Source organism: Lucilia cuprina, chromosome 2 (genome assembly GCF_022045245.1).
Source record: "Lucilia cuprina isolate Lc7/37 chromosome 2, ASM2204524v1, whole genome shotgun sequence".
Lineage (NCBI taxonomy): Eukaryota > Metazoa > Arthropoda > Insecta > Diptera > Calliphoridae > Lucilia > Lucilia cuprina.
The window spans coordinates 5,672,053-5,744,141 of record NC_060950.1 but is presented as its reverse complement, the minus strand read 5'-3'; the positions used below and the strand labels follow the sequence as shown (position 1 = coordinate 5,744,141).

The window sequence follows — 72,089 nt, the reverse complement described above, 5'->3', positions numbered from 1 at the left end:
GGTTTTCACGCAAATCCTTTAGGGATGACATGTCTGATGAAAAGGAGATTATAATTGACTTTAAACCATATGTTAAATCTGATTTTCATATTAAACCCTTTCGCCAAAAATCCACAAAGAAAATTGAAAAGCCAGAACAAAAGGAGGACTATTATGAACCTAGAGAACCTTTAGATTCAGTATCGGCGGAAAGTGATCATAGTGAAGATCAACATAGAGATCCGGTTTATGAAAATATACAAACTTGCATGTGCAATATACCAGATGTTCAAGAAGCCGAATGCAGCGAACAAGAGGAAAAGGATGGCAGAGGATCTGGTATTTCAGCACCACCAAGTCCCTTAAGAGAAGAGCCTATAGGTCATGCTTCTACCTATCCGTCATCGGATTCATTGGCCAATGATGTAACTAGAGATCATTCAGATGGTCATTGGAATGAATCTGAGGTGACCGTGTTAACGGCAGAGCAACGATCGGAGGCTTCGTATAATTCAAATCTTCTATTAACGCCTTCAACTAAACGCAAACATCTACTGTTGCAACATCAACAGAGAAGTTCGGTTGATACTGACGCTTTAGATTTAGAAGAACAATTTACCGATCAGAGTCCCACTTTTAGTCAGGCCTCAATGAGCTTAAAGTCTCGTTCACCGGTAACACCACAAAGCGAAAAAGAACCTAAACTTTATGCGGCACCACAAATGAAAATGTTATCACCCTCTATAGAAATAACACCCTCTTTTGTAAAGAGCTCTACTTTAACTAGACCAGGTGCTAAAACTTTGATAGCTTCACCTAGAAAGAGCATTATCACAACGCCACAAAAAGAACAGAGAAGGTAAGAAATAGTTAAGTACTTAATAAGAAAACAATAATTAACTTGCTTCTTTTAGGTTATCCGAAATCTCTTTAGGCTTGTCCTCCATGACAGATATACCAAAAAGTTTTACCGGCAATGCCGATAACTCTGAATGCAGCACAAATACCAATACTGAGGAATATGCCACTTGTACCGATACTTCTAGGCGTACGCCAGGTATGAGGACAACCTTAACCACAACCACTACCACTACAAGCTCATCATCAACTACTCAAGTACCAGGTTTGAATACAAGACAATCATTATTAAACCCTTTTAAACGTACATGTCAAATTCAAACTTCAAACTAGAGCACGATTATTAAATACGCTCGCAAATAATAAGTCTAGTAGTTATAACCAATTTAGTTAAATGTTGTTTGTGTTGATATACTAAATAAGTTGTCCAAAAAGCAAGTTGGAACCACTTTTGATTTGTTTGAAATCAAACCTTTTGATAAAAACTAAATGTCTGATATAAAACTGTTAATTTTTTGTTATTGTGATTGATTTTAATTTTTTTAAAAACTTGTGACGTCTTTTCGTTTTATTTAAAAACTAGGATGCATCGTGAATGTTTTTTTTTTTTTTTTTGGTTTTAGATTTTTTTTGTTAATTTTCTTTTGACCATTATAGATGGTAATTGATGTTGTTGCTTGATGTAAGATGATGCTTTGAGTGTGCTGGCAAGCAGCTTAGCTTGGAATGTCTCTATGTTTATAGATATTAGATAAAAGTTTTGTTAAATATACATTAATCATTACTAAACGTTTTTTTTAATATTTTATTTGAAATTAGTTTCCACTCAAAGCTCCCAAATGGATAAGAGTCATGGTGAATCTTCTTTTGAAAGCGCCTCATCTTTATATTCTTCCAAAGCTGAAATTTTAACCGAAGATATGCTGCAAACTGAGGACTCTCGCCGAGAATCGAAATCCAGATTGGAATTGAGTCTTAATTTACCTTTTACACCAATCGATGTTCCTAAAAAATCACCCACCCATTCGGTAAGCAGTACTTCATCGGGCAGCTATAATGTGGGAGGTGAGGGAAAAACCCCAGAGTCAGAAACAAAGTCTCCCTCCACCATGAAAACATCATCCTCTCCTTTGGCTCAAAGAACAGAACAAGTGCGCATTAAAATGGAATCTGTGTCCGATGATGAGCGCAGTGAAGTGCGTTATTCCTCCTCGGGCTACTATGAGAGTCCCCATGATGATGAATATCAAAAAATCAAATCACGACGTCACCGCCAAGAAGAAGAGCGCAAAAGAAGAAAAACTTCCATGAAAATCGATATAGAAAAAGAAAATATGCGTGCTTTAACGAGTCCCATTAAAAGGGAACAATTGAAGAAATCGCCAGAAAGACAAAAAGTCTCCAGTGCTTTGGCCGAATCGACTAGCCCCATTAAACTTAAACGTTTCCGTCCTAAAATACGTCGTCAACTAAGACGTTCTTCACGTGATGAAAGTATACCCAAACAACGTAAACCGAATGCCGTTAGTCTATCGCCTCAAGGCAATATGGAGAAACTATTAGATGCTAGCATGTCAGCGGTTATATCACCTAAAACACCAACTCCTTTACACAAACAGGAGGTAGAACTAGTAACTGCCAGCAAAACTAAAGAAGTAGCTTTACCAGCAACCATGAAAATCGCCACTACTTTGGCACCCACATATGTGAAATCAGCATCGGAAACTTGTCAATTAAAAGCCAAATCCATAGAGTCTCTCAATCGTTCCGTTTCGCCTGGTTCCGATTCGGTTTTTTACAGCGAAGCTGATGGCAATAATGCTGATCCTCACAGTGGTCACTGTTCACACTGTGGTAAGGAGGTAGAGGATCCAAGTGTAGTTTGTGGCGATTCGGTAGAATCATTACCTTATATAGACAACGAACCGGATATTGTTAAGCCACCGTCCGATTTTGCCGATTCGCCTGTAACTAGTAAGACACCGCAGAGGCTGTATAAGAAAATGGATAAACGTTTTAGATCCGAGGAACGTTATCATACTGAACGAGGGCGTCACTATAAGAGTCGGAAGGAGAATATAAGAGCTAAGGTGAGTGTTAGGATTTAATATATAAATATAAAAGCATTCTTGACTCTATAAGAATTTGTAGCTTTCTGGAAATATTTGTAGAGAGTTTAGGGTATTTTTAACAAAATTCCTTTTAATTTGCAGAGCGAGGAACGTAATCAAGAGTGTAATAAGAAAACCACACCCAACTTGCGTCCTGCTGGATCAAGTCCCTGCATACTGCCAGAAATAACGAATGAAACTAAACAACAAACCATTTATATAGGACACTATGAAAGTGCACGTTATACCCGATTAACTGATTCCGATATATGGGCTCAACTCGATCATCAATCATTAGGTAAAACTTCAAAAAATCAAAAAATTTTGCAATTACTTATAATATTTATTTTTCTACTTCTAACAGAAAGAAACCGCGGCCGACGTTCCTCCACAGATTCGGAAAAAAGTTTTTACTCTAAATATCAAGTTATTCTACATCGTTTGGTGCAGAGACGTTGTACTTTGGAAATGTATCATCGACAGAAAAACGATACTTTCGGTAAGTTTTTTTAAAAAGAGATCATTTGATTTTTTTTTGTCATTTTTATATAGTTATACATACAGGCGCTGATCTGGGGAGGGGAAGGGGGTAAGGGAAATTTTCCCCACAAAATCGAAAAATTTTCATACAAAATATAAAATTGAGGAAAAAAGAAAAAAAAAAAATATTAGTACAAAAAACAAAATTTCCCCCCCAAAAGTTCGAGCTGGATCCGCGACTGTATACACATGTAGTTGTTGTTGTGATAAATAGCCAAATAAGCAACGAGAGAAATAGTTTAGTTACCCAGTATTTTAGCGCGTGTTTCTAATTTTGGAACATTATGTTAATGAAACACTGAGCGTGAGTAAATAAAATTGTTGTGTGTGATCATCGTCAACCAGCGATAGCAAGAGATTCGAACCGATTCGATAGTACAACGTACTAAATAGTAAAGTTTATAAACTTTTCGAAAAAAAAAACAAATAATTGTTGTTGTACGAGTACAAAATTTAATTTCTTCGATTGAGCATTAAATTCAAATCGAGAGGTCTTTTGAACAATTTTAGTTCATGCAAAATGTAGTCATAGCCATTCTTACGCATGGGACACAGACGGCAGACACATTGAAACAGTTTTAAAAATATACACGCAAAAAACATTAAAATTTATTTAGATTAAAAAAACCCAAATAAATAAAAACAAAACGCGTGTGAAAGACTTCAGATAAACTAAATAGAAATTTACATGATTACCGCACTATTACAACAACCTCAGCCATTGAAGTAACTAGAACAAACGAGCAAATTGTAAAGAAATCAACAAAATGTTGGGTGCGTAATTGCAAAGAATTTAAAATTTCGTTATTGGAATGCAATATATCGAACAATCGAACTTCAAATGAAAATCTTGACCTACGTTTAAATTTATTTATTCTAGAATTGATCACCTCAAATTCGGCACAAAATTCGCTGAGGCGTAGACTAGAGGAAATTTTAAAGTTAATGTTATTGGTATGGGCCCGAGAAGGCCATGTACTATCGAAATTAACACAGGGAGAATATGGTATAGAAACGATAAAAAAACTTTTTAAGAAATATAAATAACATAATCATTTTATCATTGGTAGATATTATTTGTAATTGATTTCATTTCCATTTTATAGGTGTGGACAAAACCGTTGTGGTTAAAAGTGATTCTGGGGAGTTTGGTTTTCGCATACATGGCTCTAAGCCGGTAGTAGTAGCTGCCATAGAACCTGATACTCCAGCCGAAAGTAGTGGTCTAGAGGTGGGTGATATTATAATATCGGTAAATGGTGTTAAAGTTTTGGATAAACATCATACCGAAGTGGTGAAAATAGCCCATGATGGTTGTGAAAAACTCGAATTGGAAGTGGCCCGTACATTGGGTGTACTAATGAATGAACAACAAGAACCACCGATACAAGTCATTTACAGCGGCTATTTATGGCGACAAAGTGGTCAGGCCAAGGGTTCGCCTAATACTAAGAAATGGGTACAAAGATGGTTTGTTTTGCGATCAGACAATTGTCTATATTACTACAAGACTGAAGAGGTAAGCACCCTTTCTTAACCTATTATAATTTTAACTTCAAGTTTCTTTAAAAATTTCTCTAGGATACTCAACCTGTGGGTGCTATGATTATGGCTAAGCATATAGTTGAATCATGTCCGCCTAAGATTGGTAAACCCTATGCATTTAAAGTTGATTCAGGTGAAGGTATACCCATGTATGTGGCAGCCGATAATGAGGAAATGGCTAATCGTTGGATAAATATCTTAAAAAAGGCCGCCAATCAAGATAATGCCTGGCTGGATAAAAGGTAAGTTTAGCTATTGCTTTTCTCTTAAAGAATAATTGTTATTTTATCCCTCATACATTCTCAGCGCCCGCAATCTTTATAAACAACCCAGCAGCATTACACGTCCCGATTGTTTTGGCTTTCTTATGAAATTGGGCTCGAAATGGTGTGGCTGGTCGAAACGTTATTGTGTTTTAAAAGATGCCTGTCTATATTTCTTTCAAGATGCCAATTCAAAATCAGCCTTGGGTAAGTTTTTGTGTAATTAATATATTGTTAAAATGTGGTAAAATATATTATTTAAATTTTAGGCATGGTGTGTTTACATGGCTATAAAGTGTCCTCTATGTCCGCGGCTGCTTCGGGTAAAAAGAACTCTTTCGAAATTGTACCACCTGAACCCAAATTAAGACATTATTATTTCTATACCGAATCCGAAATGGAAAAGAAAAGGTAAGTTTTTTTCGTTAAAAGTTAAGTTAAACATAACAATTTAACAACTATTTTAGATTTCAAAAATTTAAAAAAATTAAATTGATTTAAATAAGTTAGAATTCGCAAGGGGTGAAGTGAATCTTTCACAGACAATTTTTTGTAAATTTAGGTCTACAATAAATGCGATTTGACATTTATGATGACAGCAGTACTATGCTCGAAATTTGAAAATTATGTTTTCAAAAATTCCCTAGATTATGAGAGGTTTAACAAAATTTCGAAAAGTTATAATTAAATTATTCAAAATATATCATTAAATAGTATTTCATAAATTTTAAATATATTTCAAAAGGTGGAACTAGATGTGGACTCAGATCTTTATAAACAATTTATTTTGCTATTGTTTGCAATCCTTTACACATCTATTTAATGTACTAATATGAATATTAAGACGATTTCCGGAATAGGATCTCAAAAGAATTGTGTTTTTATTATGGACCATAATAATAAACAATTGGAACCATAATAAACCATAATAAACATTTATAAACAAAATATATTTGTGTGGGTCAATTATAAACCAGTCAAATTTTCTGAAGTAAAATTTTTATGGGAGATAAGATGAATTTTGGACCAAAAAACAAAGAATTTGGTATAGATATTCATGTTTTTTATAGAACTTGTTTATGTCGACTTTGATCGCTGTACAGTTAAAAATTTTTAGGAGCATTCTAAAAGACAGCTTATATGGGGTGTAGGGTTTATTATGGACCGACCATTATAAACTTTAACAAAATGATTTTAATTACTATAAAACTTGCTTATGTTAAATTGAATCATCATATAGTTATTTTTAAGTCAATAATTAATGTTAAAGTAGTTTTCTGTAGGGACCTTATATGGTGGTTAGGATGACAGCAATAACTCCCCTTCCATATTTATGGGTGGTGTTAATATTAAGGAATTGGAAATACTTGATGTTCCAGGCAGTGCGATGTTCAATAGACTGAATACATTTTCCAAGTGTCGAGAAAAACATTCAAGTGTCTCGGTTTTGACATACTTCACTCCATCTGATCTTCTTACCATTTACACCACTTATGTATATCCGATCGAAAATGGAATACAACTATCATGCATGGGCCGCAGCTTCGAAGTCTATTTTGATGCTACTCGACCGCATACAAGAAAGGGCGAAAGTACTTATCGGTGACAGTAGTGTATTAAACTCTATAGATTCACTGAAGCACCTTCTCAAAGTGGAATATATTTCACTGTTCTATCGACACTATAATAGAATGTGTTCCTCTGAAATTAGGGAACTAGTTGCCGTATATTTTTACGCTGCATACTCTCATTACTCTCATCAAGAACACACCCATTTTTGGTCGATTGGCCAGTAGATCGCACAGCATGTTACAGGGAAAATTCATTCTTCAGACGCACTTTTCTTATGTGGAACAAACTTCCTTCCCTGTCACTTTCGATTTGAAACGATTCAATCTAATGTCCACAAAAACTACACCCTCTATCCTCACTCCCGCAACCGATTTACTTAGTTCCAGCACAACTACTCCTTCAAGAAAATAAACTTTGGCAGATATATTGTGGTTCCCATTAAAGTTTTTTATTTTAAATTTCATCGCAATACAGTTTTTTTAAGCTAATAATGAGCGTTAAAGTAATTTTCTGCTGGAGACTTTATATGGGGGTTAGAATCAATTATGGAGCAATCATTTTAAAAATTTGAATTTTCACAAAAAATTTTAATTTTTTACAAAATATTTGAATTGTCATTAAAAATTTGAATTTTGACTAAAAATTTTGAATTTTCACTAATAATTGAATTTTCACTAAAAATGTTCAATTTTCACTAAAAATGTTCAATTTTTACTAAAAATTTTCAATTTTTACTAAAAATTTTCAATTTTTACTAAAAATTTGAATTTTCACTAAAAATTTGAATTTTCACTAAAAATTTTTAATTTTCACTAAAAATTTTGAATTTTCACAAAAATTTTTTAATTTTCACTAAAAACTTTATTTTTTACAAAAAAATTTTGAATTTTCACTAAAAATTTTGAATTTTCACTAAAAGTTTGAATTTTTACTAAAAATTTAAATTTTTATTAAAAATTTGTATTTTTACTAAAATTTTGTTTTTTAAATTTTCCATTAAAAATCTTAACTTTTTATTAAAAATTCAAGTTTTCATACATAAAAAGATATTTCATTATAACTACGCAAAAATATTGCAAACTTTTTACTAAAACCATTACTTTGCCAAATTTTCTTTACAGATGGATTTCCGCCCTTGAATACTCGATAGATCGTTGGATTAAATCCGGGTAACTAAGGTTAAAAACTCTGCCCAAATCCATTCACAGCACTAAAAGGAAGCGTCGTAGTTTTAGTTATTTTATGGAATAGTTTAATTTAATACTCACACACTCTTACACACACACACACAGACAACAAGGTATTGTTGATGTTAGAGAACCTACTACTCCACAAAGGGCAAAGCATAAACCTAAAGCACCCACTGGCACCCACGGAATCAGAACTTGACAGATGTTAATGATTTTATTCGCCACATTTTCACTCAACAACAAGTAGAAGAGAATCGATACAATAATACAAAAAATAAAAAATGCCAAATATTTTCAAAACCAAAAATGGAACCAGTATGTCTAATAAAACAAACAAACAACAAAAACCAAAAAAAAATAAATAATAATAATAATTATTAAGATTTATAGAAAACAAATATTTTGAAGTTCAAAACCTAAAATAAAACCAAACAAGTTCTACATTTAGCACCAAAAAAAAGTAAAAACAAAAACACAAAATAAATCTTCTAAAAAAACAACAACAAAATTAAAAGAAAAATAATGCAAATACAACAACATTTGGTATAAACTAAAAAAAAATCATAAATCATTTTGGAAATCCAGCAACAACAAAACTAGAGAAACAAAACAATATTTAGAGAATATTCAAGTAAACTATGAAAAATTTAGATAAAAATTAACAAACAACAACAAAAAGATTATGAAACTATTATTAAATTATAAAAAAATGTATATGTGTATTTAATATTAAAAAAATATATATACAAACACATACACACACACTTAAGGGTGTGTATATGTATTTAAAAAAAATTATTAATTATTAATTTTTTATTTATAACAAAAAAAAAACAAACTAATTTTTGCAACAAATGTTTTTTTTTACATTAATTTAAAACAAAAATTTATTTGTTAAAAATACAATTAAAAAAACATTTACTTTTTTTGATACAAAATATTTGAAATATTTTCTTAGTTATTGCATTAATTTTTTATACAAATTAAATAAACATAATTATTTATATACAAACATATTTACACTTACTTAGTTAGAAAATACATATATTTGAATCAATACATTAATTATTATTAATTATCACTATTTATATTGTTGCTTAAAAATGTTTCAATTTATTAAGTTTCTATTATTGTTTTTCTTTTATTTCTATTTGTTAATGTTTTTCATAATTATTGACTTATTTTATTTATTTATTTTTTTATTATATACAAATTTTATTAGAAACTGAACAAAGTAAAGGAAAAAAAAAGAATAAATAAAATAATTTATTTTTGTTTATAATAAACAGAAGTTATAAACAAACTATAAATGTTATTAGAGGGTTTTTTTATCTTAAACTTTAAACAAATAGTTTTGTGTTAATTAGCGGAAAAATAGGTATGTTGTTACTTGGCAGTTGGTAACAAATATTCAAACTGGTAAGTATTTAATGGACATGTTAACTTGTGAATTTTGCAGCTATAAAATTGTTCAAAATGGATTGTTCAGATGGTTGACTGTAGAGTTGGAGCTGTTAAAGAAAATAGCACACAATAGATCCAGTGGTCAAGGTATTTATTGTCAGATGAGTTATACTTGACATCAGGGCAGATTTGGATTTACTATAAAATCATACGACCTGTATAACATAATTGACCAATTCACAATCGGTGTTGTATGATTGTATTGTAGTATGTTGTACTATTATTAATTTGTGTTTGTTTAAAAAAATTTTATTTGATAAAATTTTACGATATACAATGCTATAACGATACGACAACGATTGTGAATTGGACAAATGTTTGGAAGTAAACTTAACGTACATTTTGAAGAAATACCGCTGTCTCCACATACGAGACATTATAAACGCATGTTATTTGTTGAAATATTGATTGTTGAAGTCTAATTAGTTAGGTATTTAGTTAGTTAGTAAGTTTGTTAGTTAATTAGTTAGTTCAATATAAAAAGTCAATAATACAAGTTAAAGTAAAAGGAATACACCTAGACCGCTATCGGGCCTGTTGTGCGCTCCTTACCAAGTGTCGAACCAATCACCTACTGTCTACCAGACTACAACACTAACCTACCGGAGGCTGGGAAGATTAAGAAATCGGAAACTCTTGATGTTCTGAGCCTGAAAATATTGTGTCTTGAAACGCTGTAAAATATACTTCACTCCATTTGATCTTCTCACTAATGACACCACTTATATCTGAACGAAAATGAAGTACAACTTTCATGTTAGGGCAGGAACTTCGAAGTCTATTTCAAAGCTACCGCGTATAAAAGAGGCAGAAGGTATTTATCGGTGACAGCAGGGTTAGACAGCCAGAAGTCAATTAGGGCGATATCCAATTATAATGTTAAACCTAAGACCGTATTGTAAGAAAGCTTTAACAAAATACTCTTCTACTCAGCAGTGTTCGTATATAAAGAGCTGATGTATTAGGTTTAAGCGGAAGGGAGCTTGAAATAGTTAACCTGACGAAAGCAACACCATTGAACCCACCAAAATCAATTTAAAAAATATAAGTGAAAGAATCACTTAAAGATTCTATGGGGTGATCCTGAATAAAACAAAGTATAAGGTTAGTATGATGGTCACATTGATTGGATAATTCTTAGGAACTACGTTTAGGACACAGAGTTTTTTAACATCCGTAAAGAATTTTTCACCAACAAAAATTTTTGAAAAGGAGCCCACAACAGGCCCGATAGTGGCCTATTTTTTCAGATTTAAAAATAAAAAATCATAAGATGATCGATTTGGCTTGAAGCTTGACTTTTTAAGATGTTTCTAAACCATTATTAAAATAATCGCAGAAAACTTAAAGATTTTGTAATCCTTTATTTCAGACATATTTTTTGGATTTAATTAATGGAAATTAATACGGATACAATTATAAATTCTGGAGATTTTTAATTTATTTACGATTTTAACGAACTAACTTCCATTCAAGAGAAAATTCCCAAATGTCATTTATTAATAAAAAAAAAAAATATATGTCTATTTTTGCAAATTTTATTAAAATTCCAGTTTTGAATACCCTGGTTTATTTTACTATAAATAGCTTTAATTAACAAACATACATAATTTTTGCTACTATTTTTAATAAAAAATAATAATAAAACCACTTTTTTATTATTATTATTATTATTATTTAATCCAACAAACGCCAAAAACCACAAAAATATTGTCTTGCGACCGTTATTAAGAGCTTAAGTTGAAATGAAAAGAAAACAAAATCAATTTAATTTCTTTTCTCAAACACCTTATAAGTATATACACATACATACATACATACATATGTATGTATGTTTTTTTATTGATCTCATTAATTAAATCTAAATACAGGTAGTTTTATGGCAAAATACAAAAGCAGCACAAATGTTTTTTTTTTTAAACAGTAGTAATTAAAACGTTTGTAAAATTTAAATGTTGGCAAATCTGAGATAAAACTGAACAAATAAAATACAACAATGACAGACGACAAATCGCAGAAAAAAACAGACACACACAGACCAGATTTTCTTTTCTTTTAGATTGTTTTATTAAATGACATTTTTTTTAAAATAAAACAAAGTTTCGCACACAACTAAAACATAAAAGAAACAAAAGTTTTAAGACGAAATAATATGCAAAAACTTCGGTATAACAAATTAATGGGTAATAGTTGTTTGGCTGATGCGTAGGTAACTGAAATTTTAAAGACGTTTGAGTACTAATACATTTCCTTTGCAAAGATCTTGAGTTAATTTACATCCAATTTTTTGAAATTATCATCGATCATTTGATCATTATTGTAATTTAATACATAGTTCGACAACAAGATCATAATAATTAAATTAAAAGATTGAGCAGCGCTGAAACTGAAATCCGACCTTAGAATTTTGTCATTACATCATGTATTCTTAAGATATCGATAAGAAATTTTGTTATCGAAATTAAACTAAAATGTAATACTTGTTTAAAATCGAAAGCAATCATCTCTAAAACAAAATAATTAAGAACAAATTTAAGTACTTAAACACGACTGCTATAAGTAAACGATAAAGTTAAAATGGAACGATTTTTTATTCACTTCAGAAATGTGTTTTGAACGATTTAAATCATAAATATCTCAGTAATGTTAAGACCTTTGATCTGATTGTATATGCAGCGTTAAAACTGATCTTATTCGAGCAAATCTATCAGAGATTTCACAAGGTGAACTTCCTCTTTTAAATTTATATGTTGTTAGAAGATCTAAGGAAGAAAGCAACATTGCCCAGAATGAATCTTGGACTATGGAAGATATATTTTCACTAAATTTAAGCAATAATATGAGTAGTTCAAAATCCATCACATTTAAATTGAAACCCAAGTTCTTTTTATTCTGTGATCAACCATATTTCCCTGAAAATCAATCACACCTTTTTAAGCCGGTGGAAATTTATTTACATGGTCCTACCGCTCCATGTATAAGCAGATCACTCAAGTACTCGGGCTATATATTCTCTGACCATTGATGCTCCGTTGTATAACTTCGAAGATGTAAAAACGTCATAACCGTTTACAACCTCGCAGATGGGATGACTTCAGTTTAGTTGGCAACATCATCTAAGACGTAATCGGTAGACCGAAAAACTAATGCTGCAAATAAGCGAAAAAAGACCTGAAGAAGTAATGATTTTAACACAAGCTTGTCATAGGAGGGATGTTCTCTTTTTGATTAAAAATTCCCTACATCTGAAGTCATTCTTAGGAAGTAATTTTGATGTAATTTTTTTTTTGAAGTTATTAGGAAGTGAAATTGTTGCATTATAGAATACAACTAATTTGACTTAAATAATATTAACATAAATAAATTACGGTGCTACCGGTTTCCGTGTTACTAGAATATGTGGTCCTTTAGCTCGATCCCCTGTCAAACGATTCCAAGGAAAGTCCGATGATCATCAACAGTATATAGTGCCGACAGATTAGATTAGAAGTTCAAGCAGCATTTCATTTCCTCCGCACTTTAGAAAACGTAAATGGAAGATCTCGATCCGAAGGTTAACTATTAGGTCAGAAGGGCAGCCATCCAATCAATCTGAGCGGCTCACATAGATCCACCTTGTGATTTCCCGTTGTTTTACCCTAGTGATCGTAGAAGTACATTCGTTTATTACTCTCTGGTGCCAGATTTAAACCAGCAGGTTTGATATGAAATGTTTAGGATATTCTTTAGGCATATCTCAGATAGCTCATCCAAACAAGGTAAAGCCTCAAGCCCTAAGCATTTTACTTTGCTTTCATTGAATGATGGGCAATAGCAGAGAAGGTAAGGTGGTATGGAATTTTCCTCCTTATTATTACAAATTCCACAGTAGTCGTTATATTTCAGACCCATTCTTCTGACGTGATTTTCCCGTTATGACTTATATGTTCCCTGCGAAAGCTTAATAATAAGCTTGACTTGGGAGCACTTTATAGAGGCTAAATTGACCTCGAATTGAGACAGATGTTTTCACTGAACCATCTGATTTTAGCCATTATATATAGTTCAGTCTGAACCAGTAGCTTACAGTTAATAAGAAAGATACCAATAAATGAGTCGATCATTCAGTTATCGAATGGATAAAAAGCTGACAAAATCTGTATACGTTAGAAGCTTTAGGATTTAGATTTAGGAGTTATATGTGAACAAAATTCTATGTAATCAAAATTTCGGTTAAAATGAAAGATTTTATGAAACATTTCCAAAAAATTATAACAAATGATAAAAAGAATTCCAGATAAGACCACCTTTTATAACAACGATCTGTTTTACAAAAGATCTTTTATCGATTGTAGGAAAAAACAGCTTTTTCGAAAAAAAAATCTGGTTGCACAAAACAAAATCATCAAAGAAATACGACTGTCACTAACAATCTGTTTTCTACATTAATGAACCAGTTTCAGACATTTGAAATGAAACGAAGAATAAAAAACCTGAAAAAAGTCTTAATCTCATGTTTAAATTTTAAATGCATTTATAATAAATTCAACTGGTGATGATCATTTAAGACCGTTATAGAAAGAGGTGTATTATAAGCGATACAATTTCATTTCATATTATTTATTTTAATTTTTTGCCACCGAATAAAAAAGACATTCATTTATTTAGATGGATCATTAGCGACCAAATAATATCTTTTTTTGTATAACAACAGCAACAGCAGCAGCATCAGATACAACAACAGCAGCAACAATAAAGCATGCGATACAACAACAAAAAACAGAAATATACAACGAAACATTAATAATTCAGTTAAAACAATAAAACAACAACAAATGTATAAGAGAATCAAGTCAGTTGAACGATTTGCATTTGATGGCTGGTTGAGTTGAGTTGAGCTAAAGCGAGTTGTGTTGGTTGTTGGTAGGTAGGTAGGTAGATTGCTTACTTGAATGGTTGACTGGTTGTTGTATTCAAGTTGTGCATACGATTAAATAAAACAACAGCAACAACAACAGAAATTTTATATTAAAAAGTAGTAGCCGTATGTAGTAAGTAGTTAGTTAGTTGTTTGGTAGTTGGAAGTTAAAAAAAAAATTGGTAGTTAGTAAGTTGCATGACGAGTAGCAAAAAAAGCATCATCAAAAGCCATAATAAATGTAGTGTGTGAATGTACAATAATCCCCACACATAAAAATACAACTACAACTATTATTGCTGCTGCTGCAGTTAAGACTATAACTATTCATATGTTGACTTGCAACAACAACAACAATATTTAACTATTCATATGCACGTGTATCATGTAAAAGTGTGTGTAAATATTATGCAGAGAGTCAGTCAGTTAGTCAGTCATTCAGTCATGCATATGAACAAACCTCTCCACAACATAGAATATTTCATTACTTCTGTATTTCTTTTTTGTATTTTGTCTTCATCTTTATTCATTTTACTGTCCATAATATATTAAAAAAAAACACACGGAGATATACTACACATTATAATAAAGATACGTTTTCAACAGTTGCAGTAAAATGGTAGCAAGATTACAGTTTGATGTGCCTACTGACTGTTAAATCATACAATACGCCAAGCAACAACAACAAAACCAAGCCAACTTAAGAAAAAAGCTGCTACAACATTAAAAAAAAAACTGCAAAAAAAATGTTTCAGAAAAAACGAGCGAAAGATGATTTTCAACCTGGAATGAAGCAAAAATATCTACGAAAAAAAGTTAAAAGCCTTTTTTTAAAACAAAACGTAGCAACAGTATGATCAAAAAATTGCTAGTGTTTCTGTCAAAAGATAATTACAACGGAGATGGTTAACTTTTTTCATATAACCCTACCATTGGTATAACACGACTTGTTTTGTTGTTTGTTTGCTTTCTGACTGGAAAATCGAGAGAAATGGGTTAGGTTGATAGGAAAATGTATTTGAAAGTAATTCCTAGGAGTGTGTTCCGAAATAATTTTACTCCCTAAATATTTGGATCTAATATCAGCGAAAGCCTGACAAAGAAAGTTCTTTAAAGATTCACTGTCCTCTTTACATGCTTTACATTCGTCTGAATCCAATTTTGTATAGCTTTACCCGTAATCCTGTGTGTCCATCAAATTACGCACCATCATACTTGACCTCAGTTTGAGAAGACTTTTCGTCCTGCTTTTGTTGAGTTAAATGGTTTCACGTTTGCCAGGTTAATTACCTCGAGCTCCCTCACATTTAGAGTTATTACATTCTCTTTTTTGTTTGCCGACGACTCGCGAGTATCCTAGTATCCATATGATGCAAATCATACATCTGGGAGAGTATTCGGGTAGATCTTTTTTGTAGACTAAGATTTCACTTTATAATAATGATATCGCCTTAACTGCCTTCTGGGTATCGAGTGATATATGTATGTAAGTAGCAGAAATATCGATAACCAACAAATTTGGGGATCTTGTAAAAATCTTTACGAAATCGGTTCAATATTCCTTTGTTTTTCTATATAATAGTTCTATATAGATAAAATATTTTGTGTAAGTGCTGCGTTACCCAAATCAGTTTTTAATAAACAATAGCGAGAGCTCTCATAAGACAACTCTAATGTCCCCAACCTATAACTTGTCTGTTAAAGCCGAAAGTATACAACTACTGAAAACATAACTTCAATTAGCAACACTGGGTAAAAATTTTCGACTTTTATGGACTCCAAAACGGATAATCTGATCCGAGTATTCCAAAGGGAATTCATGATTAAGTTTTGAAAATATACCATACAATTGCTCCGGATGCAGTGTTAAATGACGAATAGCATCGACATGTAAATTTTATATACCCAAATCAAAAATACATAATCTCTGGCGGTCTTTTCTGTTTTTAGCATCCTTTACTATAATGCTGTGGGGGCATAATGCAAATTTTATTGAAAAGAAAACGGATGGTCTGATCCGAGTATTTCAAGGAGTATTCAAGTTTAAGTTTTGAAAATATACCAATATTAAGAACTGTTTAACCTGCGTTAAATTTTTGATATACGAAAGTTATAACATATGTTAAATGAGAACTGAATGACAAATGAGACAATGTATATGTTCTATATATGTTGAGTTCAGTGGTTTTGTCAAAGCAGAGTCCCTTGTAATTAGAAGTAGTCGAGAAGAAAATCGTGAGCAAAAATTATGTTTTTCATGTTTATATCGGAACGTCTCGTGTTCTGCTTGTTTCAATGTAAAGCGTTAGTAAGCGAAGTACTTCCAGAAGAATAACATTTACCACTTCAAAAGAAGCACTAAAGAATTTCGAATAAGGACATACAAATTACTTCCTGAGAATGACATAAGATATAGTGGATTTGTATTCAAATAAAAAAAAAATATCAAGCTGTGTTAAAATCATCACTCCTTCAGGTCTTTTTCAGTACTTCCATGTAGTAAATTCTACTTCTTTTTTGTTTCTTTGGAAGTTCTTTATTTGCTTGGGAGAGTTTGATAACTGGTCCAACATTAAAACATAAAGCTGTTTAAATCATAACTATCGGAACTGCATATTCAGATCACCATTATTTCTTGTTTAAATCATAGTAATAAGGGGATATTGGAAATTTTCAATATCGAGATCCTCAGATGACCAGAAATCGACTCCCATTTCGAAATCTAACAAATCAGACCCCTATCTAGGACGAAACCCATGATATCACTAAAGTCTAATTAGTATTAGGTAAATATTTATGTTTTTTTTTAACTTTTATAAAAATTTGAATTATCTGCCAAATTTTATGCCCTAAAAATGGAAAGTATATCTTAATTTCTACAAACAAATAAAATATTCCAATGCCAGACAAAAAATAATAATAATAAAATGAAGTAGTGTTATCAAGCAATCGTTTATGGCCTACTGATTTTTTACTCTTTTTTTCAAGATATTTTGTTTATTTGTATTTTTCCATATTTTTATAAACATTCAAAAGCGCACAGATATCTAAACACATTCATATACTTATATGTTTGTAGTTATACACTCCAGCACCAGGCGAACAAATACACAAACAAATAAAAACCATAGAGTAGGAACCAAAAAAGAAAAATAAGTAAATAAATAAAAACATCTAGTCGAACAGTTAGTAGTCATAGTAGTAGTTAAAATACAAGGCAATCATCATCATCAGCAGCTCAGAGAAATCCAATAGAATAGTAGTCGGATCTAAGTTGCTCAGTTATTTAGAAGGGTGTTGAGGGGTTTTTTTTAGAAATGGGAGAAAAAGTGTACTGTTTGCCCCTTGTCAGTTGTTAGTTTTATATATTTATTACACGATTACATCTGTGACAGCTGTTTTCTCTAGGGAATGAACTTCTAACGAGGTTCCTTTAATATTTTGACCTAAGTTCTATTTCAAAATGTACATTTTTTAAGTTCTTTAAATCTCTAGTTATTGCACAACAAATTAACTTTTTTAGAAACTAGTCCTTAGACTAATCTAGGGCTAGACTATGGAATATTCTGGGTACTAGTCTATAGACTAGCCTATGGACTAGTCTGTAAACTATACTATGGACAAATGAATGGACTATTATTTGGACTAGATTAAGGTCTATCGTAGGCTTAGGATTTAGTCTATAGGCTAATCTGTTAACTTGTATGTGGACTAATCTGTTAAGTAGTATGTGGACTAGTTTTTAGACAACTCAATGGACTTGTGTGTTGATAAGTTTAGGGACTAGTCTGTGTTTTTTAGTGGACTTGTATATTGATTAGTCTGTGGACTAGTCTATGAACTATTCTGTGGACTAGTGTATGGATCTTTTGGTTGTGTTTTCTGTGAACTAGTTTATGGAATGTCTATGCAGTAGTTTAGGGATTAGTTTCTGAACAAGGTTATAACATTTCTTTTATATAGTTTCGGAACTAAATTCTGAACAAATCAATGGAATAGTCCATGGACTATATTATACACTCTTCTATGAACTAGGTCATGGACTCGTCCGTAAGCTAGTCTATGAACGAATCTATGGACTAGTATGTGGACCAGTCAATGAAATAACCTATGGACAAGACTATATACTTTAGTCTTTAAACCAGTTATGGACTAGTCAAGAATAAGACTCACTAAAATTTCGATGAAGTACCAGTCTGTATACAATTCTAGGACTAGCCTATAGACTTACCTGTGGACTGTTCTAGGTACTAGTTTTGGACTTGTCTACAAACTATTCTAGGGGCTAGCTTAAAGACTAGCCTATTGACTATTATAGGCACTTTTCTATGAACTAGTCTGTGGACTTTCCAGTGAACTAGATTATAGACTCGTTTATAAACTAGATTATGGCCTCTGTGACTCTTTTCTAAAATTTTCGAACTAAACTTTGATCAAATCTATGAACTAGTCTATGATCAAATCTATGGAATTGTCTACTATCTATGGACTAGTCAGAGATAATACCTATGAGAAGATCGAAAAAGTACCTTTTCATACATTAAAACAAAAATGTATCAAAAAACTGAAACGTACTTAAATCCCTAATCAATCCTCTCTATTACTCACAACGTTTTACTCTTTAGAGAAGATAAAAAAACGAAAGACGGACAGACAGACAGAAATACACGCACACTCTTGAAATAAACCAGTTCATAGCAAGTAAAATACCTTACGGCCAACAAAACAGGTATAATTATGAACAAAAATACAGATGAAAAAAACAACGTCAGAAAACTTATTGGAGATACAAAACCAAAAGAAAAAAGATCATTAGTATTGAGTAGAGAAGAGAGTAACAAGAGAACGTAGTTATTGTGATAAGAGCGTACAAATGAGAATAAGAATTTATCTAGATAAATGAAGGTTTCATTGTACAACAATGAGGCTCATTGCCCCCCCAAACACAGATACTCTCGGATTAGTCTTAAAGAGTTGATCGTAGGTAACGCACCTGTAAATTTAAAAAGACGGAATAACGACGGATAAAAATATTTATGAATTTTTTTTACATATAAAACATACACCACTACAGGGAAATATGGTGGTGTATCTGTGTGTATGAGTGATAGTGATGTTTGATAAAATATAATGATAAAAAAATGATTTTAAAAAATAAAATCAATAAATAGAATTAATAAAACAAAATTTGTTAAAAAAAATTATTAACAAAAATTTACAATAAATAAATAAAAAATTAAACAAGAAAATTTATAAAAATTTTAAAATAAATTAAAATATAAAAAAATCTTATATGATCTCGGAAAATTTTAATAGAAGTAAAAGAAAAATTATAAAAAACAACAACAAGTAAGTTAGTGTTAGAAAATGTATCTGTGTAAGACAGATTGTATATACATACATATGTAACTAAATAAGTGTGAGTTTATGTGAGCGAGTTTTAGAGTGTTTATGTGTTTTTGTGTGAGTATGTGTTGTGTCTCTAGTAAACGTTAAAAATATAACGTAGACTACAATTTTTATACTGTGGCGTGTGGGAAGACATTGGGACTACTTGAGGAGCGTTTTGGTAGCTGCACTGGCTTCAGCTCCTATTTCAAAACAAAATGTAGAAAAACACATTTTAACTGCCGTGTGTACAGCGAACAGAAATTACAACAGAAAAAAAAAATTATGAAAAAAAAACAAAATAAAGTAAAGTAAAAACAGAACATAAAATTAATGTTGGTTAGATGGATGGCAGCCTGGTCGTTTGGTAGGTTGGTTGGTTGGCTGGTTGTTTGTTTGGTTGAATGGATGGTTTGTTGGTTGGTTGTGTGCCATACAAAGGTTCGTTGTTCTCTCTAGGCCTGGCTGGCATGAACCAAAGTTAATAACACGTTTGTATGAACTGACAGACAATTGATCAGTTGTTCTGCCTTGCTGTTTGTCTGTCTGTCCGTCCATCCATCTATCCGTCCGTCCGTACGTTCGCTTGTGTGTCGTTCGTTTTGTCTGTCTGTCTATCGTTATGACGTTTATTTAGTCATTTGCTTTTGTCTGCCCGTTTGCCTGGCTGAAAGCATTAATGTTGTTCAAACATTTATCTGTTGTCTTTTCTAGAGTTTGTCGCTGTCGTTGGTTTTATGCTCAAGAAGATCGTTAAGATCTTTTTTCTTTTATTTTCTCTGTTTAGAGTAGTGATATGATTTGTTTTCTTCTTCCATGTTTTTTTTTTTGTTCCAGCCTCAAAACCTTAACGAAGAATAAAAGAGAAAGAAAACGATGCATCTTTTTAAAAAATTCCAAACGTGTAAATAAATGAACAGGTTTTTTTCGTTCTTGAATATATTTCTATTTTTTGTATAAATTAAAAAAATACCTACAATGAAAAGAAACTGTTAAGAAACAAAATGAATTTTTAATTAATAAATTTAAGAAAAAACAAAAAAAAATTTAAACTGCGAAATTTGTGTTAAAAATTATTATAAAATAAATAGGAAAAAATCATTGAAATTTGTGTTAAAACAAATAAAAACAACATTGAAAAAAGTTATTAAAATTTTATATATTAATAAAAACTAATTCAAATCAATAAAAACTCTATTAAAAATAATAAAAATCAACAAAATAATCATTAATAAATCATGGATTACTTATTGAAACATGTATGTATGAATGTCTGTTAATATATTTCAAAATGGTACTTTTTGAAATCGAAATTGGTACAAATTTAGTACTAAAAAGTGACTTTTTCAAAAATTTTATTAAAATTTCGTTATAAAATGCTGAATTTTGAAAAATTCAATTTTTTAATAAATAATCAAAATTTTAATGAAAGAAAAGTGTTTTGTATTCGAAAAGATCGGATTTTCAACGAATATTATCCAATATTTGCAGAAAAAATTTATATTAAACAATGGAAATTTTTCGCCTCAAATTTGTTTTCGAAACTGGAATTTATGTTGATTTGTATTAGTGTTGTTGATTATTACTGCAGTTTAGTTTACCACTAGCCACATAACTAGTTACCAAGCTAAAACTAGGTAATGACATTCAATTTTAAGTACATATGTTATGCTACGTATATACGGTTGTCAGATCTTACAACATTGGCAGCAAAATGTTTAGAAAATGTCTTAAAATCGTGCGAACTTAAAATTTTAGTTTTAAAACGTTATCAGAAAGAGCATTTTACAAGACAAGAATTGCAAGTTGATACGGTCGTTAGACATTTTCAGAACATTTTTCTGACAACACTGTAAGATCTAATAACATTTTATACGATCTAATAACATACTTTTCAGTGACTACTACATATCGCCTGGATTACATAGAAGTACACTAATAAGTTCTTAATAATAATGTGTTGTATAAATACTTTCTAATTCAATAGTTCTCTTGTCTATCCCGCTATTGAAGCTGTATAAGTTTTTATGTCCGATTTTCAATGAATACTTTTACAAATTACTTGTAACCATTTGTGGTTAGTACTTGACTCCAATAACAACATTTTTTAAAAATAATAACTTAACATTTTTAGATTTTTAACACCTTACATGATAACGAATGTTTTTGCTAAGTATTTAAACATGGCTTTTTTCTAGGAGCAAGTTCATTAACACTTTAAAAAGTAATGAGTTAAAAAGCTAATAAAACCTCTTTATACTACTTCTTCATTAGCATTTTAAATCATCATTTTAACACGGTAATGTCTTTGGAGGTAAGTACTTCCATGCTCGCTTACAAATAGGAAGTTCAGGAAGTACTTGCGATTTCTTTAAAAAGAAGTTGTTTAGTAAGTTGTTTTCTTTTTTGTAAAACACAATGCATTAACATGCAATTAAATAAAATATGCAAACAACATGACAAAGCCAAAAATAAAGTAGTTCGTTATCAGATTAAAAGAAACGCATTACGACAGTACTTCCAAGTAATACAGACGATAAGTAGTAGTCATTGAAAAATCAAAATTAGTATTCATACACATATAGGAAGTGCAATGGTCACTATTGTTTGTAAATCTTAATTCAGGCGCTGATCCACGGGGAAGAAAAAAGGAAAATTTCACACTCGCCACCATCCAAACACTCGAGCTGGACCCGCGACTGTCTTAATTACAATATGTTTATATGCATTTTTATGCAACTGGTGAAAAATCTAAGGATTATTGCTCGAGCGGTTTCCCAGATTTAGGAATTTTTATATTTATTTCATTTGGGAGTAAACACGCCACTTATTAGTTACTGGGCAATGCTCATAGGGGTTTTAAGGTTGTTAATAGTTTTGCAGATTTCATGAACCGTTTTGTAGTCCTATGTAGTGAAGGTATGGATCATGTTTATTTTAGCAAGGTAGTAGATTTGGGATTACTCTGATGTAATGCATAAGGTTGTGTTAAACGGAGTATGTTTTTTCAACATATTTGGATTAGTTTTAATGTAGCAGTCTAAATTTTTGCAGGATGATACTAAATTTAATTATATTTGAAATTACCGCTTAATTTTAGCCAGTCCTTCCATTTCGCCCCCAAATGTTGACATGGATGTCAATATTGTCCATATAATGTTTGACTAGCTGTTGAAGTTTCTGAAATTATCGTAACCAGATGCTACGCTCACATGCAAAATAATTATTATGTAAGAAGTAGTATACTATTCAATTATTCGCTGTGTATTACAAGAGGACGCTGAAGTCACTACTACTGCTCTAAGTGTTAATTCGCTACGAATGAAATTAAAGATCAAAGTCAACGACCGGTAGGCAATTTTGTGACTTAGAAGAAAAAAAAAGTACACAATTTAGAATTTGTTATTCTAAAAGTACCAAAAATTCAAGAATATCTGCTACCCATCACTGATAATATTGAAAAACAATTTTCTGAAATCTCTCTGAATCAATGTTTTGTATCTGTGTTTTTCTGATAATACAATTATATGTATGTGTTAAGCTGTTGTTAAAGTGTGCGTGTTTGACAGACTGAATTGTTTGTATTTGTTGTTGTTTTTGTTAATTTTAAATGAACTATTCTCTACGTTGGCGGCTTATAGAGCAACCGCACACACGTTTACCATACAACTGTAGCTGCCACTGTCATTGCCACCGAACACAGTGTGGTGCCGTAACCAGTAAGCAAAAAAACAACAACAACATTAAACGGAAAAAAATCTATGGCTAAAACCAAAAACTCAGCCTCAATGAAAGACCAACAATAAAAACCTAAAAATCAAGAAGAAAAACATTAACAAACAGCAAGAAAAAAAACCTGACAAACCTCTAAACGAGTACAATGTGGATAAACTCACTCTACTCGTAATACCAACAACAGCACCACCACCATCACCACCTAGCACTTTACTTAACCAAAAACAACAACAACAATAAGAAAACAAAAACCTTTCAAAAGACCAGCTCTTGAATTCTCTTTAGCATCATCTCCCATTTTGTTTTTAACTCTTTCTTTCCTTTTAGTTTCTTTTTTTTTAAGTTTTGAACATTTTTTTTTTTAGTTTTTGGTATTTCTTCTCAACTTTGTGTAACAAATTTATATACAACAATTTTATCTTTGAGTCTGTGTCCAAGACTAATTAAGTAAATTTTTTGTTATTGTTGTTGTTGTGGTCTTAAATAAACATACACCGACTTTACGTCAGAATTTAAGCTTTACTCTCTTAGCTAAACAGCTTTTGGAAACCCTACAACTGTCGTCTCACCCCCCCTCCATTAGCCACCAACAACCACCTTTACTTGATTAAATTCCCTAAGGCTTTATTTTGTTTTTGTTTTTAAAATGTTTATCTTTTGTCCAGTTTTGTGCCTTATTTTTTTGTTTGGATCTTGATCTCATATTTAATGTTGATTCTGTTGCTGCCTCATGTTGCAAGTCATGCATGCAAGTTTGTTGCTTTAGTTAGTTGCTTAAATGCTTATATGTAAGGAAAAACTTTTACATATTGAGGTTTTTCTGGAGTCCCCCTTAAGGTGGATTTTTTTTCCTCTAGTGGTTACCAGTTTAGTTTCAGAGTTTCTGGATTGTTTTAGTAGTTGGATGGATTGGTGACTGAATGTTTTGAGGTTGTTTAGTAATTTTTATAATTATTCTCGATTTAGTAGTAGTCGTCGTAACTCTTGACGACTTTCGGTTTGGGTTCATTTTTATATAGTACATACATACATATAAATGTATGTATGTATGTATGTTTATACATATGCCTGTGTGTTTTTTTACTTTATGACCAGTAATTATCTTTTAAAAGAAACAAGAAAAACAAAACACGAGACAAAATTATAATTAGTGAAATTTATATAGTTTTACAGTGGCATCATAAGAAGAGATATATATACATACATATTTCTAGATACCAATACACCTTTAGTTTATATAGTTATGTATGTATTTTATTTAATTTGTATTCATAAATATTCATAAATATTATTTTTTTTTAAATAGTAGCAATATGAGCGAGCACATTTATGAATAAAACAACATTAATGGGTTTTTTTCTTAAGGGTTGAAAACTCTGATAATTTGTTTAAATATTTTATAATTTACAAGTCAAATAACTCTTCTAGAACGACATAGGCGCCATTTGGATTCATATGAAATAGCAAAAATGTCTATATATAATTCGCAAACTAAACTATATATATGGCATATATGTATCTAAAATTAACCTGTCCAATAGCAAGAATATAAAACCTGCTATTTTCAGTTAAACTATAGAGACTTATGGCTTCAAAATATGGCGGCAAATTAACAACAACCTAATATGCTTTAGCTCACATGTTCACAGCTTGTAACTAATACATTTTTGCGACTTTTATAGCCAAATGATATTTATTTTTAAAACATCATCACCTTCTCTGCATGTGATGTTTAATGACTTCCGAAGAAGTAATTTTTTTATTCTTACGCTTTTATAAGTTAAAAAATTTGGGCTTTTAGTTAAATTATATAAAACTACAATTTCACTTTCTAATAACTTCAAATAAAAGAACATAAAAATAACATCTTGAGAATGACTTAAGAAGTAGTTAAGTAGTGGAATGAACTAAAAAGGACAACCATCATATGACAAACCTGTATTAAAATCATCACTTCTTCAGGTTTTTTTTCAGCACTGCCATGGAGTAAATTCTACTTTTTGTTCGCTTTTCTAGAAGTTCTTTAATTGCTGGGTATAGGTCGTTTAGTTAGTTATTTAAGAAGTTATAGCGGGAAGTTTTCAATTTATAAAATTATCAGCTATGATCATAATAAGTACAAGTTTAAATTACAAATACATAGATAACTATTATTAGTCGAATGATTAAGAAATTAACTTTCAAAGTCTCATAAAAATTTGGAGTTTATTTCGTGCGTGCAAGATCGAGATTAGTTCCTTTGATATAAATAGTTTTTATCGTTGGTATTCGAATTACTCCCGGGTTTAAAACCTCCAATATCCATAACATCAAAGTTACAAGCAATTTGATACGAAATATTACTACGTCTTTCTGAAATCCTAATCAAATTTTACAATACATTATCCAGAGTGCATTAACATTGAAACAGTTATATCTACTGGTTCGACTTTTTAATTGTACATTTGTAAATCAATTGATACTGTCACCAAAGAGTCAATTAATTTCCTCCTGAGACTTTACCTTACTTTAAAAACACTAGTCAGCTAGCTGTTCGAATGGCTAATGGTGACCCTGTAATCTCGTATGTTATAGAGTATCATTAATAAGATTTTCCTCAGAAGAGCTTTTATGATCTGTAGTCTACAAAACTTGACATAGTTGAACATAGAAACATAAAATTTAGCATATAGAGCGCGGAGTAAATGAATATCTATAAAACAGTACTTTTTCGTTCTTCATAAGGTATTTTTTAAAGTTTTTAATAATATTAAACTTTAAAACTAAAGTTAAGCTTTCAACTTTAAAATTCGATGGATATCTGTAGAATATCCTATTTAAGTGGTACCTCTTGAGGTTTTTGTAATACTGGATAATGAACCGTTTTCGACTGGTTTTATTTGAATTTTTTAATATTAAACAAAAAGTTGAAGATTTTTGTTCCTCTTCTTTCGGCAAATAGTACTTTTTGAGGTTTGTATTATATTAAACCTAGGAACTTAGTTCGTCATGGTTACCACAACTGTACTATGTTCACTGTAACAATATATTATTATCAAAAACATATTTTTGTTACTTTAATTACATTTAAATAATATTTTAGTTACTCTAAACATTTTCATGTTCATATAAATTTGAGTATGATTCAATGAAACATAATTATTTTTTCAACATTTTTCATTTTCCCTTGATCATTTAATAACATTAGAGGTTAATTTGTAAAAATTATTAAAACTAGATCGGGGCATAGTTTTTTCTCTCTAAAAAGTACTTTTTTATTAATGTACCATTAAATTTACACACTGTTATCAGTTAGCTGCTGACAAGATTCTAACTGCGTAACTTTTCCTTTTCGGTAGTCAACAACCAACGAGAAAATCTATTTGAATCTCATTTAAGTTTAACACAGCAGCATTTTCTCTATTAACCATAACAAATTCTTAACATACAGATTATTTTAGGAGTGCGTAACGAATCAGCCTTTTAAATATCATGCTGTTTTTAAGAATTTTAATTAAAATCTTATATTAATAATTATGTAAGAAATTTCTAAGAAAAACTTATGACAATACATATTTTAAGAAATTTAAAAATGAAAATTTATTATTTACTTGTTAGCACCCCAACAAAAGCACTTCAAAAGTAGCAATTAGTGAATTTTGTTTACCTTCTGTGAATGTTGTTTTTAATGACTTCCGAAGAAACCAAAATAATTCTATATTTTCTATTCTGAATTATTAATTAATTAAAAATTAATTGTATTCTATAATAATACAATTTCACTTCCGAATAACTTCCAAAAAAATACAGCTAAAGAATTACTTCTTGAGAATGACTTCAGAAGTAGTGAATTTGGAATTAAATAAAAATGACATCCCTCCTATGTTAAGATTGTGTTAAAATCATCACTTCTTTATATCTTTTTCAGTACTTCCATGAAGTAAATTCTACTTCTTTTTTGCTTTTTTGGAAGTTCTTTTTTTGCTAGAACTAATTATAATATAAGTAAGCACTTACGGAAGTAGTTATAACAAAAAGTCGTATTTTGATGGTGCAATTATAGAAAGATTTACACCAATTTTAATTTATCCTACATCTTTGCATAAGGAAAGACATCCTTAAAACAAGTAAGATATTATAGTCGGGCGAGGCCGACTCTATACTTGTTGCAAATACAAAATGGGATTTAGTTTTCATAATAAAGTATTTAAGTTGAATTGTATCTTGCTTCAAATATACTTACGTAATTTATTGTTGAATAAAATTGTGGACATTTTAATCAAATTTTGAGGGGGCTTTTTATTGAGGCTTGGGTCTAATGAGGTCCAATAATTATAAAATTAATGATGGTCATCAAGGCTGGTTTTACTGCTTTTTGTCGAAATACGAGTATATTAAAGAATTATATTATGAACTTAAAAGCCCTATTTGGCGGGTTCAGTTGTATGTGGGCTAGGTGAAATAATGAACCGATCTTAACCATTTCCAATAGGAATAGTATCAAATTTCATTGAATTATATATAGTTTAATTACAAGGTTTACATGGACGGACAGAAAGACGGATAGATAGACGACAGTCTGACGTATAGAGGGACAGACGGATGGAAAGACGAACACAACTAAATCGAATCAGATAATGATTCTAGGTGCTTATAGGACCAATATTTTACCTTAAAACAATATATCCTCCCTACTGGTGTAGGGTATAACAAAATAGAAAGTGATTCTTATTGGTAAACGTTAATGTTAACATAAACTACTTCCAAGTAATGCTGATAGTATATAGTAGTCATTACAAAGTATTAGTAGATTAATCAAATATAAAACAAGTAGTTTCTAGGAATATGTGAAATTTAAAACAATGTATAAAGTAGATTCCTAGATGACTGGCTCATCTTCCTTTCTATCGATTACAAAACAAAAAGATTTAAGATTTTATCATCACCTACAAATAGTATTTAATTGTATATTATTTCTTTCACCCTAAAGTAGTTTAAAATACACACTATCTACATACATATATATGGGGCACACACACACATACACAACAATATACAAATAATCAACATCTAAATCGAGACTATAAAATATTTTGTATAAAAGTATTTTCCATTTTCTTATTTGTTAACATGTTACTGGGGCTCTTAATGACTGGTTGATGATCGTAAAAATATCTATACAACCTGCATTAGTTTTTGTTACTCTACCCAACAACTTCTTATTGACTAAAAAAATATATATAAAACATAGAAATGCTTAGTTAAACCTGCTAGCTAGTAAGGCAATAAGTACAAGGGATAAACTATTCGGACCACTGTATGTATGTTTTTAGAAGTTTGGTCAAAATACTAGTGTCTATATTGGCTAGATAAGAGTAACAACGCTAATGGTAAAAAATTAAAATAAAAAAACACAACAACAACAAAACAAGTATTAAATGATTCTAGATTTTTGTGCAGGTAACATAATGTTGTAATATTACAACATTTATCCCAACAAAAAAAAAATAAAAAAAACTTTTATCCTCATATGTCCATTGATGGAACATGAAAGAAAAGGGTTTTTCTTTAAGTTTTCTATATATTTTTCTTGCTGTTCGTTGTGGCCGTTGTTGTGATATTGTCTTGTAATTATCAAGTAATTAAGGAAATCTAATTATAGAGTTAAAATCTTTTTTCGGTTTTAAAGGCATAAAAGTGAAACTAATGTTGTTTATTGCGGTTTTTGGTGTCTTTTCTTATTTTTTATAGTTTCAATTTTAAAATTGTTTTTTATGGTAAAATCAATCCAGTACAGCAGTTTGTTTGTAATAACAATATTTTACTATAAGTTTTGGAAATTTAAAACCTTTATGGAAATTTATTTATTTCAAATTAACAATTTATATGTAAAATCTTTATCGAAATTAAAAAAATGATATTTGATAAAATTTTTAAATATGTTTAGATTTTCTTTATAGAAATCATTAAAATCAAATATTTAAAAGGGTTATTTTTTCATTGATAGTCCAAGAAAATTTAAAAGATATATTTACAACTTTAGGATTAATACTTTTAGACCTTCTTTAGCAAAACCCAGAATTAATATTAAAACTGTGTTTCAATTAACAAAATTAGATGTAGAATAAAATCTTGTGCTATAATTTTTGTTAAAAATTTGAAAAAAAAATATAAAAAAAATTTTTGATTTATTTTTTTGTTAAAGATTTACCCTTGTATTAATATAAGCTTAATTAAGTTATTGATGGTTTATTGTTAAAATTTGGATAGAAAATATGTGTAATAAATCTAAAATAAGTGATTTATATCTTTATGAATACGGGAGTTAATCTTTACAATATCCCCCAAAAAACACGATAATGATTTGTACTTACTCTACATCGTATTTTTCAATAACTACTACATAAATGACGAAAAATAATGCATTATGTAACTTCTTTCTTTTAGCATATCGTTTTCGAACTTTGTTGTTAACACAAAAGAGGACAAATTATATATTTTGTAAATATTTATAATAGACTAAGTGGACGTATTCTCGTGATCATTTTTTTTTCTCAGAAGCTAATTATCTATTTGTTGACGATCGTAGTAAGTACCTACCGAACTCCTTATTTGTAAGCGAGTGTGGGAAGTACATGTCAGCAATGTCATTGCAGTGTTAATAAATGTGTTAGTTAATCAGTCAGTCAGTTAGTTAGTAAGTTAGTAAGTAAGTTAGTAAGTTAGTAAGTTAGTAAGTTAGTAAGTTAGTAAGTTAGTAAGTTAGTTAGTTAGTTAGTTAGTTAGTTAGTTAGTTAGTTAGTTAGTCAGTTAGTTAGTTAGTTAGTTAGTTAGTTAGTTAGTTAGTTAGTCAGTTAGTAAGTTAGTTAGTTACTTACTTACTTACTTACTTAGTTAGTTAGTGAGTGAGTTAGTGAGTTAGTTAATTCCGGAAACTTTACACCCTAGAAGGACGTATAATCTACTGGTCTAGTATCACTATTTCGGGAGATAAAAGGTTCTCAGTTGCGATCAGTAATTTATTTCACCTTGAGTGTAATTAATTGGAATGATTGAACTTAATTTTAATGTTTCTGTTAAACGGCAGAATGTTTAGCTTTTAAGACAGAACTATTTGATCATAAAGTTTAAGGATCATATTCTATACCATATTTAAAGTTTCAAAAACTTGCTTTAATACTTCTAAAATAGTATTTAACTTTTCATTGCTAAATTTCACAAATTTAGACCAAGTTTAAATCTGTAAGTATTATTGAATGATCACTGTCTCAAACATCATTTTCCAATGCACTTGCTCAAAATTTTTTTTCGCACAATACTACGACCAAAGAAAATTGTTCATCATGATCATCAGTCAGCCAATAATTTCTTATTCATATTTCTCTGTTTTGTTTTCTTTATCGAAATTCCTTTTTGTGTTTATTTAAAATCTCAATGTTAATACAAAAATTTCCAATACTTGGCTAGATTTTGTTGATAAATTTACAATAACTCAGTTAAGTCTCTCTACCTCTTTCTGAAGACACTAACTTATACTCTCTCTAAAGAAGAGTTTTTAGCTGCTGCTAAATTTATCTTGATGAGAGTATTGGAGTATTTGTTAAAGTATTTGTATTTTCTTAACTACCATTTGTGCTGCTCACTGTAAGCCCAGATTAATGCAAAGAAAAAAAAAACAACAACAATACCAGAGTCTCAAATAGTTAAACAAAAACCCATTACTATGGTCGTAAAGAAAACAAACAAAAAATAAATTTTAAAATCTTCTTAGATGAATTTACGTACGTACGTTTGCACAAGTATCTTTAGGTTTAAAATCTACTTATTTGTTGTTTTTGTTGATCAACATTGGTTGAATGTTTGTTGCTTTTGTTTTCAGATTGTTTTCTTTTTTTTTTCTTCCTCTGCTTGGGCTCACTTAAGTTGTGTGCGTGTTGGTGTGTATTTAAGCCGATTGAAAGGCTTAAAACATATCAGTGTTGTTTACGAAAAGGTACTAAATTTGTATGGAATTGTGCCTTTTTTACACTAAAAGTACTTAAAAGGGGGAAATTTTCTTATTTTAGAATGTCAAACATAAATAAGAAAAGAATTGTTGCATCAGCAGCTATTGCACACAGCAAAATATAAATATGTAAAAGTGTTAGTATATTTGTGTGTCAGTCTGCCATTATGTTCGTCAGTCAGTTGCTACACAAACGTCATACGATCAACTAACCAAACAACGACCATCATTATCTATCCCATAATGATTGAACATTATTTATTTAAGGCTGGCTCACTGCCTGCCTGTTTGGCTGACTGACTGGCTCACTGCTGCCGATGGATGCTGATGATGATGCTGTTTGCTGCTGTTGGTTTTTCTTTATTATTATTATTGTTAAACGTCATCGTTGTTGTTTTTTCTTAATATTATTGTTTGTTTTTTTTTTTTCTTTTGTATTTTATAAAAAGTGCCGATTCCACACTTTTTTCCAGAGTTTTTTTTTCTGTTTTTTGAATAATGAGCACACATTTCTTTAACATTGACTTTGGTTTTCTTTAACTTCAACTTCAATTTAAGTTCGCTTATCATCATCAGCGACAACAGCAGCAACCGTGGTTACAAAAAAGTGGAAACAAATTTAAGGCCTGAGAAAGAAACCCTTTACTTTTTTCTGTAGTTTTTTTTATAAATTTTTATCTAATGATGTAAAACGCTTCGAAAAAATTAAAACGAACGAAATGTAAAATGTGTGTAGACCACAATTGTTTTACCCAAGGGGGTATATGTTATTTCTGTTGGAATATCAGGTTTTCTTTAATTATACATTTTGAAACATTTACTCGAAATTGAAAAAAACCTCTGAAATTTGAGTTTGTGACAAGAGGATTTAAAAAAAAAATTAAATTTTATTTATAAATAAAATCTAATTAGGTTGGTATGGGTAACATTTGAAACAAGGGAAAAAAGTTTTAGGGATTTATTAGTGATCACATTAGTGATCACACATTTTAATATAGAAATGTTAAATATCCATCTATCTAATAATTACGATTAATTTTAATTACATATTTTTTTTAACGAAGATTTTGTAATCTTACTTTAATTTTGCTTAAATTTGTATTGACTCTCTCAATTTAACTTCAATCAACTTGTTTCTGAAGCAGATCTTCAGTTTAAACAATGATCGTGTTGTGTTCTAAACTTTTGTTTAAACGAAGAGTGTTTTAAACTCCCAAAATATAGTGCAATATGCAATCCTAGTTTTAGCTTAAACAATATAAACTACTTAATCGGTTCACCCGATCAATCGTCGATCGTTTCCATTCAAAACTCATTTTGATTGCAAACTTTTAACTTTAATGCAATCCATCCGTCCATCTGTCTAGGTCCTAGACTCTTGGACTTAAGCTCTAGGTATTCAGTTTTGAACGAAGATATAATCATAAAGCATTGTATATTACTAAGTTTAAGTTTAAACAATGATCATTTGTTTTCTAAATATAAGCTAATGTAGGGTTCTACTTAAAACGTAAATCGGTTTAACTTGTAAATTTGTATTCAATAGCAGAACTTAATTGGGGATATTTTTCTAATTAGTCGGTTTTATCGTTTTATATTTAGACAAGTAGGAAAGTATAGTCGGGCATGGCCGACCATATGATACCCTACACCATGAGTATATTTTTACAATTTTTACTTTTATAAAATTTTTATATTTTGTAAAGAAACTGTTGAATATTACCATAATTCCAAAATATTTAAGCCATTTATTGATAAAAAACTAAAATTTCTAAATGAGGCTTTATATAGGTCAAATATGGGCCGATCCTCGGTAAATTTGGGAAAAGGATATATTTCTAAATAACAGTTAGTTTTGTTGAGTTTCATTGCGATACAAATGGTTACTAGTCAATTTTAGACGTTTAAGTCATTTTTTGAAGGGGGGTTTGTATGGGGGCTAGGGTCAAATATAGGCCGATCCTTACGAAAATCTGCAGTATCATTTATACTTATATAAAACTTATTTGTGCCAATTTTTAGGGAGATAGCAGAATATTTGACGTAACTATAACATAAAAAGTTCAAATCGGGAGGTACGGTTGTATGGGGGCTAGGTAAAATAATGGACCGATTTCAACCAGTTTCAATGGTCCAAATTTCATCAAATTATCTTGAAAATTGCGGCCTGTACCTTGCGCACAAGGTTTACATGGACAGCCAGCCAGCCAGCCGGACAGACGGACGGACGGACGGACGGACATGTCTTAATCGACTCAAAAAATGATTCTGAATCGATCGGTATACTTTAAGGTGGGTGTTGGACCATTATTTTTGTATGTTACAAACATCAGCACAAACGTATAATACCCTCCCCACTATAGTGGTGTAGGGTATAAATATAAGCTAAATTAGAGATCTACATTAATTGGGAAGATTTTTCTACTAAGTCGGTTCACCCGATCAGTCATTGATCAATTCCATTTGAAACTCGTTTTGATTGCAGATTGTTTGACACTCTAAACTTTAATTTAATCAAAATGTCTAGGTCCTAGACTCTAGGACGTAGACTCTAGGTATTAGTTAGTTAGTTAGTTTAAAAGGAGGATGTACATATATGCACCAAATCTGAAGAAATACACCTAGGGGTCTATTGGGCCTGTTGTGCGCTCCTTAACCAGTGCCTCAGGTGGGAATCGAACCCACCACTTCCGGTCTACCAGACTAGAACACTAACTACTACTACAATGATCGTTTTGTATTCTAAATATAAGCCTATGTAGGGTTCTTCTTAAGACGTAAATCGGTTTAACTTGAAAATTTGTATTTAATCGCAGATCGAGAAGTTTAGTATAAAAACGGATTCGGATATAATGGTGTGTTATTAAAAATGTATTTAAAAGGTAGTTTTTAAAGTCAGTTGCCAAAAAATAGTTTTTAGACAGTTTTCTTAGAAAATATTCTTCTTTTCTCATTTTTAAAGACTTTTACGACAGTTTTTGCAGAAACGTGTAACAGTTTTCTATAAAAATGTGTTTTACTTAAGTTTCATATGTTAGAGGTTCTCCTAAGTCACTTTTTTAAAGACATTTTCTTAGAACAGTTTATTACGGCACTTCTCGTGTTAATCATGGTAGGTAGGAGGTTTTGTAAGTAGAAATTTGTCCTATAAAGTTGGTCAGTTTTTTTAAAAGTCAGTTAAGGAAAAGTATCTTTGGAGCCAATCTTCTTAGGAAAATGTGTTCAAGGACAGTTTTCTGAGAAATGTTGGAAGTTCTTTAAAGAAACATGTTTTCTTAAGGCATTTTTAAGAACAGTTTATTACTGCACTTGTATATAACATATGCAACAGATTATTAAAACAGTTTTTTTAGAAAAAAATCTTCTCGAACAATCATGGTGGAAGGGAATTTTATTAAAGTAGAAATTTGTCCAGTAAGTAAGTTTATCAGTTTTTTTTTTATAAAGTCATTTAAGGAATAGTATCATTTGAGTCAGTTTTCTGAGGTAATTATCTTTAAAGACAGTTTTCTGTAAAAACATCTGATCTTAAGGAAGTTCTATATAGAAATATGTTTTTCTTTAAAAGAATCTTAAGAGTTCTTTCAATTCCCAAACGATATCGTTGTATGTCATATAAATTATTCAAATAAAATTTTTTAAAGAAAAACAAATCAATAGTAAAAAAATACGACATACTACGATACAACTGTACAACACCGATTGTGATTTGGACAAATGTCTTTAAGGTTTCTTAAGGCAGTATCTTTGTACAAAAAGTTTGTTATAACAGTATTTTTTAATATCATCTTAAGGAGGATGTGTGCAGAACTTGGTATAATTTAGGCTGTTTCTTATAGAACCATATATTTTCGAGGCAATTTTCTACAGACAGTTTTCTATAAAATGGTTTTTCTCTCAAAACAGAAAAGTTTCTTCTCAAGGCAGTTTTTATAAAAATTTTTACTTCCGCATCAGTTTGTAATATCAATTTTCAAGACTGTGTGTAGAAAATTGTCTTCCGAAAGTGTAGTGATTTCTTAAATGAGAATAATTAAGCGATATATCCTCCTAAGGCGAGTTCTATACAAAATCTTAAGAACTTGATTATGAATAAGTCATGTGGGGTTGGGAATTGTTATCTTTACTGAACTCAATCCACTAAAGAAATTTGAACTCTTCAACGGGAAATTAAATCGACATAAAACCACATAAAACTCATAAAAGTAGATGCCTAACTAGGTAATATTTATAATTTGTTTTTTTTCAATATCGAACTCATAGATAAAGAAAACTTAGTTTTTTCCAACATGTTGCTAATATTTACTAATGTTCTGATAAACGAAAATAACTACTCGTAGCAATATTTCATGCCAGGCTGTCTGTCCGTGTGCTAGTATGTCTTTTAATGTTCGAGGTGGTCTGGGTGCTGTTGCTGCTGCTGCTGCTGTTAGAGCTGCCAGTTGACTTTAACTACTGTTTACCGTTCCATTACCGCCGAGGTAACGTAGAATATACAATGTATGAACAAACTAACCTGCCATTAGATACACACATATGTACTAAAAAAAAACAGATATTTAAAAGAATGCAAACATTAACTAAAATATAGAATTTTATAAATATTTCTTTAGTTTTTGTTAAACACTCTTTTAAAGTGCTGTTTAGCGTTCGTGTTATCAGACATTGAGTCTCTATGCCATATAACAAAAACAACAATAACAGCAATAACTAACTAAAAAAGCAACATCTACAACAAACAAGAAACCTAAAAGAACCTTATCTTGTGCACTGTTTGTATTGTTGATTTTTATTTTTTTCGAACAAAAAATACAATTCTGGAATTTATATTTTTAACAGTATATTTTTATGACATAAAAATAGCTAAAAACACATACATACACATTAAAATTAAAAAAAAAAATACAGAACTTTAAGATAAAAAATATTATTATTAAATTCATACTCACTATGTGTGGGGAGGTTTAAATGAAAACTGTTAAAGAAAATCATAAATAATTTTTAATGCAAATGTCAGCAAATATTTAAAACAACTTAACAAAAACTAAAGTAATTATTTATTTAAATTTTTATTTTAACTTTCATTACAGATACCCAACCTATCCACTATGTGAATTATAATATAAAAAAAGAAAAAAATATATAGCATGCCCACTGAGAACAACTTATTAACCCAACTACAACAGCAACAATATTTAAACAGCTTAACTCTGAATCTCACTTGGATGTTCTGAAACCAACTTGCTTGCATATACAACAACATCCAAGCTTTATAATTTTAATATAATTGTTAAAAACAAGAAATCAATATCTGAAAAATAATGTCCAATAATAATCCCTCCAACTCGGCCTTTGTGCCGGTATTGCCCTCACATCGTAATGCTTTAAGGGGGCCTGGCTCTCTGTATGCGGGCATGATGGAAGCCGAGGCTGCTAAGGATCCCAGCAAAAGAGGTTCAAATTTTGAAATTATGGCTATGATGGCGGACAAACGTAAAGAGCTGGCTCTGCGGGAAGCTGCAGTAGCCGCTGCCATGTTAATGCCCCGCCCTGGTCAAGTACCCCCTCCTGGGGTGCCTGGTTCGGTAATGTATCCGCCTCCCTATCTGGGCGGTCCTGGACCCTCACCCACCGGTGCGGGTAGTTTTACATTTCCCTCGGCAACAGCGGCCGCTTTATTTCCTCCCGGTATGCCACCCACTATGCATGCTGGTTTAGATAGACGTCTGTTGCGTGCTCCCGGCCGAGCCTCAAGACCTAAGAAGCAATTTATTTGTAAATTTTGTAATCGTCAATTCACCAAGTCCTATAATCTACTAATCCATGAAAGAACTCACACCGATGAAAGGCCCTATTCATGTGATATTTGCGGCAAAGCATTTAGGCGTCAGGATCATTTAAGAGATCATAGGTAAGTTGAATTAGGATTATAACTTTATCATTTTAACTAAAGAAAACTATTGCATTAATTTTTCTTAAAAAAGGCAGTTTTTCTAAATCAGTTTTTTATCTTTACAACAACAATTTTTTATTAAAAATCCAATTTTTATACCAACTTCCAGATACATCCATTCCAAGGAGAAACCTTTTAAATGTACCGAATGCGGTAAAGGTTTTTGTCAGTCGCGCACCTTGGCCGTCCACAAAATTCTACACATGGAGGAGTCACCCCACAAATGTCCCGTCTGTAGTCGTAGCTTCAATCAACGTTCAAACTTAAAGACACATCTTCTAACGCACACCGATCACAAGCCTTACGAATGTAATTCGTGCGGCAAAGTGTTTAGACGTAATTGCGATCTAAGACGCCATACCCTAACCCATGCTGTAGGTGATGTACCGGGTGAATATGTAGATGTGGTGGAAGAGGAAGATGATGCTCGTAACTTAAGTGGTGATGAAGAAGATTCTCTGCTGGAAGTAGACTCACCGCGTCAGTCGCCAGTACAAAGACATTTGGCGGGATCACCCAGCCAAGAATTGGAGGGGGAACAAGAAGCTGATGAAGAATTGGAAGGAGATCAACGTATATCTATGGCTGAACGTTTGACCTTAAAGCGTAAGGCACAATTTGATCGTGAATTACTAGAAGATGAATCGGATGAAGAGCTGGGCGATGAGAATGAAGAAGATGAAGAGGATAATAATGAAGCTGATGATAATGCGGCCGTTAAGGAAGAGGTAATGGAAAAGAATTATCGTAAAAATGAAGCCGATGTGGTAGATGGTCCGGTTAAGAATCAAAATCAGGGTGTTACACATTGCCATCATGAGGGAGGCGAACAGTATACAATGCGTCCCACGCAAGATCAACAAAGAGCTGCAGATGAATTGGCTCTACTCAATGCTGGCAACATAAATGGTGTATTAACAATGCCAACACAACCACCAGATTATATTATGCCCAGTACTAGTACGGGTATAACAAATTATATGGGTGCCATGGCTAATCATTCCACAAGAGATACTAATGATCCTTATATGCCCCTATTACATGTACGACGTGATCTCCACAATAAGAATCTAATGCAAAATCCTACCGATTTGAAGGTACAAACTCAGACAGGAGGAAATCTAACAACTGCGTCACTGCCAGTTATTATAGATGCTAACAGAATTCAAGCTCCCCCACCGCCGGCACCCTTGCATTCGCCTCATGAGCCGGTGCCTAGTTTTTTGGGTTCCATACCCATACGTAAACGTTCTTTGGGGGTTGAATTTGATCATATACACGCCTTGAGTCAAAGAGGTCCTCCCTTTGCCAGTAATCCTAATATTTATGCTCTAAATATGTCACGCCCGCATTTACATGCTTTACAATCGGCAGCTGCTGCTTCTGTCATCAAGCTAGAGTCCTCAGTGCCGCCCTCACATTTAGGTCCACCACCGCCTAATATGACTTCAAAACCGGGCCCCTATCTACCCACCAATTATCATATAAATCAGCCACCAGTACCAACCTCAAGTAAACCATCCACCATAACTGAGTCTTATCTACAACACTCCAATCGAAATTCTCATCATGAAGCTACCACGTCTACACCATCCTCAAACGCAGCAACAGCAGCAGCAAGTTCAGCATCTCAGCCCCCAAGTTCTACAGCTGCCTTAGTGGGCGCTAGCCATAATCCGCCCCCTGTTAACAATCCACCACCAGTTAAACGTACCGGTTTTAGTATAGAAGATATAATGAGACGCTAACTTATTTTTATTTGAATATACATGTATATTAACTTTTTTTTTCGTCAGTTCTAAAACTTAGTAAAAATATTAATTAAAATTATTTTTTCTTTTATATTTAATTGTAATTATTGCATAAGTGCCTTTATAAATGAAAGTTTTAAAAATATATATAATTCTTTTAGTTTTAGTTTTTTTTTTATTAAAAAAAGTCCTTAAATAGTTTTAATTTATGCCCTAAAGGGTTAATTTTTTTATTAAATTTTTGTGTAGGTTTTGAAAATATCCTTTATAATATTAAAGAAATTTTTAACAGTTACAAAGTACAATATGGAATTTTTATAAGATCCATTACTAAACAGTTTCAAAACTTTTTTTTAAGATTTCAATTTAAATAGTTTGAGATTAAGAGTAAATTTACAGCATTAAGGGTATTCACAGATTTCACGAATGATACAAATACCAATACAATATACATATATTTAAAAGTTATTAATAAAGTCAATTAATAGTGTTGTCAATGGAACAAACGTTTGATTACAAATGTTTATCACAAGACAATCACCTCACAGAACATTTGAAAAAGTGTAAAGTGGAAATATTTTGTTAAATTTCTATTTTTTTAAGTCTATTTCAAATGAATTTTCAATTTCAAAATCAATTTGTTAATGTAAATTTGTTTATCCAAATTTGTTCCCCGATTAATTATAAATAAAAATTAATTAATTTTAGTTTTTAAAATATTAAATAAAATATTTCTTTAAGTAAACTTGCCTGAACACTTAGTGTTCAAACGGAAATATTTTACAAATTTATTTTTGCAATTCCTTAGGTTTTAAATTCATAATCATATTTTAATTAAATTTAAGCAATTTTTGTTGTAAATTGTTGTAATCATACAACTTTGCATATTATTATGATTTTTTTTAAATAATATTTTTTTTAGAATTTATTTAGTTAAGCAATTATTTAAATTAAAGTATTACTTTAATATTATATGATTCTATTAGTTAATAATTATTATTATATTATTGTCATTATAACTATTATAATTTAGTTTTAGTATTTTTTTCTAAATGTATATCTTATTATTATAATTATTATCCTACCATGTCTTCCTCTGTTTCAACAAATTTAATTTTAATTATCAATATATTATATATTTTTTTAAATAAACTATTTGAAATAAACATAAATATTTAAAAATCTATATGAAATCAATGATTAATGTCTGTTCGTAATCGATAAACTCAGAAGCTATGGCATCCTATTGGGCGAAATTAGAAATACATATACAAATGTTTAAAGGATCGTGAGAAATGTTCAAATATAGATTTAAGGAATCGTGAGAAGTGTTCCTGATAAGTTTGAAATTTATCCGACAGATTGCGTTGAAGTTTTTAATATTTGATCTATTATACCTAATCTGCAAAACTGATTATTTTAAAATTTGAAGAATGTGTAAATTCCATTAAGATCCTACAGTGTGGTCCTAGCGCTACCAGTCTATTATAAAATAAATTAATAATGTTTGAATGTACGAGACCTTGTGTATGTTTCAGGAGTCGTGTGAAGTGTTGATGTGAATAATATTTTAGCGATTAAATTAAAGTCAATAACCCATATAGGACTGAAAAAACACTTTGGGGATGCATTAATAGAGAAATTTAGGACCGGTAACTCGGGCCGAGTTTAACACCAACATCGAACACAACATCGAAAAAAGGGGCCAAAAAATGAAAGAAAATCTGAGTTCAGATCTGAGCTCAATCCCTTAGATAAGTATACATTGATTTCAGGGTGTAGCCTTTGAACATAAACTCATTTTTGAATAAACACTTTCTACGTTCTTAAGTTTTTAAACTGTTTTCTATGAAATATTCAAAACATAAGCTTTATATCATGAGTCATAGAATAACATTTATCACCACTTCAAAAGTAGCACGAAATACTTCTAAAAGAAAAACATTTATCACCACTTCTAAAGTAGCACTAAGTGATGTTTATTGACTTCCAAAGAAGCGAAAAGATTTCAATTTTGTTTGAAATTGAAATCATCATTTCTTCAGGTCTTTTTCAGTACTTGCATGGAGTAAATTCCACTTCTCTTTCGCTTCTCTTTCCGATCGCCAAAATTATGCGATCGGAAAGTTAATCTTCAAATATTATAAAATTCTTAAAAATATAAAGAAAATCTCTAGTTTTATATTTTTTTTTAAGAATATAAAAGTTCTTTTATATGGTTAGCAAAAAATGGACACAAATATTCTAAAAACATAACTATTTGCTGTTGGATAAAAAACTTAAATGATCTAGTTATTGATCTGGTCTATGTCTAAACTGTTGTTGCGATCAGATACAATTCTAAAAAGTCCAGTCCATGCAATTTTTTTCACGGATATGTTTTAAATGTAAACAAATCAGTCCCTGCCATATGACCCTGACAAAAACTTTAATTACCAAGTAAAGTTTTTAAATAATTAAACCGCGATCGCTTACAAATATGGAGTTAAATAAGTACTAACCACGATTGCTGATTAAAAAGAACTTAAAACAAGTCAGATTTCTATATTCGGCTGTGCCGAATCTTATATACTCTTCACCAAGTATGTTTTAAATTACAGTTTTTATTTAACTTGTATCTCTGCAGACATGTCACACATAACATACACACAAACAAATATAAAATGTAGCAGAAGGAAATATTAACCGTTGTACTGTACTACCACTGTTAAACTGTATTAGCACCCTCAAACAAATATGAGCTGTATTACCAACATATTACTGCTTTATATCCTTGTTGTTTTTATGCTTTTATTTATAATTTGTTGAGGAAATTTTCAGAGGTAGTCTCAGATTTTTACCCATATATCAGTTATTTATGGACTGATGCAGGAAACCTCTCGAAAGCATGTCTGACAGAATTATTGAAGATTTAGATCTTGAAGATATCTGGAGTCTTCAGAAAATTGATTTCAACAGACAGACAGACGGACATGTATTAATCGACTCCGCTATCTATAAGGATCCAGAATATTTTATAGGGTCGGAAAACTATATTATAGAAATTACAAACGGAATGACAAACTTATATGTATCCTTCTCACGAATGTGAAGGGTATAAAAATAGCCGACGAAAGCTTACAAAAAAGATCTTATATATCACATTGTTAATTGTAAGTCATTAATAGACTCCTTCTAAGTAATGCAGAGGGTATGAGTAGTTATTGAATAGTAAGTTGTGGGTAAGTACAAAGTCATTATTGTTATTATGTTATTGATGAAAAAATTAAGATTTTTGTCACATTCTGTTTCAATTATAACAGAATCGAAATTGTGTATTATTTTGCTGATAGCGGACAAGACCCACTAAGATCTTTTTGATGGACCATAAGGTCGTATTTAAAAGAACTGACATTTGACAAAAATTAACAACTTTTCATGTTGCAACTTTTCAAGTTGCCTTCAAGTGTTAATCATTTCACCTTCAAACTCCTTTCGATAGCAGGTCAAATTTTATGTTTTGAAAGTTTTTTCGATTAAATTGTCTAAGACATGATCATTAAAAACATTTTGTGTGAATTCGAGTGAATAATCTAAAACTTGCTGGTGAATTTTTTTGTTAAAATTAAAAAAAAAAATAGTTATTTCATTTTTTAACCGATCACGTTCAATTGTGTTTCTTGATCGACGTTTCTTTACATTGAATTGCACGTAAATTTTGTTCATCATTTTCATAGAAATAATTGTCATGTACGTTTTTTGGTTTTCAGTACACTAAGTTTTTTATTTTATTTTTTTGTAAATTTTCAGTTGAAAATGACTAAAACCGCTAACATCCACATCTAGACTTATAAAACACACACACTCAGTTGCAACTGAAATTTGTATATCCATACAAACAAATTTTCCATACAAAAAAAAATCTAAATGAACATAAGAGTCGCGTATGTAAAACAAAAAAACCACAAGATGTTTATCATTCCATCAAGTTTTTATGTTTTTTTTAATATTATTATTCAGTATTTTTATTATTATTTTATTTTATTAATTTTTTTGTTCAGTTATTGTCGCTGTTGTTGTTGTTGTTCGTTTTTTAATATAAAGTACGTGCAATGCATATTGAATGCGTTCAAAAAATAAATTTCATATATGACAAGATGTGTTGTGGTGTTGTTTTATTGGTTGAATTTTTATTTTTGTCTTTTTCATAGTTATTTGTATACAAATTGTATTTTGCCAAAAATAATGTTATTTTCACTTTATAAAAAAAAAATTAAAAAATATGATTAATAACTAAATTGAAAGAAGTCTTCTTTTATGTTGCTTGATGACTATTGTTAGGAAACTTCAAAGCAATTGGAACAATTTGTATGCACAAGAGCATATTTTTTCGTTCTAAGATAGATTGCTATAGTGCCATTCAAGTAGAATGATGTATGGATATTATTTAAATTGAATGAACAATTAAGGGTTTTAAAGTAAAGAGCTAAAAGTTAGATTGTTTCTTTAAATATTAATGTATATTTTAATGCTCTAACTTTAATTAAGTTTCAAATTAGTTGCGAATTGAAATTTAATATATTTTACTCTAAATTTATTAAAAGTCCCTTTTCAGTGCATAGGAATAAAAATATGACATCTATGATCACTTTAATTTATAAATCTGTAAACTTTTTTACTTACTACCAAAATTATATTAAAGTGAAAATATAAAAGACCCTTTTCTGGCTAAATAAATTCCATTTGAAGCCAAATTAAAAACAATGAAAATCTGTGATAACTTTTATTTCTTGAAAAAAGGTCCATTTAAAGGTCTTAGCACGAAAATGGCATTACTTTCATTTCATTCATTTTCTATCAAAATATTATTTTATTCCCGACAAAAATTGGACTTATTGAATGAAAACATAAAACCTATTTTTGGTTAATTGGAGGGCTTACTGATGGAGAACTTTAAGAATCTGAAACTATATCAAAAGAAGAATTTTTGTCGAATAGTTTCCCCGATAATCAAATTTTTGTAGTTAATGCATATCAAAGTGGCCACCGGCCGGTGAGTTGTTGGTTCTAATCCGACGCTGACTAACTAACCAACTGACTAAATAAATAAACTAACTAACTAACTAACTAACTAACTAACTAACTAACTAACTGACTAACTAACTAACTAACTAACTAACTAACTAACTAACTAACTAACTAACTAACTAACTAACTGACTAACTAACTAACTAACTAACTAACTAACTAACTATCTATCTATCTATCTATCTATCTATCTATCTATCTATCTATCTATCTATCTATCTATCTATCTATCTATCTATCTATCTATCTATCTATCTATCTATCTATCTATCTATCTATCTATCTATCTATCTATCTATCTATCTATCTATCTATTATCTATCTATCTATCTATCTATCTATCTATCTATCTATCTATCTATCTATCTATCTATCTATCTATCTATCTATCTATCTATCTATCTATCTATCTATCTATCTATCTATCTATCTATCTATCTATCTATCTATCTATCTATCTATCTATCTATCTATCTATCTATCTATCTATCTATCTATCTATCTATCTATCTATCTATCTATCTATCTATCTATCTATCTATCTATCTATCTATCTATCTTTATCTATCTATCTATTATCTATCTATCTATCTATCTATCTATCTATCTATCTATCTATCTATCTACTATATCTATCTATCTATCTATCTATCTATCTATCTATCTATCTATCTATCTATCTATCTATCTATCTATCTATCTATCTATCTATCTATCTATCTATCTATCTATCTATCTATCTATCTATCTATCTATCTATCTATCTATCTATCTATCTATCTATCTATCTATCTATCTATCTATCTATCTATCTATCTATCTATCTATCTATCTATCTATCTATCTATATCTATCTATTTCTATCTATCTATCTATCTATCTATCTATCTATCTATCTATCTATCTATCTATCTATCTATCTATCTATCTATCTATCTATCTATCTATCTATCTATCTATCTATCTATCTATTTATCTATTTATCTTTCTATCTATCTATCTATCTATCTATCTATCTATCTATCTATCTATCTATCTATCTATCTATCTATCTTCTATCTATCTATCTATCTATCTATCTATCGATCTATCTATCTATCTATCTATCTATCTATCTATCTATCTATCTATCTATCTATCTATCTATCTATCTATCTATCTATCTATCTATCTATCTATCTATCTATCTATCTATCTATCTATCTATATATCTATCTATCTAACTAACATATAATTCATTTTAAAATATAAATTATACAAACTCTGCCAAACATACTGGAACACTCCGTGAAACTTTAACCCTTTTACTCACAAAACTAAACCGCTGCTAAAGAAAAACCAAGTTAAACTATTCTAATGGATTGATCAGCGCTGAATCCGAATCTGATTCGTCCTCAGATTTCATCCGTCACATCTGGGATTTGTGATATCGTATTCTGAAATTTGAGAGAACGAATTTTTTTGTTCTTAGTTACACATTATATTGTTTCTACTTCGAGATATCTTCACCTAATGCTTGATATTCCATGGTTTTTATATTATGAACTACTATAGTGCAAAAGATATTATGCTTTGTCCACACCTACCTGACAATGTTCCAATCTGCTCAAAATCACTTTCTCACTCGACTTTACGATATCTGCCAACTTCGATGGCAGATATATGTATTTCAAAAAGTTTTTGTTTTAAGAAACAAATGTGTATATAAAATTCCGATTTTGTCAATTAATTGTTGTGTTAATCTTTAGCTAAAGATATATTAGGTCTTTATTTTTAAAATTACAAAATGAACTTTCATATTATATGAAAAATTTTATTTTCGATCAGTTATAACTTCTCAAAAAACATAAAAAACTTGAGTACTTTCGAACTTCAGGATACGATATGTCAAATCTCAGATCTGATCTGAATCTAATGACAGCTTCAGACTATATAGTACTTTGGTCTCAGGGTTAAACATTTTTCTTTTTTTTTGCCGTAATGGAATAGAATGTCTTAAGAGCCACCCAAAAAACCTAAACAAAAGGGAAATTTGACAAGGAAAAAAATAAAGATAATTTTAATTTGAAATATGTATAGTTTTAATATATATATATATTTTTTTTTGACAGTGTAAATTTATTTCAAAGTTGCCAGCCAATAATAATTTCTTTAAACTTATAGATATATTTCAATAAGGCAACGCCAACAAGTAACCATTAACGTATTTTTCAGATGTGTTAACCAAACACAGCTTTTTGGTTTATTGTTGTTTTTTTTTTCTTTTCTCACGTTTCTGTTTTTAAACCACAACTGTCAAAGTTAACTTAAATACCAACACATCTAAGCACTGACATAAACCTAAAACGTAAACAAAACAAAAGATACACACATACACACATGAACTAACAAAAACAAAAAGTATTTGTATCTAAAGCTCACTCTCACATTTAACACACAGATACGAAAGTTTTTAAACACAATATGATAATGACAGAGTATTAGTGTGTATTCATTAGATACCACCAAAGCAAGCAAATTGTTGCTTTGACTATCGGTTGAGAGTAGCTTTTCTCAGAAGTTAAACGACTGTAAGCTTGAGCGGTTGAAATTTGTGTTATTAACGGTTGTTGTTATAGAATTTGTTTTTTGTTTTTTTGTTAACATGGTCGGTACACAGTGTTAACTTGTTGAATAGAGTCGTTTTTGTTGTTGTTTTCTTGTTAATATATGGTGGTGCTGCGGGTTTCGGTGTTAGTGTAATCGTGTACATATAGAAAAAGTCAGTAAGCTGACCGCGCCTAAGTTTAAAGAAAAATTAATAATTTTAATAGAAAAATCGAAAATTTTAGATGAAATTTAACAAAATCTAAAAGATTGAAAAGAAAAATAAAGAAATTATATGAAAAACGTGAGAATTTTTAAAGAAATTAAAGAAATTTTTTGCTTTAAAAAAAAAAATGTATAAAATGTAAGAAAATTTTTAAGGTAGTGGTGGTAAAAACAACAAAAAACAGAAACCTTGTTAGTGTATGAGTGTTTAAGCATATTTATTAACAATTGTTATGGGCTTTTATCGGTTAATGATGATGTTTAAAAAAAATAGTAAAAAACTAAAGAAATGTTATAAAACTAAAGAATAAAGTTTTAACAAAAGAAATGTGAGAAAAAGTGAAAAAAATAAAATAAAAGTAAATCTTTAAAAGAAGAAAAATATGTCGTGTTATTTAAAGGATTATTTTAACTGAAAAAGAAGTGTTAACAAGTTGTTATTTTAATATGTTCCCCTCATTTTTATTGGGTATTTAGTTAAGAAACCTGTAGGCAACTTTGTCGATTTTAAACTTGAAAACAAACAAAAACTCAAAACACCACCATTGCACCTACACTTATGTACACATGTTATATGTTGTGTGTTTGCTTCATGGATTAATCATACCAAACCTGGATCAGCTACACAAAAACAAAAACAATAATTGTATTAATTAAAAACTTTATTTATTATAAATATTACACTGCGAAAGAAAAACTGTGTATTATTAAATCTAATGCCAGTTTAGTAACTCCCATCATAATATATTTTTTGGAATGCTTAGTTGCACATTAAGAACATTGCGCTTTTATAAATAGCAGTTTATCGGTTGGAACTAAGTGCAATATAGTGGTGGTTGGTTGGTTGCTTGATTCACTGGCTGGTTAAATGCAACGCAGATTTTCTATGAATGAGTGAATGCCTGTTTAGTTAAATGTATGGTTGGTTGATGGCTTGTGTTTAATGTATGCGTGCGTTTTTTTTATCTGTATTGACAATTTTGTTTGTTGTAGCTTTTTTTTACTTCATACACATGGCTAATAACCTAGACCACTTAAAAATGGTAAAAACAAGAGAGTCTGTAAATTGCAGCATGTAATTTTTCACATTCAAGTTCAAAACATGTTGGATTTTTTTTTTTTTTTTTTTGACCAAAAAAATTTATTATGTGGTCAGTTTTTGAATTTAAAATTATAACCTCAATAAACCGATTATGCCCCACTCTATTATTGTGGAGAGGGTATATGGCGTTTGTGCTGATGTTTGCAACGCTTAAAAGTATAGGTCCTATAACCAAACTAAAGTATGCGGATCGACTCAGAAGCACTTTTTGAGTCCATCCATCATCCATCTATCCATATAAACTTTGTTTGCAAGATGCAATGATGATTTTTTTCGGTCCAACACATACTACACAAACATTGCTTGTGCAATTACCGATTTTTTAACGTTTTTGTGGACTTGCAAAGACTCTGATGTAAATTTACCTTTAAAATGTAAATTTTGTAAAAAAACAAATTATTTATAAATACGAACAATACAAACGGATTGACAAAAATTCAATAAGGGTTTTCATTTAAACGCTTAAGTTTCCCATTTGTGCAAGTGGGCAAGTTTATTCGACTTGTTTCATGAAACCCCTGTTCAAATTTTGTTCAATTACAATATTTATAAACATTTTACAGCAATGTCAAACGAAATCAAAAAATAAAGTATTTTAACAAAAAATTGTACAAAATATGTTAAAAATGTGAATATTCAAGTCCATAAATTCAAAAGTGAACACAATGCGTTTGCTCAAGTTTGCCAGTCTAAATAGTCGCTCAAACTTATAAGGGTTGTGCAAATCAATTTTCATACAATTCAATTGCGAGGTTGGAAACATGCACAGATTGCACAGTTTACGAAAGTTTTGAACGTTTATATGAAAACCCTTAATATGTTTGTGTAAAAATCAATTTTTGTTTTGTTTTTTGATCAAACAAACCGCAAGCATTTGTGCAAACACGAAACATTCTCATACACTACACAACAGGCTTGCACAAACGTAAAATACTGGTAAGTTTGTCAAGCCGCCTGTGTAGTCTATTTGACCCTTAAGACTATGAGTAAAATCGATCAATTATTTTACCTAGCTCCCTAACAATTGGTTCTTCCATTTTGGTCTTTTTAATTCATAACTATAAAAAAATTACCAGTAAGACCTGGTTCACACTGGGAAACTTTTGTTGAGAAACTTTTTATTTTGTATGTGAGAGAAAGAAATAGTTGATATATCTTTCACCTTTTCTCGCACACAAAATTCAAAAGTTTCCCAAAAAAAGTTTCCTAGTGTGAACCAGGTCTAACTCTTCAAAAATCGTCACAATTCGTTTTACATAAAAGTAAAAGGCACAGCCGATTTATGTTAAATAAATAATATGCTAATGTAGCATATCTTAACGTCGGCCATGAACGACTTTTTCTTTAAAAATGTGTCAGTTTGTAAGCAGATAAAAAAAATGATTGTTGTTTTTGGAGAAAATAACCAGAATTAGTTTGAACAAAATTTTGTACAGTTTTTCTGCTCTTAAAATTTTTGACATGACATGTCAAAGACATTGAATTTGGGTTTAAAATCTCAATTTAAAACCAGACTTGAACTATAATATTTAAAATTTCAAGATATACACTTCTATAATGGGTTTTCATACAAAGTGATGTTATCATTAAATTCAGCATTTTAAAAGACTATATTTATGGAAAATGTATAAATCTTTACATGTTCTTATTTTCCACAGTAATCCTTTCATGACATTTAAAATAGAAGTTTTAATAAAAACAATTAATATCTCAATTTCATGACAATGAGAGATAAAAACTTTTGGATATAGTCCCTCGATATATATGTATATCGGTATCGATTAAGTTGCGTTTGCCTTTCTTTCCACATGTTTATTGAAATCCTGAACATCCAAATCGTTAATGAATTGAGTAGAAACAACCAAAACAACCCATTAAATACCAAAACACTCTTATTTGTCGTGTTTAACAAAAATAGCGCTTATATTAAAAGAAAGGTAAATAGTACTTTTTGTAAAAGGTACTTTTTTTTTAAATGGTACATTAAAAGAAATATTAATGTAAAAAATCAAATTTTGTTATATTTTCTAGAAAGTTTTTGATTTTAAAAGAGTAGTAGAAAAAGTACATTTTATCAAAAGTGAAATTTCGAAGAAAATTTTATAAAAACGTAAAACAAACACTTTTTATTGTAAAGAAAACTTCTATAAATAGTTGAAATCTCAATAGAAACTAAAAAGTACTCTTTTACTAAAAGTACCAAATTGACAAAATTCAACAAAATATCATATTAAACTTAAGTTATTTAATAAAATGCATATTTTAATGAAGTTTTAAGCAATTTAAAAAAGTTAGTAGAAATAGTACTTTTTATGAAAACAAAAATTAATAAATAAGAATGCAAAAAACTACTTAACAATTTTTCTTATATTTTCTAGGAAATTTTTGAATATAGAAAAAGTAGTAGAAAAAGTTTTTTTGTGTAAAAAGTGAAATTTTGAAGAAAATGTTAATGGAAATGTTCAATCAACACTTTTTATAGTATTTTTTTTATAAAAAAAACAATAAATAGCTCAAATTTAAAATGAAACTATAAAGTACTTTTTTTACTAAAAGTACCAAATTGACGAAAATCAGCAAAACATACTTTAATACTTATTGTAAGTAATTTAATAAAATACATATTTAAATGAAGTTTTGTGAAATTTAAAAAAGGTAGTAGAAATAGTATGTATTTAACAGAAATTAAAGAATTAAAAAAGGAAAAAATTATTTAACAAATTTTATTATATTTTCTAGAAAATTTTTGAATTTAAAAAGGAGGAGAAATAGTACTTTTTATAAAAAGTAATATTTTGAAGGAAATTTTAATGAAAATGTTCAATCAACACTTTTTATGGTACTAAAAAGTACTTATTTTTACAAAAAGTACCAAATTAACAAAAATCAACAAAATAGTTTTTTTTAAACTGAAATCATTAAATAATTTCTATATTTTAGAAAATTTTATGAAGTTTAAAAAAGTAGTAAAAAAGGTACTTTTTGTTAAAACTAATAATTAAAGCGAAATTTTTTAAGAAAATTTTTTAAAATCCAAATTGTAAAAAAACAAAAAAATAGAAGATCGTTTAAAATAAAAACCATTGTGCAGATTGACAAAAATACTTACAAAAAATGGTAAAAACAGTAATTCGCTTTATATATGATAGAATTTTAAAAATTTTTCAAAATCAGTTTTTAAAAACTTGTTATTCAACGATTAAGCCAAATACACAGACAGACAAATTGACTAATAAGCCAAATCTACCTTAAAATAAAGGGCCTAAAATTACTTAAAAACTACCTAAACCTGCTGTAGAGTACTAAAAAGAACATAAAAACTTCTAAGATATAAAACAGTTCAACTCATCTCATTTATTTTATTTATCTTTTTGTTTTTTTTTTTTTTTTTGTCTAAATCATTTATACGTTTTTGTTGTTGCTTACACATCTTTACAATTCATTCATAAAAAAATTGTTTTGTTTTTTATTTTATTTTATTATCGTCACTTTAGTGACTAATACTTAAATGATGATTATTATGAAGTATTAAATAATTTTAAAACTAAAAGAAATTGTTTTTCTACTTTTTAAGTAATTTGTCTGGCTTCGACACTTTTGTTTTTTTGTCTTTTTAAGTGCAATTATCAATTAACCTTGACAATTTTTATGGAAAAGATACAGGGTTACTTTAATTTGTTGTTGGGTTTGCTATAGATCTTTTGGCACATGATCAAAGTTATTACAAAAATTTTATTAAATTTTTATTAAATAGTTTAGTACATATTTGTAAAATTTTTCGGTATAAGTTATTTAATAAAATGATTTTACCTTTTAGCTTTATCAATATTTTATAGCAACATTTTAAAAATTTATCATTTAAAAGTTCAAAAACCCAATAAATTCACTACAAAAACACATGCTCAAACAATGACTTTTTTCAAATGCATTTTCTCATATATCACATACATTCATATGTATGTATGTATGTGATATGATATACAAAAGTGAGTAGTATGCGCGTTCAAATGCATATTTGGTAACAAAAAAATACCAACATGTTTTGACGGTCTGTCTGTTGTTTACTCATCTATCAGCTCATTAATATTCAATAATTTACAGTTACATTGTGTGCATTACTCTCTTTGTTTAGAGGAAAAGAAATAACAGTTACAAGAGAGTTTTTTACGCTCTTTTTCATTATTTATTGAGCAATAATATTGAATAATCTATTAAAAAATATTATTACTAATTTTATGTAATTATTGTTTAATGGAAAATTAATTTTAACTCTGAATAGGATTCCCATTTTACAAAAATTTAAAAAAAGTTAAACTTAAACTTTGAAAAGAATTTCTCAATTACAATTTAAATATTTTGTAAATAAAGTGGTCAAACACAGTGTTGCCAAAGTAACCAAAAAATATTTAACTCAATTATTACGTCATATAGGACCACTATATAATGATTTTCAGATCTACTGGTCTTCATATCTGCAAATACAAATTTAAGGTTTTCTTTATATAATAGTTGGCGTGCCCAATATAGGTATCCCGCCCAATTTGTCCCTTGTTGTCCATACAAAATTTGAGGACTCGATCGGAGTGGCCGTTTAGCTGTATATAAAGTCCAAACAAACACTAATTTTTATACACGTATAAATATTTATTTTGGAAAGAAAATAGGTCCTGATAGGTGCCAGTTCAGTTCAGTTCTAGTTCATATCTAGTTCAGTTCTAGTTCAGTTCCAGTTCAGTTCTAGTTCAGTTCTAGTTCAGTTCTAGTTCAGTTCTAGTTCAGTTCTAGTTCAGTTCTAGTTCAGTTCTAGTTCAGTTCTAGTTCAGTTCTAGTTCAGTTCTAGTTCAGTTCTAGTTCAGTTTTAGTTCAGTTTTAGTTCAGTTCTAGTTCAGTTCTAGTTCAGTTCTAGTTCAGTTCTAGTTCAGTTCTAGTTCAGTTCTAGTTCAGTTCTAGTTCAGTTCTAGTTCAGTTCTAGTTCAGTTCTAGTTCAGTTCTAGTTCAGTTCTAGTTCAGTTCTAGTTCAGTTCTGGTTCAGTTCTAGTTCAGTTCTAGTTCAGTTCTAGTTCAGTTCTAGTTCAGTTCTAGTTTAGTTCTAGTTCAGTTCTAGTTCAGTTCTAGTTCAGTTCTAGTTCATATCTAGTTCAGTTCTAGTTCATATCTAGTTCAGTTCTAGTTCAGTTCTAGTTCAGTTCTAGTTCAGTTCTAGTTCAGTTCTAGTTCAGTTCTAGTTCAGTTCTAGTTCAGTTCTAGTTCAGTTCTAGTTCAGTTCTAGTTCAGTTCTAGTTCTAGTTCAGTTCTAGTTCAGTTCTAGTTCAGTTCTAGATCAGTTCAGTTAGGTGAAGCCATGGATCAATTTCGGCCATTTTTAAAAAGACTGTTTCTGGACTTTAAATGAAAGGTGAATGAGCTTAGTTTCTTAACATTCAAAAGGACTCAAATTTTTAGGGCAATACATACATACCGCTAGCAACAACAAAAACGCAACAACACCTATTGGAACCTGGCAACAATACATTGATGACATTTAACAAATTCGATCATTTTTCAAATTTTGAATTCTGTTTCTGGATTTCAAAAGAAAGGCACACGTTGATGTTATCATCTTCATCTTCTTCAGAAAACGGACATTTATTACCTTCTAGTGAGTGGGGTGTTTTGATTTTGATTAATTGCTCAAATTTATGTGTTAGATCATTTATCGGCCGGAAAAACTGATCAAATTCAAATCATTAACATTTCGAATGCAAAACGCTGACTCGACTCAAAATCCAAATCTCTAAAAAAAATTAAACCAACCAAAATATGTCAACAAAAAATCTGAACAAAATACCTTCAACAAACAAACAGTAATATGATTTTCGGTAGCACAGTAAGAAAATTTCTTTAGCCTAGAGAGAAAAGAAAAAGTAACTTAAATCAATTAGTACACAAATTAAGTTCAAATATACTCCAAAATAATGTACACATTTTACAGTTATATTCATATTATTATTATTACTATTATTCATTTATGCATTGTACTCCCATATGAGTAGTTTATTTGTGTGGAAAAAGAGAGAGACCAAAATAACTTTTGGGGAGAAATAAAAGCGCCAGTAAAATATTGTTGATAAAAAACACAAAGTTCTGAAAAGTAAACAAGCGAGTGGCAAGTTAGTATTTTATAACGGTTGTTTGCGTATAGACGTGTTTTGGTTAAAAAACGCATTGTGTTAAAAGAGGTAACGAATTTGTGTGTGTATGTGTGTGCCAGAGTTTTTCTTAACTTGGTTTAACCCACAATAAAACCTAAAATGTTTGTTATTGTGGGGGAAAATATATCTGTGTGCTTGTGTGTTTTGGGTTTTGTTATATGATAGTAAATGACGACACAATAGAAAACCCGTTAGTTAAGAAAAATTTAACCAAAATAAACAAACTAAAAAAATAATGGAATTTTAAAGTTTAGAAAAGTGTTTGTGTGTATGTTAATTTTTATGTTTTACTTTAACTTATTTTTATTTTAATTACAATTTCAGTTTCATTTATATAGAAAATATAACAACAGCTTAAAATAAAAGTAAAAAGCAATAAAAAATTTAAATAAAACAAAACAAAATAACCTAAAAAGTTAAAAATGTGGCCTTTTAAAAGTGTTCTTATAAACTGGATTTGTTATAAATAATTAAATTTTCATTTAAAAATAATTTTTTACTAAAAAAGTGTGCCTTTAAATACCAAATATATATATATATATATATATAAAAACCCCTAAAAAAATAAAATACAACAATACAAAGTGCCTGACAATATGACGACGCCTAGACGTCTTGTCTTTAATGGTTTGGCTGCAATAATTCTAATTGTTTTAACTTTTATAACCAAAATAAAAACACAAAATAGTGAACTATTTGAATCTGCGGAGTTTACCAACAGTCAATATGACGTCGACCCAGATTTTCAAGGTAATACACAATTGCAATTTGCCCCACCGCTGCCAACAACAAAAACACCACCACCCCTATTGGGACCTGACGACAATACGCTGATGTCATCGTCTTCAGCGTCTGCCTCCACCTCGTATACGGAACTGAATGGTGGCAGTATAACGAGTGAACGTATGTTACGTTCTAGTGAAAGTCCTTATGCTGTACGTGACCACCTGACAGTGGAACGAAATGGCAAATTAATAATAGAACCTGGTGTTCGATTAGAGTTTGCTCCTACCGTTGGCATAACGATACGTGGAATATTACATGCAGTGGTAAGTTTTAATTGGAACATTTACACAATTTTCATTATGAATTAAAATGAAATTCAGTGCATATCATGAAAACGTTATAAATTTTATTATATTTTCATACTCTGTCACTACTATAATGGGGTGGGTATTATGAATTTGTTTTGATGCTTGAACTCAGAAAAACACTTGTTTATTTTTTAGTCAATTTATATTTAACTAAGTGTGTCTGCTTTCCTATGCAAAGATCGAAAATAAATAAACTTTAAAATATAGGAGGAACTTCAAACTGATTAATAGTAAAGATATATCTATGGTAAAGACCGTTCTGTATTTAAGACTATAGACTGATCTATAGTCAAGACGATAGACTGATATATAGTCTTAACTATAGACTGATCTATAGTCTTGACTATAGACTGATCTATAGTCTTGACCATAGACTGATCTATAGTCTTGACTATGGACTGATCTATAGTCTTTACTATAGACTGATCTATAGCCTTTAATGTAGACTGATCTATAGTCTTGACTATGGACTGATCTATAATCTTCACTATATACTGATCTGTAGTCAAGACTATAGACTGATTTATAGTCAAGACTGATATATAGTAAAGACTATAGACTGATTTATAGTCAAGACTGTAGATTAATCTATAGCAAAGACTATAGACTGATCTATAGTCAAGACTAAAGACTGATCTTTAGTAAAGGCTATAGACTGATCTATAGTCAAGGCTATAGACTGATCTATAGTCAAGGCTATAGACTGATCTATAATCAAGTCTATAGACTGATCTATAGTCAACGCTACAGACTGATCTATGATCTATAGACTGATCTATAATCAAGACTATAAACTGGTCTATAGTCAAGACTATAAACTGATCTATAGTCAAGACTATAGACTGATCTATAGTCAAGTCTAGAGACTGATCTATAGTCAAGACTGTAGACTGATCTATAGTCAAGACTATAAACTGATCTATAGTCAAGGCTATAGACTGATCTATAATCAAGACTATAGACTGATCTATAGTCAAGACTATAGACTGATCTATAGTCAAGACTATGGACTGATCTATAGTCTAGACTATAGAGTGATCTATAGTCTAGACTATTGACTGATCTGATGAGTATAGCTTAAGACTGATCTAAAATACTGCCTATATACAGTTCAGACTACAGATATATACAGATATATAGTGAAGACTATAAGTTGACTCATGGGGACTGACTGATCTAAATATAACCAGACCTAGGGTATCATGCGGTCTGATATACCCAAACTCCACTTTCTTACACGATTCTTGTTTTTAATTTTATTTTGACTTAACAAGTGTATTTGACACACTTACTCATTTCGTATTTGATCTTGTTCTTATTGCTGTTTTTTTTGTAATTTTTGTTTTTATTTTTTTTTTACCTGTAATCAAATGTTAGTGATTCATGAGGTTCAACCTCATAAATGTTTGTTTACAGACAAGCTTTTATTTGTTTTTTTTTTTTTTTTTTGTATTTCAAATAGTTACTTAGAATGAAATTCACCTGTTGCTTGAATACTATTGTTTTGCTGTTATCTATATGGAAAAGCTTTTTATCTGTTATTCATATCAGCAACGTTGTAACGCTTTGTGATAACACATTAAGTTGCGGAATAGTATTATTATGCTCTGTTTAAGGTTGACGTAGGCTCGGCTGAGTGACTACATATTTTGTTTTTTGTTGTTTCAAAGTTAGTTCATTGATAAGATTATATGATAAAGGGAAATATATGAACATGCTTATGAAACCTGTTTCGGCAAGAAATTCTATTTTTGGTAGAGAAAATTGCAAATTTCATTAATTGTTGTAACTGTTTTTGATAAAATCATATTCGGTTAGAAACAAGTGTGATTTTAACTTAAAGAGATTTTTATACTTTGGATATGTTCGTTCAACCTAATCAAACCTTAATTCTGAGTATTTTAACGATTTCCGATCAAATATAAGTTACATTATTATGGGAAACTGATGGAAACACTTTTGCTTTTGTTATGAATTTGTTATAGCATAATTGTGCATGTTTACGTATAAAAGCATATTTTCGCATATTTTAAAAAATACAATTTTCTTTAAATTTGTTCTTAAAATAAAGCAATTTTAATCTAAATTGTAATTGAACGGAAGTATTGTTACACTTTTAAAAAAAGTATTGCAAATACTATTCACACATAGAAGCATACTTAGATCGGAGGCCAACAAGTTCTTGCAACATACGTACATACATTAATCAAAAACTAAGTGGTCTTTAATAATACTTTTAATAATCTAAAACTATAACATAATTTATAGAAATATTGAACTATGAATTACTTTGTCTACGGAAGTCTATGATGTAATAACATTAACAGAAAAAAAAACCTACCACATTTATTTCCGTTTTGGCCACTTTAACATAAAGACTCAATAATGTTGGGAAAAAAAGACTAAAAACTAAAGTAACCTTATAAATGATACTGGGCACTTCCTCCCCTCATTTTCAGCAATTTATGGAATACATTGTCTTGTCTTTAACTTGTCTTCCTGTCAACGAACGCTTAAGTGTTAGTATATTAAAGAACAAGTATAAAATGCAACAGAACAACTAAAGTGACTAATAATACAAGCTGATAAAGAAAAAGCTCATAAGAAAAGATATTTTGCGGAAGCAGAGGTCAATGTTTGTGTATAAAAATCACACTATGTAGTAACGTGACACATCTTTACTTATTCATCTGAAAGAATGAATTATTATTTTATTTTCATAATTAAATTTTCTTTACAACAAACACAGTTTTCAATTTACTTCAGTCATTTAATGAATAGATGGATTGTCTGTCTCAGCATACTTCATCCATAATGTTGTTGCTTGTGGTGGTGGTTGTAATATGAGAGATGAGGAAAGTATTTCTGTAACTAATTGAGGAATGTGTCTTTGATGTTTGATAGACAAAAAGCGAACAAAACCTAATAACTTCCTATTATGCATGCGGCATGAATATTGTATGCATAAGAAGGTGGCTCCAATTTAAAATTGTTGTTCTTTATAAATCTTTAATATTGAAAAGTTTCTATAAATTTCGTACGGTAATCTGTTTTCTAGCGAAAACTTGTAGACCAGTTTATCTACAGATAATTTATTAGTTTAATGTATGATTAAAATTAGATAATTTTTCGACTAGTTTTCTAGAGTATATGTACTTTTCGACCATTTTCTAGAAAAAGCACTAGAAGAATTTGTCGACCAGTTTATCTACAGTTAATCGATAATTTTACAGAAAAATTCTATAGGAAACATTTTTCGACAAGTTTTCTAGAGAATAATCTTCGACTAGTTTTCTAAAGAAAATATTTCAAAAATTTTTTAGAAAGAGAGAAAACATTTCGACAAGTTTATCTAAAAATAATCGATCAGTTTATTGTAAAGTTTTTTTCGATTACTTTTTTTGGGAAAATTTTTAGACAAGTTAGTCTATAGAAAAAATTGAAAAAAAAAACTGGTCGACTAGGCTCCGAGAGAATACTTTTCAACAAGCTTTCTAGAGAAAATATTGAGAAAAGTGATAGATTAATTAATTTATAGATAATCGATCAGTCTACAGTTGAATTCTATATGAAAAATTTTTCGACAATTTTTCTAGAGAATAGTTTTCGACCAGTTTTCGAGAGAAAATATTTCGAAAACTTTTCGAACAATTAATTGTAAAAATTCAATATGAAACAATTTTTGACAAAGTTTTGTAAAGAGTACTTTTCGACCAGTTTTTTAAAGAAAACTTGTCGACCAGATTTCTAGAGAAAACTTGTTCATCTACAGTAAAGCAATTAGCTTTTGGTAGAGTTCTAAATGGAACATTTTTCAAACAGCATTCTAAAATAAAGACATAGTATAGTTTTATATATTTTTAATCATACAACTTTTTGAACAGTTTTCTCTATGTTTTTCGACTAGTTTTACACATCTTTTTGATCAGTTTTTTAAAAGGAGTTCGGATTATGTTTTTTCATGATTTTTTTATTTTTTATTTATTTTTTTTGCTAAAAATTGTGCATTTTATTAGAGAAAGCTTTCAAGAATTGTTGTTGCTTCTCGAAAGTTTTTCTATAGAACAGTTTTTCATAATTTGCATTAAACAATTTTTAGACCAGTTTTCTTTATGTTGTTTGACCACTTTCCATTTACATTTAGTTAGAAAAATTTCGGATACAGAAAGCATCTAGAGAAAAGTTGTCTTGCTCTGAAAAAGCTTACTTTCGACTATAGTAAGCTTCCAGAACACAATTTTCGACCAGTTTTCTAAAACAAACATTCAGGCAGCTTTTAAATATTCTAAAATTCTTAATTTATATAATTTTTAGTAAAATTGTATTAATTTTCACAAGAAGTTGTGACCACATACAGTTTTCATGTGACCACATACAGTTTCTGTAAAATTTTGTACAGTTATGAAAAAAAAGCTTGTAGGAAAAAATTTTCAATCAGTCCTCTAAAACAAACAGCTTTCTCGAAAAAGCTTTTTAGAAAATTGTTATAAAAATTACTTAATAAAAATTTGTAATTTTTGTAAAGTTTTGCTTTCATAATTTGAACTTTAGTAAACATGTTGAAATGTGATCTTTAATAAACCGATCGTTATGAATCACCCTAATAAACTCACTCCCTGATTATGATGAATACTTATTAGGTTAAGTATTTAAAAAATAATAATAAAAACTCTTATATACACAACATGATAATTGTAGACATCATCGTCGTCTTATTAACACATCTTTAGGTCAGAAGGTCACAAAGAGTTAATTGTATTCAAGTGTCCGTAATGAAATTACATGATGATTGCTACAAAAAAAAAAAAAAATGATCTTGATTGTGTGTCTGTGGTTATGATCTTATGCTAATTTAATTATTCTTCTTCTATACACTGTGTGTGTGTGTTTTCTTTTATTACAGGGAACACCAACGGCACGCATTACTTTGACAGCACAAGGTCATAATGTAGAATTACCCGATGTAGAAGAACGTGGCATACGTTTGGTAGATGGGCCCACACCCTTAGAGGGCAGGTTAGAGATCTTTCATAAGGGTTCATGGCGGTCTGTTTGTACTAATTCAAGAAAGTAAGTTGTTTTAATTAATAAATTAATTTTTGTTCTAATTTTATTTTTTTTCTTTCTTAGTTGGACTATAATTGACTATGAGGTAGCTTGCAGGCAATTGGGTTTCAAAGGTGGTCGCTTTTGGAATTGGGTAGATCGTACACCCGATTTTAAGCCACGTTTGCTATATGAGTTGCCAAATTGTAAGGGTACCGAAAACTCACTTTTGGATTGTCAATGGTCTTCAAGGCAGTTGGGTTCCGGAGTTTGTGATTATCACAGTGATATAGGCATACAATGTAAAGCTATACACAGCATACAACTGACACACTGGCGGGGCTTGTATTTCGATAATGCTCCCACTACCAAAACTTTGGCCAAAGACAATACGGTGTATTACACCAAATCCAAATCGACTTTGAAATATGTGGATATAATAAGAGCCGGTAATGGTTTGAAACAATCGGCCAAATCAGCCTTAGAAACTATAGGTATACCTCCCGTGCTGCAACATGTTGTGATTACTCATTCTGCTTATACTGGATTCAATGCCACTCGTCCCTATGGTGGATTTCAAATGCAAAATGTCACCGTTAGAAAAAGCAATGGCATAGGTATTTTTGTCAATTCCAGTCAAGGTTATGTGCAACTAAATGGCTGTAATGTTCAAGATAATTTTGGCGATGGTGTTAAATATGTTGGCCACGATTTAAGAGTCGACGAGAGACCCGATAGAACTTCCATTTATGATTTTTGCACTTTACCCACCACCTCGGGACAAACCTATCCCATTACTTTATCTTTTACTCAGAAATTTTATGCTGGTTCTGCCAAAGAATGTGCCAAATATTTTTTTACCAAACCCGGCTATGTGCTCACCGTGCAATTTGAACAATTTGTTTTGAAAAATAATGAAACGGCTTCAGTGGAAATATTTGATGGTGCTTCAGCTAATGATCGTTTGTTGTTCTTTTGGAAAGCTCGCAACTTTACTAGACCTCAGAGTGTTACGTCTAATCGAGAAAAGCTTTATATAAGAATTAAAGCCGATATGCGAGAAGAAATTAATGGTTTTATACGCATAACTACGGGAGAAACAAGTGCATTTGACTTAAGAGTTCTAGACTCCACTGTGCAGGATAATAGTGGACGTGGCATAGCTGTGGACAATCTAAGATCAAGATTACATGTTCATACTTCCTCGGTGTCGGGCAATGGTCATGTGGCTGGTGTTCATATAGCTAGTGGTGCTGGTGATGTCAATATAACCGAAACTAATATAAGTTACAATCAAGGTTCTGGTGTTAATATCACTTATACAGGAGGTAATCGTAATGTCTCTCGTAGTTATGTCAACTTCAATAGAGGCTTTGGCATAGCGGTTTGGTTAAATGAAACCTCTGATCCCAACCGAGTAGAATATATAGCTTTTAATCAGACCACTGCAATAGAGTACTCACATCTGAATTCTAATTTGGAAACTGGTATACTACATGGCAATTACTGCCAACCCTTGTGGGTCAATATAACTGGTAATTACTTTAATGGCAGCGCCGATAATGATATACGTTTGGAAACTTGCTGGAGATCTTTACAGCCAAATGAACCCAACACACGCCTGCAAATAGGACACAACTCTTTTGAGAATAGTCAACAGAATTCCATATACATAAGTCCGGCTTTAAATCTACAGGGAAGGATTGAATTTAATCAATTTCGTTATGGTCAATATGGTTGCATATATATACGGAACGATTTTATATTTCAAGAATTCAATATTATGCCGGTGCGTCTAATCATACAAAGCAATTATTTCATAAAAAATCAGGGTGTACATGTGGTTTCACTCGGTTTATCGCCCTACAGTCGTAAAGATGTTCAGAGTCTTTTATTTACGCGCAATTTTGTGCGGGAAAATCGTATAATGGAATTTTTTGGTCCTCCTGTAGAGGGCAGTGAAGGTTACGATGGTGCTGGACGTTTAAATCCCCGATCAAGAGTAGCAGCTGCTGTTGTGGTGGGTTCTAATAATGTCGATATTTTCCGCAATATTTTACACAATTTGGATTCAACCTATGAAATTGGTTCGCAATTGAGTGATCAAAGTCAAATTATCAATGCCACCTATAATTGGTTGGGCCACACTGAAGAAACGAAAATCTATGCGCGCCTCTTTCATCGCAATGATCGTTATAATTTGGCTAAAATAGAATATATACCCTATCTGCTGCATAGCTCAAATCCTGGTTCGACTACTGTCATTTCTATATCTACCTTTGTGCCGCGATTTTATAGTGAAGGCTCTGAGTATATCGGAGGTGAAGTTGATGGCCAAGAAATGATACCCGCCGGTACTTATACGGTTAATAAAGATATCAATATAAGACCGGGAGGCAAACTGATATTACAACCTGGAGTTACTTTACAATTTGAGCCCAGTGTAGGCATGATGGTGGCTGGTAAATTGGAGGCCCGTGGCAGAAGACCAGATGATATATTTTTAACCCTTAAACGTAACACTATAATGCCCTTGGATGTGGATTCCTCTACTAATCATGAAATGATGGATGTGGAAAATTTAGACATGGATACAGAAACAGTGATAACAGGCGAAGAAACACCGCAAGTTAATGTTAGACTTCTGGGTGGAGCGGGTCCCTATGAAGGTCGCCTACAACTGTTCTTAAATGGTAGATGGGGTACTGTTTGTGATTATGGTTGGACTGAATTAAATTCCGCCTTAGTGTGTCATCATTTAGGTTATACACTAAATCCAAAAGACTGGCGTTTGCTTAGATCCCAAATGCCGGCAGTTGGCCTGACAGAAGATGTTATTGTTTCCAATGTACGCTGTACAGCTCATGATCGTGATATTACCAAATGTAAGGCTGAATATTTGAATAGAGGTGATTTTGAAAATTCCTGTTCCCATGATAATGATGTGGGTATACGCTGCTATGAAGGAGCCTGGGCGGGAGTAAGATTTAGTATGTTGGCCGAGAGAGCGGATTTGCAGTATGTTACCATCGAAAAGGCGGGCCTATTCGATTATACCACCAATGCCTTTAAGCCTGCTTTACAGATGGACTTTGCCAGACATAATTTAGAAAATGTAAGAATTGTGGATAATTTAGATGATGGTTTGGGTGTTATATATGCCGATATTTATGGTGGTAAAGCTATTAACAATATACGTAATTCGGAGTTTGTGGGTAATCGTGGTAGTGGCATAAGTTTGAAACAATTGGATTTTCGTATACATGGTTCCATAATCAAAAACAATAGAGGTAGTGGAATTTCTCATGATCCGGTTATAGCGGCCAATGATCAATTGGAAATTGGAGGCTGGTTTAAAATGGCTATAGATTTTAATACATTTGAGACTAACTATGAGCCCTTTAATTTGCCCTCTGACGAAGGCAATATAGAGTTGGGCCCCATGGACAGCAAATATGTACGCACAGAGGAAATACGAGGACGCTCGGTTAGTAAAAAACTATATGTTAGATGTTCTGCAGGTTATGTCTTGGGCATACAGCTATTAAATCCCATACACAATCAATCTAGCGAAAGTATATTGATATTGAATTCACAAAGTGAAAATCAAAGATCTCAGGTGTGGGATGTAAGAAGAGATTTAAATGTTTTCCCCACCACCAGCAGTAGTTATGGCATAGTTATATACTATGAAAGTGGTGAAAACGCTTTAGGAGGTGCCGTTCTAATGTTGACTACCGTTCAAGCTCCTACACAGAATATACGCAATAGAGTAGTAGGGGGACCAGTACCCTCTCTACACCTAAGATCCACCAAAATACAAAAGAACTTAAGAGGTATATCATCTATATACTATAACCGTTATCGTGGCAATGAGGGCGAGTACTATTTGAGAAAAGCCAATGAATCCATTAAAATAGTCAACTGTGAAATAAGCAACAATGATTTGGAAGCAGTTTTGTTTAGCTCCCCCTTTTGGGATGTTATCAGTAGTAATCTTTCCGAAATAACTTTACACTTAAATAGTTCAACTATTAGCCAAAACGGTTATGGTATTCGCCAGCTGTCTAAGGACTTGAGATCTTCTAATAATCTCTTCCATTATGTTATACAAGATACCACGGTGGAGGATAATAACAATGGCGGCTTCCAGGTTTCTTTACCCTATGTATGGCAATATAATGAAAATTTCACACACAGCATACATTTTGGCAACACCACTTGGCAGCGCAATCGTAATTTCCACATTGAAGTCTCGGGGCATTATGCCGATTTTAATATAACATCAAATGCTTTTCTTAATAACCAATGTCCCCACAGTCTGATTGCCGTGGCGGGAATGGAAAAACGTATTAAATTTGACAACAATCGCATAGAGCAAAATATGGCCAAGTATATTATGGAATTTAAGGCCGATAGTTTAAGTGAAAAGTTGGGAGAAGTGAAGGCCATCATTGAGTATAATACCATTAAAAGAAATAGTAATTTTGAACCTTTGAGACATCTACCCGCACTAACGCATGCCACCAAATTGGCTGCTTTAAATAGTATGCCCACAGCTGTCATACGTATCGATGGCATACAAAATGTTAAACTTTATCGCAATCTTATAGCAGATAATACGCTTAGATATAATTTAGTGGCTGGTTTAAGATCTGCCAGACTGGATAATTATTTCTATGCCCGAGAAAATTGGTGGGGTTCTAGTGATATTGATTTTATAGAATCGAAAATATTTGATTTTGATAATTGGAATGATCATGCCGATGTTATATTCCAACCTTATCTAATAGAAGATTCATTCGATGCTAGTGTTTCATTGGTCAAAGAAAATCGAGATGTTATAGATTTAAACACCTGGCAGGGTGGTCGTATATTTAGCGATCTTTATATACGTAAACGTTCTGAACCTTATGTAATTAAAAACGATATAACAGTTATGCCCGATACCACTTTAACAATAGAGCATGGTGTCAAAATGGAATTTGAACCAAGTATAGGCATGTTAGTTTTGGGATCCCTAAATGCTATAGGTTATGAAGAATCACCTATTGTCATGAGACCCTTTAAAAATGCCACCCATGAATCATATTCATTGTTAAACAAACGAGCTCTGGAGGATATGTCACAAATGCAAACACACGATTCTATAAGATTGTGTACTAATTCACAAAATTGTAGTTCGGATACAAATGATCTGTTTGACATAAACCAAGGTTTCCTAGAATACTTTAACCACACCACCCTGCAGTGGGTGCCTATATGCGACAGTCGTTTTACAGAACGTAATGCTCAGGTTGTATGTCGTGAACTGGGTTATGATCCCTTAAATGTTTACTATTCACATGATCGTAGAATTGAGTTCCATACCAATTCTTTAACTAGGATTTGGACTTGGGTACAACCTTTAGAATGTCGTGGTGATGAAAGTCGTATGGCTGAGTGCGAGGAACGTTTAAATGGCCAGGTTTATGGTCATCGTCATGAGTGTCGCTGGGATGATGTTTTTGTGTTTGTTAGTTGCAAAGGCACGCCCGAAGATGAAGTCTATTGGGGTGGCATACGTTTTAGTAATGCTCAGTTCGAGGAAAATCAATACGAACATCGTTATCACGATACACTAACGCATAATTCGCAAAAGAACAAAGGCAGTAAGCTGCAGTTTGTGTCTATAGAAAATGCTGGCGTATTGCATAATCAAAAATCGGCAGCTATACAAGCCATATACAAAACACCCGCCATAACTGCAGTTACTATCAAAAATTCCGCTAATCATGGTGTCAATTTTGTGGCTCCTAGTGGTCCCATCAATTTAAATTTACTAAATATAAGCCAAGCTTTGGGTACAGGCATAAACATAGTCTCCTTGACCGGTGAGGGCCGGGAAAGTGAGGAATCCAGTTTTACACCTCTTAAGAATCTAGACTTGCCATATAAACTCTTTTCCATGATTGATATTTGTGATCCTCAAAAATCCATTGAAATAGAAGAAAGAGTCTTGGTCTACTATAAATATGACAATAATCCGGTGAATTGTGTGAAAATGTTTACCGCCGCCTATAGAGCCAAACCGATTGGTTTTCGTTTATTACAATCTAATCTCTTTAATCATTCAAAACTATATGGACGCATGGATTCTATACGTTTATATGATGGCGATGTTTATAATGTTACTTCAGTATTTATGGATCAAATAGAATCGGATACCAAAAATCAAAAGTCTTTCTTTAAGACACAAGGTCCCACTTTAAGTGTTCATTTAATGGCCAGCGGTGCTCCTGAATATCATGGTTTTATAGCGGAAGTGGTAACAGTACCCATTTCAACTATAGGACAATGTAAGTTTAAACGATTTCATAAATTTCTTTAATAAAATTTGTTTTCTAATCTATTTCTTACTTATATAGATCGTGATGCCTTACACAATATTACTTATTCCCATATAACGAAGGCCACCAAAGGTGCTGTCACTTATTCCTCAGCTGGAGAGATTACTCCAACTTTAACTCTAACCTCTAATCGTATACAAAATAATTGCATGCAATTATATGGTAATTTCTCCACCTGTCCCTCAGCCATTAATGTGGATGTACAGAATATGAATTCATTCTACTTTATGGTGAGTTAATTATTTAAGAAGAAGAAGAAACATACTTAACCCAATTTTCTTTGAATTTATTTTAGAATAATTTGTTATTAAACAATCAAGGAGGATTGAAATTACGTGCCGATTCTCGTGGATCTGCTACTTCCCTAAGAGGTTTTATACATCACAATCTTTTCCTAAAGAATCGAAATCGTCCAGCTTTATTTGTGGAGGGAAGACAATCATCTCCCTATCAAGAAGTTGAGCTATATCGTAATTACTTTGCTCAAAATCAAGCTGGTTTTGAAGATGTCATACGTTTGCGTCAAGTTGTGTCCAACTTTAGTTATAATTTTGTACACAGTAATGTGGGTGGGCGTATAGTGGAAGTTTCGGGTTTTGAAAAGGTACGCTTACCCATTTACCAGAGTACTTCTCATAACGGTTTTTATAGGTAGGTAGATTTAAAATTACTTTAAGTTAAAAAGTTATTATTATGTTAAAAAAATATTTTTCTTACAGAAATGTGGCAACCAACTGGATGGGAAGAGCTACCATAGTGGCTGGCACAGCTGGTCAGCAATATGTTGATAATATTTTCGAAAATCCCGATAACGATTATGAAATTATTACTGTCAATAGTACCATGTTAGTATTTAGAAAAATATTTTACTCACATTTCATAGAATCATTAGAAGTAATTTGAGATTTTTAACTTTATTTTCTAATAAGAGTTTTTTAACTTTATCAACTTTCGGATTTTCAATGAACTAGAACTAAACTAGAACTGAACTAGAACTGAACTAGAACTAAAATAGAACTGAACTAGAACTAAACTAGAACTGAAGTAGAACTGAACTAGAACTGAACTAGAACTGAATTAGAACTGAACTAGAACTGAACTAGAACTGAACTAGAACTGAACTAGAACTGAACTAGAACTGAACTAGAACTGAACTAAAACTGAACTAAAACTGAACTAGAACTGAACTAGAACTGAACTAGAACTGAACTAGAACTGAACTAGAACTGAACTAGAACAGAACTAGAACTGAACTAGAACTGAACTAGAACTGAACTAGAACTGAACTAGAACTGAACTAGAGCTGAACTAGAACTGAACTAGAACTGAACTAGAACTGAACTAAAACTGAACTAGAACTGAACTTGAACTGAAATCAGGCTGACCTAGAACTAAATTAAAATTTTCCAACAATCTAATCTTTCTAAACCATCATTATACTTCATTAATACTAAAACCACATAGTCTAATCTTTGTCTGTGAAAAATCACTAATCTGTATAATACAAATTTATTTATCTTTCTTTGCTAAAAAATATAAAACTATTATCTGCATGATCTTTAATATAGTTCCAGTTTTGACTATCGAAACAGGTAAAATTTTACTTGATTTTATTGAAAAAAATTAAAAATAAATTAAACGAAATTAAAAAATTTTATCTCATAATATCACAGCACTATTGAATTATGGCGTTCGAAAATCGATGCCCGTCACAATTATTGGAGTTACAACAATAGCATTTCCGTGCAATCGAGAATTAAAGACAAATCAGGTTAGTAAATTTTATACAAATTCTTTAAAATGTTATTTAATTACTAACTTCTTTCCAGATGATCCTTTATTGTTGGAGGTTCAAGCGGTGCCATTCCAAATGAACAATCAATCTATATTGGATGGAAAATGTCCACCCGGCTGGGCTCAAGTTCATGACACTTGTTTTATGTATGTGGGAGTGCCTATGACTTTCCATGAAGCAAAAGACTTTTGTAGATCGGAAAATTCTTCTATGCCTTTTATAAGAACAGATAGTGCCACCTTGTGGTCATATTTACAGACACAAATGAGACACTTAAAGTAAGTTTAAAATATAATTTTAGTTGTACCAGAGTTGTAATTATGTTTTCTTTTTTTACAGATATCCAGAGAAGGTTTGGATCCAAGATTTTAACCATATAGATCGTTGTACCAGTTTCGCTTTTACCGAAGTGGTCATAGAAGAGTGCAGTAAAGAAATGGGCTTTATATGTGAAATAGATCCCAAGGTATTTTAAACAAGTTACTAAATTTTCTGGATGTTTTAACTTCAAAACTTATTATTTCAGGTGGTTATTGATCCTTTGTCTTGGAGGGCTGATATTTTTGCTATTAGTATTATTTCCGCTTTTGTTTTGGCCATTATTTTATTGGTTTTGGTGGCCATTTGTTGGTATGCTAAATCCAAACATAGACATGTACAAAGGCTACAACGACGCAATAGTATACGACAAAGTTTACGCAGTCTGAATAGTATTGATCCCCAGGGTTCCTTGAGAAGAAGAAACTTTGTATGATTTTGTTAATTTGTTTTGGTTTTTTTATTATTTTTATTTATTTTTTCTTATTTTCTTATAATTTTTATTTTTTTAGCATATGTCCACTTCCACAGGCACTTTAACCAAACCTATGGCCCAAGATTATAAAATGATGGGCAATGGTTCTTTCGAGTCCATAGACAAAAGTGTCTTAAGTTCAGAGGCCAGTTTTGAACCCTATGAAAATCATCGTAATGGTGAAAAATCTGAATATCAAACGCCAAAGAAGTCACAAAATGAATATGTTACGAGTACTGTAAGATCGGGCTCCTCACAGGGACCCCATAGAGTAGCAACTATAGGTTCGGCCTCTAAGGCCAGTGCTAGTCGTGGCAGAGCAGCAGTAGCTGCTTGGTCTGAACAAAAACCCAACGACTTTGAATTATCCTATCGCAATGAAGGTTTTCGTGATAACTCTACTTATTCGGGTACACGCAATAATTCCATTAGCAACAGTATAGCCGAAGATACACCCATTATTCATCAGACCGATGTAGAAGAAACTGGTTCTGATTATTATGGCAATGCAAGTACATTACCTTTAAGGCACGATCCCAATGAAAATTTAACATTTTTATCTGAACTTAAGAAAAATATGCCAGAACAACGAACAAGTACTTTATCAGACAGACCGCCAAGTTCTTTTCTGCCTCCTCTGCAGAAAACTCCATCGCCCAATACGACTCAAGCGCCATTCGGCAATAACTCACATGCCGATAGTTTGACTTACGAACAAAAAATCGATAATATGAATTTTAGTTCTTTAGCCGAATTACGTAGTCATAATAATAGCCAAGTAAGTAATGGTACTGCTGTCATACCGCCCGACATAAGACGTCCAGACTCGTATATGACAGCAGTAGGAGCGAATAGACTGTCAAGACCGGTATCTACACTGGGTAATACACCCAAATATGACACACCCATCGCTCATGTGGCCAATAGACGACCTAAAACCGTTTATGAAAGTGATGATACTGCCAGTGCACAAATACCTTCATCCCTAAGGCCAGACGAACGTAAAGCTTCATACCAGCAACGTTCACGTTCTGAGGCATTGTTAGAGACTGATCTTGATCTTGACAATACACCGACCATGGACGCTAATGGTCGATGCTATAGCCAACCATTAGAGACCTCAATGTAAGTGAGCGACATCAATGTTCAATTAGGTTTTTTTTTTTCAATTTCAATACAACAAAATATTGATGATCTCTTACATTAGGGATTTTATTTTATATAATATTATGTATTTTTAAGTTATTAAAGCAATATTTTTTAAAAACTTTTAATTTCACTACTCTTAACATCACTTTAAGTTTCTTGTATTTAATTAAATTTTATTTTCTATTTTTTTTTAATTTTATTATTTTTAATGTTTAGTGTTTTTTTTGAAACAAACGAGATTTTCTTTTAAGTTTAATATTAGTTAAAACATAAACATCAACATTCCCTCCATTAATTGTTTAAGTTTATTTTATAATTTTAAAGATGTTGTATATCTTATAAACATCTAATTAATTCAATTAGTAACAAATGAAAACAAAATATTTACAAATTATTTTTTTAAGTATTGTATTATTGTAATTTTATTGCGCCTTTATATAAATATAAAAAATGTATTATAATAATTTTATGTAAATATTAAACAAAAACAAATAAATTTAAAATTTTTTGAAAAAATTAAAATATCTTTATGCTCTATAATATAATATATAATATTAAACCTAGAAATGTTGAAAATGTAGAGGCCGGAGTAAATGTGCAACATATGTAAATTTAAGCATGTAGAGCCCAGAATAACGGAGGACCTATTAAAGGGCATTTTTAAGTGCTTTAATAGGTACTTTTTGAATTTTTTATAATACATAACCTATAAAATGCATAATTATATACGCAGCACAGCGATTTAATTAAAATTCATAAAAGGGAAGTTTTTTTGTACATTTTCGTTATTCAAATGGTACTTTTTTAAAACTTCGAATTATACAGGAACGAAGTGGAATGAACATTTATTTAGTTTTTCAATTGGTACTTTTTGGAATAATTTTCATTTTAAAATTTAATAATAATAGGAATATATGGAAGTTTTGTGTTTGTTCAAAAGAAAATTAACAAATAATTACTTTTTACGTCGAGCACATTCGATTAACCATATTATGTTTAATATGTAACCATAATATAGTTACTTGAAGACATGTGATTACTTGAAGCCATTATATGATTACATGAAACCATAATGTGGTTGCATAAAACTACAATATGATGCTACAATATCACATTATGCTCATAAAACTATATTAGGATGAAATATTCGAACTATATTTAATCATAATATGTTATTATACTAATAATGATCATAATTTGATATTTCTTGATAGTAAAAATTATCATAATATGTTTTAACTTTAACCATAATTCTAACCATAATATGCTGCTCTCAGATTATGGTTACTACAACTATATTTTTTCTCTGCATGTTCGACCATAAAATATAAAATAAAAAACCCTAATAGTTCCTTTCGTTTACTTAAACAACTACTTTTAGATTAATTTTTTTTTAACTTTTTCTCCATAAATTCTATTTTT

At 30.7% G+C, this 72,089-nt stretch overlaps 3 protein-coding genes across 6 annotated transcripts in view; all 3 read left to right on the top strand.

The window, feature by feature from the left end:
* The window catches only part of LOC111690419, an 18,528-nt gene extending 10,092 nt beyond the window's left edge, over window positions 1–8,436 (top strand). Inside the window, exons 5-16 of the mRNA XM_046946952.1 lie at window positions 1–838; window positions 894–1,036; window positions 1,657–2,927; window positions 3,051–3,246; window positions 3,313–3,447; window positions 4,245–4,262; window positions 4,369–4,494; window positions 4,595–5,007; window positions 5,070–5,275; window positions 5,340–5,503; window positions 5,566–5,707; window positions 7,990–8,436. The exon at window positions 1–838 is cut by the window's left edge and continues 1,256 nt beyond it. Of these exons, the coding sequence (XP_046802908.1) occupies window positions 1–838; window positions 894–1,036; window positions 1,657–2,927; window positions 3,051–3,246; window positions 3,313–3,447; window positions 4,245–4,262; window positions 4,369–4,494; window positions 4,595–5,007; window positions 5,070–5,275; window positions 5,340–5,503; window positions 5,566–5,707; window positions 7,990–8,041 (3,704 nt within the window). The 3' untranslated portion in view covers window positions 8,042–8,436. The remainder of the gene's footprint in view (window positions 839–893; window positions 1,037–1,656; window positions 2,928–3,050; window positions 3,247–3,312; window positions 3,448–4,244; window positions 4,263–4,368; window positions 4,495–4,594; window positions 5,008–5,069; window positions 5,276–5,339; window positions 5,504–5,565; window positions 5,708–7,989) is intronic.
* An 11,269-nt stretch (window positions 8,437–19,705) lies between these two features.
* LOC111690422 (protein bowel) lies at window positions 19,706–39,373 on the top strand. Of its 3 annotated transcripts, none has more exons than XM_046951690.1 (3): window positions 19,706–19,768; window positions 36,617–37,437; window positions 37,589–39,373. In XM_046951690.1, exons 2-3 carry the CDS (start codon window positions 36,848–36,850, stop codon window positions 39,225–39,227), a joined length of 2,229 nt encoding a protein of 742 aa, XP_046807646.1. In that variant the 5' UTR covers window positions 19,706–19,768; window positions 36,617–36,847; the 3' UTR covers window positions 39,228–39,373. The 3 variants fall into 3 exon arrangements, with proteins under 3 accessions (XP_046807646.1, XP_046807652.1, XP_046807638.1); XM_046951696.1 differs by lacking the exon at window positions 19,706–19,768 and adding an exon at window positions 21,008–21,066; XM_046951682.1 differs by lacking the exon at window positions 19,706–19,768 and adding an exon at window positions 35,867–36,007.
* Window positions 39,374–46,865: 7,492 nt separating this feature from the next.
* LOC111690421 (protein bark beetle) lies at window positions 46,866–70,687 on the top strand. Of its 2 annotated transcripts, XM_046945179.1 has the most exons (13): window positions 46,866–47,058; window positions 54,726–55,450; window positions 60,399–60,565; window positions 60,626–66,879; window positions 66,949–67,160; window positions 67,226–67,581; window positions 67,650–67,775; window positions 68,499–68,522; window positions 68,604–68,701; window positions 68,760–69,003; window positions 69,065–69,191; window positions 69,252–69,473; window positions 69,556–70,687. In XM_046945179.1, the coding sequence occupies exons 2-13, from the start codon at window positions 54,998–55,000 to the stop codon at window positions 70,645–70,647; spliced, it is 9,375 nt and encodes a 3,124-aa protein (XP_046801135.1). In that variant the 5' UTR covers window positions 46,866–47,058; window positions 54,726–54,997; the 3' UTR covers window positions 70,648–70,687. The 2 variants fall into 2 exon arrangements, with proteins under 2 accessions (XP_046801135.1, XP_046801136.1); XM_046945180.1 differs by lacking the exons at window positions 46,866–47,058; window positions 68,499–68,522 and having other exon boundaries at window positions 54,787–55,450.
* Window positions 70,688–72,089: the final 1,402 nt, after the last annotated feature.

Bases quoted from the DNA above. Each gene is read 5' to 3' on its own strand.
- LOC111690422 (XM_046951690.1), top strand. From the start codon at position 36,848: ATGTCCAATAATAATCCCTCCAACTCGGCCTTTGTGCCGGTATTGCCC. The intron at 37,438-37,588 runs GTAAGTTGAATT...ACCAACTTCCAG, and splicing joins GATCATTTAAGAGATCATAG to ATACATCCATTCCAAGGAGA.
- LOC111690421 (XM_046945179.1), top strand. From the start codon at position 54,998: ATGACGACGCCTAGACGTCTTGTCTTTAATGGTTTGGCTGCAATAATT. The intron at 55,451-60,398 runs GTAAGTTTTAAT...CTTTTATTACAG, and splicing joins GTGGAATATTACATGCAGTG to GGAACACCAACGGCACGCAT. The intron at 68,702-68,759 runs GTTAGTAAATTT...ACTTCTTTCCAG, and splicing joins GAGAATTAAAGACAAATCAG to ATGATCCTTTATTGTTGGAG.